The sequence below is a fragment of the Antechinus flavipes genome, chromosome 2 (genome assembly GCF_016432865.1).
Source record: "Antechinus flavipes isolate AdamAnt ecotype Samford, QLD, Australia chromosome 2, AdamAnt_v2, whole genome shotgun sequence".
NCBI lineage: Eukaryota > Metazoa > Chordata > Mammalia > Dasyuromorphia > Dasyuridae > Antechinus > Antechinus flavipes.
The window spans coordinates 386478311-386550399 of NC_067399.1; the positions used below are offsets into that span (position 1 = coordinate 386478311).

At 34.7% G+C, this 72089-nt stretch overlaps 1 protein-coding gene across 1 annotated transcript; it reads left to right on the plus strand.

Moving 5' to 3' along the window:
- Nucleotides 1-4759: 4759 nt before the first annotated feature.
- On the plus strand, nucleotides 4760-14805 carry LOC127549947 (alpha-1-antiproteinase-like). The gene is made up of 4 exons (XM_051978445.1): nucleotides 4760-5385; nucleotides 7289-7559; nucleotides 12129-12273; nucleotides 14545-14805. The coding sequence occupies exons 1-4, from the start codon at nucleotides 4761-4763 to the stop codon at nucleotides 14734-14736; spliced, it is 1233 nt and encodes a 410-aa protein (XP_051834405.1). The 5' UTR covers nucleotide 4760; the 3' UTR covers nucleotides 14737-14805.
- The last annotated feature ends 57284 nt before the right edge of the window (nucleotides 14806-72089 follow it).

Sequence of the window (72089 nt, forward strand, 5' to 3'; positions counted from 1 at the left end):
CTGGTGGCCTCTGAGCCCCAAGTTCAGCTTCTGCTTCACTCTAAAGTTGTCTGCAAGACATGACACTCTAGTTCCTCTTCAACAACAGGATTCAGGCTAAACATAATGGCCTGTGTTAGTTCTAAATGGTTGGTTTTAAACAGAAAGGACTTTTCATGTTAAATGTACTGTTTAGTCCTAATCACTACGTTAGTGTTTTGGGTTTTTTTTTTTTTTTTTTTTTGTATAATTAGGGGTTTGTTTTTGTGTTTTTTTGATGACAGGACTACAAGAGAGGGGAAGTGATTGTTCTTTCAAAAAAAAAAAAAAAGTGTCTATATCTCTAGCTAGGTAGATTGGGGCCAGATTATGAAAGGCTTTGAGTGTTACATGTTACTTAGGCATTCTGCAATGGGCAATGAAATTATTAGAAGCTTTGGATTTGAGGACAGGCAAAATTAAAGTAGGAATTTTTCCAGAATGGATATGAATCTTTCTAGTTCATTCCCTTAAAATATAGATTTAGGTACAGATATAAGAACTTTAGAAAGATTCTGTCTCCAAAAAATTTAGGAGACTATAAGAATAGATCTCTTGCACCCCATTAGATAACATGAGAGGGAGAGGAAAGCATAGAAAGGAACAAAATTGCACCTTGATAAATAGACTTAGTCATTGTTTGCTCTGTGCAAACAACCAGAGTTGCATTAGTTAATATTCACTGGAAGAACCTCATCCACCCCTTCCCATAGTTCTTTAGCTATTTAAATAACACCCCAGTAAGCAAGAAGTTCTGGATCAACTTCCTGCTGAGTTTTTGCAGGACTGGAGAAGGAGCTGTAAGTATTCCCCTATTTAAAAAAAAAAAAAAGTCTGAAGTAGAGCTGGGAGGCTGGGAATCCTCAAAGCAGTCAGGAAGCATAGGATGTGTAGTGACTACATTTCAATTCTTTGGAAGAAAACTAGAACCTTCCAAAGAAAGGGGGAAGGGGAGGACTTGTGTGAATGACTCTTCAGGATAAATAATCATGCCCATGGTCTCCTGTGAGTGACCTTGTTTAATAGATGTGGCAGCCAGCTAATTATACTAGATTTTAGTCTGTGCCAAGACAATCTTGAGGAAGCCTTTTGAAATTTAACAAACTACTTGCTTTTATCTGGCAGTCTGCCATGAGAAAAAAAAAATGATGATCTGGTGGCATTTGCTGTACATTTTTGGATCATTTGCTTGATGTCTTGGAAGAAATGGCAGTGTCCTTACCTATAAACAGTGACAATGTAAGCACAATATATCTTATAAGGTTGTTGTAAAAACTCAAATGAAAGAATTAATCATCAAGTTTGATATAGAGCTTTATATAGATCTTCTCATTTAAGCTTCACAAATGCCCAGTAAGGTAGGTACTTGGAGCATCATTGGTGGTTGTTTTTTCAACTCTTCATGACTCCATTTGGAGTTTTCTTGGCAAAGATACTTGAGTGGTTTTCCATCTCCTTCTCCATTTTACTTTACAGATGAAGAAACTAAAGCTTTTTGTGTTGTCAAATAGCTAGTATCTGAGGTTAAATTTAACTCCAAAAAGATGAGTCTTTCTGATTCCAAGCCCAGTGATCTAACCACATTATCTGTCTAGCTGCTTATGGCATTATTCAAAATCCATATTATTGTGCTTTCAATATTACAGAGACCTTCAAGGTAAGAAAACCTCTTCTTTCAGTGTAAGTTACTACTTTCTCTACAAAGAGTCTTAGAAAGAATCCTTCCTCAAACTATCTAGCTGTCTCTACAACCACAGATGAATCAGCTTCTCTCAGTCTCAGTTCTTAAGTCTGTAAAATGGTGGCAATAATAATTGTCATGCTCTATGGTCTCTTCGATAGCTGAGATATTACAATTCTGGTTCTGTTACTTTTGGAGATGAAAGGGATAAAACCTGTTTTCCCTATGAAAAAAGAAGCAGAGTTTCCTGTTATTAGAACACAGGTCTCCTAATCCAATAATCTTTCCTCCACATTCCTCAATCCTTGAGATGAGCAAGTCATATAAACAGGATATACACAACATATCATTAGATGGCATTGTCCTGCTATATCTTCTTAGATAAAGTAAATAAAACAGGAGAGACCATCATTATAGTTTCTATAGTTTGAGAAATATTTCATGGACGAAGTGAAGATAGCAAGATGTAGTCTGGCAGAGACAAAAAGAAAAGACTTTCCAGGTAGAGGATCAACTTCAGTGACAGAATTTTATCTTTTAAAGTGAGAATAATCTTCAAAGGGATGAATCCAATTCATAATCCTTCCCACTTCTTAAGTCTCCAGAATAATATACTAGATAAGTCATCAACCAGTCTCTTCAAAGCTTTCAATGAAGAGAAACCACTCCCTTCAAAGGCAGTCCATTCTTTGTTTGGATAGGAAAGTTTTTTCTTAGAAAAGAAGTTTCTCCTCAACTCAAGAGTTAATTTGCCTTTTTGCAACATCTTATAATCCCTCCTAGTTCTTCCCTCTGGGGCAGAAAAGGAAAAATAGAATCCTTTATGTATGTATTGTAATTAATGTATAAGTCTGGCTGTTTCATTCTTTTGTTCAAAAAAAACCCCATATATATGCATGTATATGTGTGTGTGTGTGTGTGTGTGTGTGTGTGTGTGTATACATACAGAGACAGAGAAAAAGGGACTCTGTGTGACCTATAGAAAAACAAACAGATGAATTAGAGATGTAAGGGGCCTAGGAAGTCATTTTGTCCAATTTCTCAATTTATAAATGAGGAAACTGAAGCCCAGAGAGATTAAATAATTTGGACAGAGAAACAGAGCCCTAATCAGAAGTCTGATAATAAGATTCAGATCCAGGATTTGAATCCCAGTCCTTAGATTTTAATTATGCTCTTTCCCTCATACCACAACTGTTCTCTGTAGAAGGCTGAAACTCTTGAGTCGATGCACTGAGGTCCGGACAGCCGAGCACTTGAGGATAACTACTGATTGGACAATACTCTATGGGCATATGCTTGGGGGATGGCCCTTCCCTCTATCCTGTGCTGGCTCAATGATTGGTGTATACAGAGGATTGTAGGAGGGATTAGGGGGTGAAGTAAGACTAGCCAGGGTCACTTTGGCGGTAGACGAGGAAGAAGGTGGTCCCGGAGATTCTCTTCCATCCCCTTCACTTCTAACCCTAAAGACCAAGAATAAGGACTTTTGCTTATCCTGACTCCAGCTGATTCTAAGGTATCCTGGGTGTTAGCATGGTCATTACAATCCTCCCTAACTGGCTATTAAACATTTCAATCTACTTTTCTAACCTTATTTACAAAATTTTCCTTTATTTATTCTAAGGTCAATTAATCAGTCAACAAGCATGTATTAATTACCTACTATGTGCCAGGCTTATGCTTGGTCCTGGGGATAGGAAGGTAGATAGAATGTAGTCAGAATCACAAGTTCAAATACTGCCTCAGACACTTGCTAGTTGTGTAACTCTGAACAAGTACTTTAACCTCAGCCTCAATTTTTTTATCTGCAAAATCATGCTCAATTCAATGGCCTCTAACAATCCTTCCAGCTATTACCTATGATTCTATCAAATACAGTACAAAAGTAAGGCAGTTCCAATACTCAAGGACAATGTCAAGGTTAAGTGACATCCCTAGGTTCACACAAAAAATAAGTGTCTGAGGCTGAATTTGAACTCAGGTCCTTCTGACTCCAGGGCCAGTGCTCTAACCACTACCCCATTTAGTTGGCCTAGGATTTAATTTCTGTTATGATCATACCCTTTCCTTGTCTTGTTCTTCTCACCTCCATACATTCCATTCTTTCAACATCACTTCCTATTGAAATCCTTTTCTTACGTTAAGGACAGCTCAGGTACCATTAAGGCTTAAGGCTTTTAGGTTTTCCCTATCCCCACCCCCAAGCAAAAATCATCTTTCCCCAAATGTGTCACAGCATTTTATCTGGAGAATTTCTTTCCTTATTACATTCTACCTTGCATCATTCAACTGACAAACATTTGTCAAGTGCCTACTATGTGCCAAGTATGGTGCTAAGTTTATCATATGTATTTGTGTATATTCCTTACTTCACAATGTTTCATACATAGTATTTATCTATCTATGGTCTCTTTCTATCTCTATTTCTTCTCTTAACTCATTATAGCTCTCTTATCTCTCTCTTTAACTTAATCCAATTTACTTTACCTTAGAGGGTTTCTGTGTTTTGTTTTGTTTTGCTTAGATGTCTCCAATGCCAAGTACAATTAAATTTTAAATATGTTTTTGTTTTATTTTAATAAATGATTTAATAATTTATTAATTTTAATAAATTTAATAAAATGTAAAGTTGGATTGAATTGAAGGATGATTTCAATGGGCAGCTACATGGCACAGTGGATAGAAAGTTGTGCCTAAAGTCATCTTCCTGAGTTCAAATCTGACCTCAGACACTTAAGGTGTGTGACCCTGGGAAAATCACTTAGCCCTGTTTGCCTCAGTTTCCAATCTGTAAAATAAGCTGGAGAAGAAAATGGCAAGCCACTCTAGTATCTTTGCCAAGAAAACTCCAAATTGGACATGACTGAACAACAAATGTTTTGATTTAGACTGGAAGTAATAAAATAGGGGAGAAGGAGAGTAGAGATAGCTAAATAATAACCCAGGGGAAAGCATAGCCGTAAATCTGAGCAAGGCATATTGGAAATCCAGAAGAAGAGCAGTTAAATGATGTTTATATCAGAATTATTCCAATTATGTGACCTTGTTTTCTTTTAGAATGATGCCAGTCACTCTGAAATTTTGCCTGATAGTGGCTGGGCTATGCAGCCTCATCCCCAGCCACCTAGCTGAGGAGCCGCCAGCCAGTGAAGATACTGAACACCCATTATCTGCAAGCCACAGAATTTCTCCTTATATGGCTGATTTTGGTTTCGATTTTTACAGGCTGCTGATTTCTAAATCCAATACAACCAATGTGTTCTTTTCTCCAGTGAGCATCTTCACTGCCTTTACGCTGTTGGCTCTTGGGGCCAAATCAGCCACTCATGATCAGATCTTGCAGGGTTTGAGATTCAATCTCACTGAGATTTCAGAGCAAGAAATCTTCCAAGGCTTCCAGCAGCTTCTCAATACACTTAATCGACCTGGAAATGAGCTTCAACTGACCACAAGCAATGGCCTGTTCATAGACAAAAAGCTGAAAGTTGTAGAGAAGTTTTTGGAAGACAGCAAAAAACTATATGGTTCAGACACTTTCTCTATTAATTTTGAAGACAAGGAAGCTGCCAAGAAACAAATCAATGACTATGTAGAGAAGGAGACCAAAGGAAATATAGTGGATTTGATTCAAGACCTTAGCCCTGAGGCAGTCTTTGTTCTGGTGAATTGCATTTTCTTTAAAGGTAAGATCAGTCCCTGAAGCAATATGGCTCCAATATGATGAATTAGTGTCTACCAATGAAATAGAAACTATTTCTCTAAACTATGTCACAATAACAGTTTTCTTAAAGGGAATGGTGGATAGAGGAAATATCATGTTTTGTTTTGTTTTTCATCACAATCCTCTCCCAATGGACATCTAGATGATCACAGAGAAGAACATTAACTGGCTATTTGATCTTAGGCAAGCCATTTAAATTCTCAGTGTTCTCATTTCATATATAAAATACCTGGATTTAAAGATTTCTGAGTTCTCTTCCAGGTCTAACTTTCCATGTCCTAAGATTTCTTCTAAATTTAAGTCTATGATCTATGTTGTAATGGTTTATTTTAATGTCCTTTGTAGGGCTAATATTCACTATGGAATAATGGAAAAAATGCTAGATTGAGAAACATGTACTAGACAAGTGACATACATATCTTGTTGGACCATAGGCAACTCACTTAGCTTCAACTCACTCAGTTTCCGGCTGAAGAACTAGGGTGTGGGGAGAAGTAGAAATGGAGAGTTCCTGAGGAGGTCTGAGGAATGACAGACTTGCACCAACCAGTTCACAGTGTTACACACAGTTACAAAGCCAATACTTTGCAAACTTTAACTAAATGTGAGCTATTTTGATATGCTTTACATTCTAGAGCATCTCTTAGATCTAGAATCATATGATTCCCATAAATCTGCTTACATTAGGCATCTCCTGGCATGAACAGACACTACAATATCCCTTTTTGCCAAGTATTAATCACATATAGTATTATAAGATACTATTATTTCTATAAAGAAATAATCTTTTATTATCAAGAATGGGTCTATGCCTATCAACTGAAGATTATCCATGTATTCCAGTTTTTTTTAATTTTCAGCATCCCTCTCAAAACTTAGGATGAAAATAGAAAGTGGTGACAAAGTATAAAAACACATTTTGATTCCTTGGAAGTTTTGTGGAATGACATGAATGGCAACTGATCCCTGAAGAAAATCTGAAAAAATTGAAAATTTTATCGGACTCGCACTAGGAGCAAAAGGCAACTGTATTCCTGAGTCTTAGCATCTATCCTGCCATTTAATTAATATTGTGAAAGCCACTATCCCTCCCTAGATTTAAGATGCTGATCTATAAAGTGAAATAGTTGGGCTAGATGATTTCCAAGGTTCTTTCTAAAGCTAATTAATAATCTAAAGCTTATACCTTTGCTTGGTGTGGCCACTGGGCAAAAAAAAAAAAAAATGTATAATCTGTTGTATTTTAAGCACATTACCCTTATTCCTCTCCAAAATTCTGAGACATAATATTATTATATTTTATATATATATGTATATATATATAATATTATTATCACTATATTACAGATACAGCAGCCTGAGCATCAAAGAAGTACAGTGCTTTGCACATAGCTATATAATTATTTGTTAGTAGAGTTAAGACCTGATCTTAAGTCATCTACCTCTATGCCTAAACTTCCCCCCCAAATTTTTTTCCCTCTGTATTTCCAATGAAAGGTCATAGGTAATGAAAGGTAATTTCAGTCATTTTTCAGATATATTTGAATCTTTCATGACCCCTTTGGGGTTTTCTTGGCAAAGATACTAAAGTGGTTTGCCATTTACTTCTCCAATTCATTTTGCAGATGAAGAGTTAAGTGGCTTGTCTAGGATCACACAGCTAGTAAATATATGAGGCCAGATTTGAATTCAGGAAGATCAGTATGTTTTCCATATCCAGTGTTTTATACACTGCACTACCTAGCTATCCCTGAACAATAGCTACCTTTTTTACTAAAGTAATAGGAATATGCAATTTCCTGCCATTAATTTTCCATCTTTTCAGCCCATACAAATTCACTACCTTGTACACATTGTCTTATTAGGCAAATGGGAGAAACCTTTTGAAGCAGAACTCACTGAGGAACGTTCCTTCCACGTGGATGCTGAAACAACAGTGCCGGTTCAAACAATGCACCGCCTCGGGAATTTCCAAGTGACTTATGATGGTGACCTTGCCTGCTGGGTTGTGGCAATGAACTATCTGGGAAATGCAACTGCCTTTTTTATACTGCCAGATGCAGGGAAGCTGGAACAAGTGGAAAATGCCTTGAGCAAAGAGCTGATTGAGAAATGGTCAAGAAACTTGTATCGCAGGTAATCCTCTTTATACTATCAGCAAATTATTTGTTAAATTGTAAACCTAAATTATTATTAATTGTCAATAGTATATTTATAATATGTAATGTGATAATTCTTATTAATAATGAAAGTATTATTATAAAGTTCTTATCAAGGTAATTATAACAACAATAATAATATTCATATTTGCAAGGGTCTATGATTTTATAGGATCTGTGTACTCCTTCCAATAGTTCAGTTAATTCATCTTGGCCTTATAAACTTGTAAACTCTTATCCATAACTTCCTATAGATTCTATCCAGGGGGCTCTACCTAACATAGTAGAACCATTCCTGTAGGTTTTTTAAGATTACCAGGGGCTACTAATAGAATTCACAGGCTATCCATCATTTACTAAACACAAGTACATACCTTCTGTTCATCCATCTCTGATAATTTAAAAAAAAATTAAACAAGTCACTTAACCCTAACTGCCTCAGGAAAAAAAAAAGATAAATAAATCAATTTTGTTTATCACTTCTCAATACTCATGAACATGGTGGACTTATTTAGACAATTTCTTATACTTCAGTCTTTTTTTCAGAGGAAGAAATAAAATAATAAATTTCATTTACAGTTTTATTTAATTCAGTATGTGTTAATATGTGTTAAAACTAAAAATATCAGAGAAATTTCCTAAATTTTCTAAAAGTTATACTTGGGCTTCATTTGTGTATGTAATATATGGTATATCTTTAATCTCACCATCAGCCTTAACTAAGCTATCTCCATCAACTACAGGCCCAGCACTACACTGTACCATTCAGTAGCCCTTAGTCCCTCTATTCTTTCCCTTTCTCCCAGTCAATTGCTGTGGCTTTTGCTGCATCTTACTCCCTTCAAACTCTTGTTCCTATAGTTGATCTGTTGGTTAATACACTCTCCTCTATCCTTGAATCTCTTAACTCTTTGTCTCGTGCAAGAAAAGTATTGCCAAACTTCACCTTCATTACTTCCTTCACTCCAATTTGAATGCTACTAGAGAAATCACACAGGCGGGGTGGGTGGGTTCATTACAAATTTTTATTATGGAAATGGAGCCATGTCGATCCTTTTGTTCTTCCATGATTAATTCATACTCATACTCTCCACAGAGACTTTTCTAAACCTCCTCTTGTTTCCACATTCCACATATACTATGTCCTCTTCCTTTAAATAAAGGACTTTGTCACCTACTATTCAGAGAAATTGGGAATGTTGGCCATGAATTCCCTCTTCTCTATTATTTTACTCCTCTAAAATCCTTCTAAATAATACCCCTTCTCTCATCCTTTGCTCTAGGCTATGAAAAAGTAGTTCTTTTATTTGACAATACTAATATCTGTACTCCTGCCCTTGATCACATCTCATCTTCCTCTGACTCAGAAAGTTGGTCCTTTCACCTTTCAAACATTACTTCTTTCTCATTTTCAACCTTTCCTTATTATCTACTAGTTCTCTCTTCTATCTGTAAACATTACATTTCCCCCCATTCCTTAAAAAAATTTAATTTGACCCTATGATCCCCACAAGCTACCAACAATCTATCCAGCTCCTAATTTATCTTGAATTTCAGTACCACATCACCAGCTGCTTATTGGACATTGTCACCTAAATATTTTGTTATTATGGTGAACTATCTAAAATGGAACTCATTGTTTTCCTCCCTCAATTCACCCCTCTCTCAAACTTTCCTATTCCAATTGAAGTTACCAGCATCCTTTTAGTCATCCAGATTTCCACCCTGGAATTCATCCTTATCCCTTCCCTCTCCTTCTATATTCCTCCAACCAACTAACAAGACTTACTGATTTCTAAATCTATTTTATTACATCATCTCTTGCATCTATTTCCTTTTCTCTACTCACAGAGCCACTATTCTTCTCTAAGTTTCCACTGACTCCCACCTGGAGTATGATAATTTCCTCCTAAGTAGTCTCATTTTCTTGTTTCCAAATTTCTCCAGCCCCACCTCCAATCTATCCTTCACACAGCTTCCAAATTAATACCTCTAAAACACAAATCTGACCATAGCACTTTCCAATTCAAAAATCTTCAAGGATATCTTATTATTGCCTCTTTAGGATAAAACATAAATTCTTCATCCAGATATTTAAAATCCCTTAAAATTTCCATTTTTCAAGACCTTTAAATTATTTCCCTTCATGCATTCCCCATTTCAATCCTTGAATATAACATGCCATCTCCAGCTCAGTGTCTTTACAAAACCTGAACCCTGAACATATTTGCTCTATCCGTCTGTGTTCTGGCTACTATAGAAGCTCAACTTCCAAGATTCTTCCTATGTGGAGCCTTGCTTCCCTCCCTCATTGTATTATTTTGTGTTAACCAATCTGTATCCCCTGGATAGAAATAGTCCCTCCGTAAGGACAGAATGTGTTTCATTTTTTTACTTTGTATTCCTGTTATCTTGCACATAAAAGGGTGTAGTCAAATGCAGTATAGTATAGGAGATAGTTACTTCTTATATCTTTTGTTTGATGACCATTATAATTCATATCATTCAGCTCAATTTTTATTACTAGATTAATATAGTACTATATATTAGAACAGTACAATAGTACTAATATAGTATAGTACTCTATTTTAATATATATGCATACACACCCACACACACACACTATGGTATAATATAATACTATATTAGGATATTGTTAATATGAACCATCATATTTGACTGCAGCTTTGCTGCTCCAGATATTGCTCTAGATTGCAAATCAATCCTCCAATTGTTCATAGGGATTATTGGACATTGTCACCTAAATATTTTGTTCTGTGGCAGAGCATTCCGAGCTCATATTGGTCTGTTCAGCCATAGTCAGACACACTTTAACTCAATTCTAACGTAGTGAGATCCTCTTTGAGAATGAAGGACAATCACCAACCAAGTAACCCCAATCACTGGATTTCCAGCTTTTGTTAACATAAATAATGTCACTATAAACCTAATTAGACATATGGATCTTTTTGTCATCAAAATCTCCTCATGATATGGTCTCAGTGGTACTTTCTCTGAATCAAAAGGTTTAAACTATTGAGTGATTTCTTAATACAGCCTCTACATGTCTCTTCTTTGCCTAACGGGTGACCAGAAATTTATTTCATGCTGTAAAATTGTTTAGCAGAGTGCCTAAAAAAAGAGAAGGAACAGTTCCTCTGTATGATCTGCCTGCTTGGATTACACCTAGAATCTTGTATTCATCCTGGATCCCATGTTTTAGGAAGGTCGCCAAGGAGGACGGATGCCAGGATGATGAGGCTACCAAAAAAAAATCCCTTATGAGAGTTGATTAAAGGAATTCTAATGTTTAGCTAGAAAGAAGAAAAGACATCTGGTGGACTTCATCACTATCTTCAGATCCTTAAAGGATTATCATGTAAAATAGACATTAGACATATTCTACTTAGCTCCAGAGGAGAATGAGAACTAGTGGGTAGAAGTTGTTATACAGAAGCATGTTTCACTTACTGGTAAGAAGGCATCGTTGGTCAATAAAGTAGTTGTCCAATAAACATTTATTAAACATCTACTGTGTTCCAGACACTGTGCTAGATGATAGAGATACAAATGCAAGCAAAAAGAAAGACAGCCATCCTCAAAGAACTTATATTCTAATATGAGAAAGCACAAAAACAACTACATACCAACAAAATATAGAAAGGATAAATTGGAGATAATCAATAGAAAGAATGTGCCTTCTTGTAGAAGATGATAACTTTTGACCTGACTAAACAAAGAACAGGCTACCTCATGATATCATGATATCATGGGCTATTGCACTAGAGTACATCTCAGAGATCATCCATTCAATTCAATTCAAAGAGCATTTTTTAAACCTTGTAATGGTTTAAATTGTTGTAATGTAGGCTAGGCACTAAGAAGAAAAGGAGAGAAGGAAAGAAAAGAAAGTTCCTGCTTTAAAAGAAATTGCATTCAGTAGGAAGTGGAGAGGGAAAGGTAAGAGAAATAACATCCATAGAATTTAAATTTCAAACTTCTTCATTTTTCATATGAAAAACTTGAAGCCCAGAGAAAATGGTTTCCTTGGTCCTAAAAGTATTTAAACTGAAGTTGGTCTCATATGAAATGATATAAAGCAAGGCAAGTAGAACCAGGAATCTATATGAGAATTACATTAATATAAATAGGAAGATGAAAAACAATATTTTTAACTGAATAAATTATAATAGTCCTCAAAGAAAAGATATGAAAAATATGTACCTCCCCCTCTTCTTTGCAGAGGTCAAGAATGATAAGTGTAGAACACTACAAATAATTTGTCATTTTTTATGTGTTGATTGGATTTTTTAGACTCTTTTTTCTCTTTTTTTTATTCTTTGTTATGGAGATGGATTCCTGAAGGAATACATTGGGAATTATAATATAAAAAACAGAAACTAGCAATAAATATTTATTCTAAAAAGAAATAATACTGAAACATCCTTATGTAAGATAGTTTTGGTTTTTTATTGTTGTTGTATTTATGTTTATTATATTTATTTTTAACCATAATTATTTTTCTTTTATCTTTTGTTATTAATAGAGCAATTGATTTATATTTTCCAAAAGTTTCCATCTCAGGAAAATATGATCTGAATATACTAAGTGATCTGGGTATCATTGATGTATTTGGAGAAAAATCTGATCTCTCTGGAATCACACAAGAAGCAAAACTTAAACTTTCCCAGGTAAATCTAAGAATTCTAAATATTGTCTTGATTTTAAATTTCCCCAAAATGTTACTAGTGTGATAATTTTTTGCTTTTTGCTTTAGGATTGAAAAGCATTTCCTTTCCAATAATCCTGGCAGCTAGGCAGAGTAAGGACAGATGAAAAAATGGAAGTTTAGAAATATTAGATGACATGCCCAAAGTTATTTACCTAATAAGTAAATAGCAGCATCAAAACTCAACGTCAAATATGCTTCTATAGTCAAGCATGTTGTTTTTCTTTTTTCTCCATTAATGCTGACAAGTATATTGAGCTTGGAAAGACTACATGGCACTTCATAGATGAATGTATTGAACAAAGTTTATAGATAGTCCTCATAGATGAGTTGTATTAAACTTGAAACAGCCCTCATAGCCCAGAGGTTCTAAGTAAAGATTCAGATTTAGCTAATTTGGAGAGAAAATTGATTCATTGTAAACTGAAACTGGTCTAATAAAAATGTGGCAACTAAATGGTTCAGTGGAGAAAACACTGAGCCTAAAGTCAGAAAGATCTGACTTCAAATCTAATCTTTGATACTTACATAACTTTGTGTTGCTGAGCAAGTCATTTAATTTTTGTTTGCTCCAGTTTTCTCATCTGTAAAAGAGATTAAAAAATCCAATGGAATTATAATTGTGAAGTTTGCAAGCTCTAGGTAAATCCTAGCTATTAATTAGAATGTATATTGAGAGACATTTTCACTGTTATCTTGGCATTTTAGTGAACTTTTAAATTTCTTAACTTTTTTTGTGTCATGATTCCCTTTGGTCATTTAGTGAAGCCCATAGGACTATTTCTCAGAATGAGGTTCTTTTCAAATGATAAAAGGAAACCAATTATACTGAAATCTAATTATCAAAGGTAGCTAGGTAATGCCGTAGTTCAGAATTCCAGGCCAGAAATTAAGAAGACATCTTTCCAAGATCAAATATGGCCTTACACACTTACTAGCTATGTGACTCTGCTCAAGTCCTTACCCCTTCCCTGCCTGCCTTGGTTTCTTTATCTGTAAAATGAGCTGGAGAAGGAAACAGAAAACCATTCCAATAACTTTGCCAAAAAAATCCCAGATAGGTTATGAAAAGTAGGTAGGATACAACTGAAATGACTGAAGAACAAGTTTCTACTGCAAGCTCCATGCTCCCCAATGAAGATTTTGACATGATCTCTGAACTCAAATAACATATAAGTTGGCTGAGTAATCAAAGTATAAACATATTGGGGAAAAAAAATACTAAACAAGATATGATTATGTGGATTAAATATAAATTTGTCTAAAGAGTAGGTGGCAACAAATAATAAAAAGCCTTGAATGTCAAACTGTTTTTCCCATATCTATACATATTAAGGAGCCATCATTAGTTTTTGAATAGAGAAAAGAATCAAAAGTTTATTTAGATGAATTGAACAAAATAATCTTGCTGTTTTGGAATTTTAGGGCTAGTATCTGTTTTAATCATGGCAGATGTGACTAATTCATTTGTCACTTCACAGCGAATATAATTACCTTGTATTTGACAAATGTAAAGACTTATTGGGATAAGAATTCATTATTTAGTAAAAAAAAATTTTTTTTTTGATAAATACTAGATAAAACTAGAAAACAGTCTGGAAGAAATTGTACATATAGACCAATTTTTACACTATTTACCAAAGTCAAATTGGATATGTGACCTAGATATAAAGAGAGAGATTACAAGAAAGTTAGAAAAGCATGAAACATATTACTTATCAGACTTATAGACAGGTGAACAATTTATGAAAAAAATCTTCTTTATGAATTTTTCCCTGATATGGCGAGCCAGAATTAAATGTCATTAGTTGTAAAATCCCATATCCCTTTATTGGTACTTCCCAGAATTAAATGTCATTAGTTGTAAAATCCCATATCCCTTTATTGGTACTTCCTCTTAGTACTTCTTCTTGTCATCCAATACCTGATTTTCTAGAAATCTAGATTATAACTTCTCTGAGAAGTATTTTATTCATTTTGTATCTTCCTTAATGACCTAGCATTGGATTATGCAATCAGTCAAGAAATGTGTGTTGAATTGAATTAATCGGGTAAATTTCAAGGACTAGGTATTTGTGTTTTTTGCAAAACTAACTACTATCTGCTCTCTACCCTATCAAATTAATGTCCTTTCTAGGTCTTCCCTAATAACTGGGTCTGTGATGACGTCCAGGAATTACTACCATAAATTCTTTCCTTTTTCCCTGAACCATGCTGTTCCTTTTTCTTCTAGGCTTTGCACAAGGCTGTGTTGAACATTGATGAGAAAGGAACTGAGGCTTCAGGAGCCACATTCTTGGAAGCAATTCCTATGTCCATTCCCCCAACTATTACCTTCGACAGGCCTTTTCTGAGCGTCATATATCATACTGAAACAAGGAACATGCTTTTCTTGGGGAAAATTGTGAATCCCAGCGGAAATTAACTTCAGCAGTCTCAGCCCCCCAAAATCTCAGTGTTTGCTCCTCTTTTGCAGAATAAAACAGTGCCTGTATCCTTAGTGTGGATTCTCAATTTCCTCCATACAAATATTTTAATTATTCACAGGTTTGTCTAAAAATATCATTAAGGCAAGTAGAAAGGGAAGCCTCTTGTGACAATTAAAATCATAAACATAGTTTATAAAAGCTATAAGAGAATTTAGAACATAGTAATTTCAAGCTAAAATGACCCTAAGATTATGGAATGAAGACTTTTATAGGTCAGAACCAAAGTTCTGAGTTTTCTTGAACTGGATTGAATCTTATACTCTCAAAAATTCTCTATATCATGTCCAAGCCAGATACTCCTAAGTCAATCAAAATTTAACTGATTTTCTCCCAATCCAGGAGCTCCTTTGGGAATGCCAGAATATAGTTCATGTATAGACCTCTGTGAGAAAAGGTAAAAGTTATCTGATTTCAGCAAAGTTTATCTATCTTGGTAGTCTACTTATTTTTTCCAATAGTAGGCAGTCAAAAAAAATGTGCACTTAATTGAGTTGATCAAATCAAAGCAAAATTATTAAGTATCTATTATGTGCCAGACACTATGCCAAGTGATAAAGAAATATAGAAAGACCAAAAACCATCCTTGGCCTTCAAATCTACAGGAGAGAAACTATGCAAATAAATAACCAAATACAAACAAAAAACATACAGGATAAGTTAGAAGGGATCATGAAGTGGGGATCAGGAAAGCCTTTTTAAGAAGACAGGATTTTAGCTGAGATTTCAAACAAGCTAAAGGAACCCAGAAATGAAAAGGGAAAGTATTACAGGTATGAGAGGCAATTAGTAAAAATGATGATTTAAAAATCCCAATAACAAATGACAACTTTTTTTTACTTTTTATCTACATAATTAAGAGCAATAATTTCTTAAGCTGATATTCTCAAGATCTTCCATTATTATCAGAGCTATAAAGATTACCAAGGATTTTGCCTGGAAAGCCTCAGTGAATCTGTTGGCTTGGCCCACATAATTGTGCATAAATAGCTAAAGGCAAATCTATCACAGATTCATGTTGGGAGAGTAGTGACCATTGTAATAAGTATGTGAAAGAATGAGCCCAGGCAAGATTTCTGCTCTATTTGGGATAATGAATTAAAGAGGTAATTTTTAAAATTAAATTACTGAGCAAGATCTACCATAGAATCTGCTTTAGGAGGGCTTTAGAGGACAAAATTATAGGAGTAGCTTCCTCTAAGAAAGCCAGAGTATGCCAGCCTCAACTACAGGAAGAAATATGATTGCCGAAGTCTGAAATCCACAAGAAATTCTTATTTTGTTTTTCTTTTTTCTTACTGAGAGTCTGTCAAATGAGGGGAGAAATAGAAAAAAAGGTAGGAAGCAGATAATAGATCTGTGGTAATGTCATTAGACGTGTCATTCATCTTTTCCTTTCAAAGAGGACCAGTGACATCACAAGGACCAAGTCATGACTTGAGTTGGATTTAAGTGAGACAAAGTCATAGCCCTCACTCCAAAAAAAAAAAAAAATTATAAGGAAATTTAAAAATCATCCTTAAGATCCCTTACTCAGGACACCTCATTTTGTAAATGAGGAAATTGAGGCCCATGGAGAAAAGTGAATGAACAATAGAATGAAAGAAAAAACATTTATTAGGTGCTTAAAATGTTTAAATGAAGGCAGTTCATACCCTCAAGGAGCCTACGTTCTAACAAAGAGGAAAACAGTAAATATAGTTATATAAGGGCAGGAAGAAGTGTTTTGCTCTGGGAAGTCACAGGATGGTGAATAGACATAGATGAGTTGATTGCCATATCTTTTCCATGAGTGGAAATATTGATTTATTTTTCCAGAGGCAGTGGTAGAAGACAATGGAAGGAAGGAGGAAAGTAGGAAAGGGGTATGTATGAGGCAGCATTTCATAAAGATGTCTGGAACTCAAGATAGGAGCTGGAAGCCTGATTGAGAAGAAGAGAATGGACCAAAAAAGTATAGAATGAAAATGACCAGAGAGCAGCAACTTATCCATGTAACCAGGCATAGTAGCTCTAGTATTCAAACACAGATCCTCTAACTCCAAATTCAGTCCCCTTTCTACTTTACCACATTCAATAAAATCATGAAAGAAAAATACCATGCAAACCAGAGTAAGGGTCAAGAAGGTAAAGATTGGCTAAGTTCTTTTCAGGACTAAGCCCACTATGAGGTTACTCTCTCTTCCTTCTCATAATGCCTTTCCTTTAGTGGCTTCTTTCTTCTTAATATAGCCCAATGAATCACTTACTCCCACCTCCTGGAGTATTTTCTTTCCCCTGGTTAACTGTGAGTTTCCCTGTCTTTAACTATTGTCTCTATCAATGCCACTGACTTAATACATTTTAAGAATCCTTTGATTCAAGTTCAGAGTTCTGGCCCATAACAACTGACCACAGTGTCAAAGGGGAACATTCAAAGAGGATGACAATGAAGGAAAAAAAAAGCAATCAGATTTAGCAATAAGGAAATCATTACTAACCTTGGAGACAGTCATTTCATTTAAAAAAGAAAGAAAGAAAGAAAGAAAGAAAGAAAGAAAGAAAGAAAGAAAGAAAGAAAGAAAGAAAGAAAGAAAGAAAGAAAGAAAGAAAGAAAGAAAGAAAGAAAGAAAGAAAGAAAGAAAGAAAGAAAGAAAGAAAGAAAGAAAGAAAGAAAGAAAGAAAGAAAGAAAATAGATCACAGGTGTATTTAGGAGTGGTGACAAAGGAGGAAATTATTGTAGACTACTCTGCACCTAGGTTACATAGTAGGTATAGTGCTGGGTCTGAAGTCAGGAAAATTTGAGTTCAAATTCAACTCCAGGCTCTTATTAGATATATGATCCTGGCCAAGTCACTTAACTTCTGTTTGCCTCAATTTCCTCAATGGTAAAATGGGGATAATAATAGCACCTAGCTCCCAGAGCTATCATGAGATAATATTTGTAAAGTGCACAATATCTGGCATATAGTAGATTTTATTAAAATGATTGCTATTATTAATATTCCCAAACAGTCTTCAGACTAATAACTTGCTGGAAAAGGAAAAATTTGACACATTTGTATGAATTGTTCTTAAGAAACCAATGGTAGTTCCGGGATAGCTACTTTTCTACCTGAAACTTGCTTTGGCTCCTCAAATTACTCAAGGACTTGGAAGATCTTTTACCAAGCTAACTTCTGAGGATCTCCTAGGATCTTAGGGTTTAAGAAGGCTATGGGACAGAGAATGATTCCATGAAAAAGACTCAAAAGTTCTTATATACAATCACATCATTTTAGGGTCATAAAATAAAAAGGGTTTACTAATTATCTGTACAGACATCTTTTATAGAATAATCCACTTGAAGAACTCCAGGAATGGAGAAATTCCTTCCTTCTTGAGGCAGTTTATAAAAATTTGAGACAGCTCTAATTGCTAGAAACTGTCCTTTCATTGACCTAAGTCTACCATCCTTGACCTTCCATACATTTTTACCTGATCTAACCCCTCTTTCATACTTCATTCTAAAAGTATCAGGCCACTAAGACCCCCCTCTTTAAATCTTCTCTTCACCAAGCTGAAAATTCCTAATTCCTTCATCTAAAAAAGAACAATACATGATCCTCCCTACCCTAATCCTTTCAATCACATACCTTTGAACAATTCAAAACAATAAATATTTGTCAAGTATTTATAATGAGCAAAGAGGTAATATGACACTATGGTTAGAGTGTAAGACTAGGAGTTGGGAACAAATGGTTTCCAATCCCGCTTTTGACATTTCCAAGTTATGTGGCAGGTCACTTACATGCTATACTTCAGGAATTCTCTAGTCTTGTCTATTAAATCATTGGTACATTATATCTAAATTCATAAAGAGACATTCCCCACTAGGAGTTCCCCCGGCTGTCAAAATCATAGATCATTTGATAATGAGTTGGTGATTCTGATAATTACTTTAGCTAGTATTTAGTGCTGTAATATTTGTTAGGTACTATAAGTAATACAAATATTATCCCATTTGATTCTCACATCAAGTCTATAAATGCTATTATTATCCCCATTTTATAGGTCAAGAAACTGAGGGAGGGAAAAGTCCAATGTCTTGCCCAGGGTCACCCAGATAGTAAGTGTTTGAGGCAGAATTCAACTTTAGGTCTTCTTGACTCTAAATCTTCTACTTTCTATATAACGTACCACCTTGTTGCCCCTATGTGGGTATAAAGATACGAAGAAACGTACCACAGAAACTGCTTTCAAAAATCATTACCTAGTCAAGGAGGTACCAATACAAGGACAAATAACTAGGATACAAGAAAGAATAAGGACATGATAAAAACAATGAAAAGATTCAAGCAAGATGCTATCATAAATCTGTCAATAGAGAGGTTTCCTTCAGCATGTTGGAGAGGTTAGAGAAGTCATCATGAAGGAATTGGCACCTCACTTGAATTCAGCAGAGAGGCTTAACAGGTGAAATATAAATAAGAAGAATCTATTGGTTCTTCTCAGTGGTTTAGTGATCTAAAGCAATCCCAACAAACTTTGGACAGAAAATGTCATCTGCATCCAGGAAAAGAACTAAGAAGATTGAATGTAAATCAACATATGCTATGTTCACTTCTTTTTTGTGTGTTTTTTATCTCTCCTATGGTTTTCCCTTTTGTTCTGATTTTTCTCTTCCAACATGATTCATAAAATAATATGTATTAAAAATAAATTTACTAGAAAAAACAATTAGAAGTGTATACTCCCAACCTGGAAAATATCATCAACAAAAGCACAGAAAATGGACAAGGAAGAAAAGAAAAGAGAGCAGAGAATGAATCAAATTGACCTGGAATATGAAGTAAAAGAGTAAAAAATATATTGGATCTTGATTTTCAAGAGGCTATATTGTTAGTAATTTGGCATTTATGATTTTATTTGGAAGGCAATGAGAAGCCACAAAAAATTAATAAGCAGAGGAGTAACTCAATGAGAGCAGTGATTTAAGAAATTGTCTTAGTCATTGTCAATGATTAATTAGATAGATTAAGGAAAGACAGAAATACCTATAGGAAGTTATTATAATAGTCTTACTAAAAAAAAATTAGGAACTGACCTAGGATGGTTACCCCAAGAATGGAAAAGAGGGTGAAAGATTTCATAGCTCTTGCAGAGGTAAAATCAACAAAATTTGGCAATTTATTGTATATGTAAGATAAGAGAAAAAGAAAAGTCAAAGATGACTCTAGGGTTAGTAGATTTGGTAGACATAAAGGAGGAAAACACTATGAAAGTCAAGGATAAGGATAGATATACTTAGTTACAATGATAAGATTTTATTTGGATGTGTTGAATTCAAATGCTAGTGAACATATAGTTGAAAATATTGGAATTGAAATTTTGAGCCAAGGTTTGAGAGGGATATAAGTGTTTGCGAATTACTTGCATAAAGATGATAAATAGATGAAATCACATAGGAAGCAAATGTAAATGGGAGAGGGAGGGAAGGAAAGAGAGGGAGAGAGAGAGACAGAGACAGAGACAGAGACAGAGACAGAGACAGAGAGAGAATAAGAGCATACAGATTTAAGGAATAAGAGAATGAAGCCAAAGTAGAAAACCCAAAAAGTTCACAGAGTAAAGGGTTTCCCAAGATAAAGGGTTGGCTAACAGTCATGGATGATCATTTGGCAAAAGGCATGAAAATTGAGGGACGTGGCTGGAGCTCTATGTAGAAAAAGTGATAGGCTTCACCCCATAATTAGCCCAGATAAGAAGCAAGTATTTAAATAAGTTTTGCCCTGATATTCATAGTGATGTTCCCACTCTTATTAAACAAGATATTGGTGAGACAATCACAGTGAAGTTTGTGGGAGAATATAGATATAAGACTCTAAGAAAGACAGTCAAGGGAGACATATAAGAAAGCAGTTGAAAAGCTCCTTCCCCCTCATCACCTCAAAACATCAAAAAAAGTTCCAAATAAAGTAATAGATCAAAGATAGTGAATATATTCTACTGGGAAGAGCATCACCACAACACAGGGTCCTAACATATTCATAATACTGTGACATTTAAAAGGTTTGAAAGACATAGTTTCTGCGTAATTTAATCATTTTATTAATAATGCTAGCATTTTAATAAAAGAGGTCAGTGGCATTTTGAATGACAAAGACCATCAAAGTAGCAGGCTCAAGTCTTATATGCTCTTGGAAAAGTGTTTGTTCCAGAGGGTGACAATCAGTTCTTACTGGTTAACAACAAATGAGAGAAAATGAATATTATAATGAGGGACTATTTTTAGTCTAATGAACTTTGATGTGACCCACAGGAAGCAGGAAATATCATTGATCAATCATTACTTTCTTTTAGTCTATCCAGTTACTACTTCTTACTGGTCAGGTCAACGAGCACATGTTGGGAGCTAAGATGTCTCCCAGGGTTGTTTGGGCCTCTCCCTGCAGGGACTAAATAAATGCTTTCTCTTTGTACCTGAAGATGTCTCTGATTAGTTAATTTGGGAAAGTTAATTTATCACACAAAATTGATAAAATTAATTTGAAAGCTGTGTGATTGTTAATAACCTATCTTGAACTTATAAAAGAAATGAGAAAAAGCACTTTAATTCTTTCACTGCCAAGGTAGAGGACTGGGGAGAGAGAATAGAAAAAGGAAGAGTATACCAAATACTCAGTCAAAAAACAATTGATGTATTGATGGATTTTACTGAACTTGTTTTTGTTGTTCATTTTAAACCATCACTGGCAGAGAAGGAGAAATGTGCTTGGAAATAAATATGATGGTTAGAGAAACTGGAAACTTTGTAATCAGAATTAGAAATAAATCGACATCTCAAACCATAGACCAAAATATAATCTAATGGGCATATGAATTTAAAACTGAAATAAATATTTTATCTTAGAGACAACAGTGAGAAACCAGAGTTTATTGAGCAAGAGAATGACAAAGTCAAATCTGTGATTAAGTAAAACCACTTTGACAGCAGGGTGGAGGCCAAATTGAAATGAAAAGAAATATGAGGCAAATAGACCATTTAAAAAGTGTAAGCAAAAGGCAATTAGGGTTTGAACTAAAGTGATAGCTATGTAAGCAAAGAGAAAAAGATAGACATGAGAAAGAAATGTGAGAGCAAAATGGTGAGATTTGAAAATTGACACAATATGTGGGGATAAAGAAAGAAGCTGAAGATAATCATGAGGTTAAAACTCAAGAAATGGAAGAATTGAGGGAGTTTAAAAGAAGATGGCTGAGGGAGAGGAAGAGGTAAAAAAGAGAAACAAGAGAAAGAGAAGGAAGGGGAAAGAAAAAGAGAGAGGAAGGGGAAAAAGACAGAAAGACAGAAGGAAAAGGAGAGAGAGAAAGAGAGAGAGTTCTGTTTTGTATACGTTGAATTTAAGATGTCTCCAAAACATTTCATTTGAAATGATCCATAAGCAATTGGTGATATAATTTTAATTCTTAAGGGAGACGCTGGTTATGTAATTCTGCACTTCATCAAAAGGTAATGACAATTAGACTTTTGTGACTTGATAATGTCATGATGAGAATGGATATAGAAAGTGAAGAAAGTTTACAAGAGGGTTAGGAAAACTCTCAGTTAAAGAGTATGTTGTGGATAGAAAAAACTAAGGAGTAATCAGAGAGGTAGGAAGAAAACCAAAACCCAGTAATTCTATAACAACCCAGAAAGGAGAAGATGATGAATAGGATCAAATGAAACAAATAAATTGAGAAGGATGGAAATTGAAAAAAGATCACCAAATTTGGCATTTAAGAAATTGTTGAATCATGGGGAAAGTGCTACAAGAATGAAGAAGGGCACATTTGTCTTGATTTTCAAAAATCATAATGAGAATGTGATGAAGTTCTGAATAGTGAGTAGAGTAGGCAAAGAGAAACTGAAGCATTTAAAACAGCTTATGACCCATGACTGCCCTTCTTTGGGTCTCTCTGTGTCATAATGTCTTTCCCCTTACCCCTCCCCCATGTCATGTGGTATCTCTCCTAACTCCACTATGCTTCTCAACACCCCCATTCTCCTCATAACTAATTATTTTAGGGTGTTAAATCCTTTTCAAGATTTAGCTTGCTAGCTATAGGCATGCCCCAACCTCATAGGGTGTTCCCTTTCTAAGTAATTGTGAGTACTACTAAAGAATTTGTCTTTTATATGCTCTCCCACTCTATTTCATATTTACCATTCCTGGTAGCTATTGTATGCCACCATTTTTTCTGTAACCTCTTCTTTTGAATCTACCTTTTGCCAAAGAAATGGCCATTGTGAATTCTTCACATGACTAAACTGAAAAATAGTGTTTCCTCTAAAGCATATCACCTGGTGCTATATCATTTGCTATACCAGCCACATCAAAATATGAAAACTATACTACAATCAGTTTGACTAATTCTTGTAATGTTATTAAAAGGATGGCATAAAAAAACAGAATTAATAGAAAGATTTTTACAGAAAGGGAGGTTAAACAAAAGAGCTCTCAGTTCTAAAAATGTAGTGACTAGTGGGAATAGCAAAAAAAAAAAAAATTGGCAATAAGAAAATGAGTAAAAATTAATTCAGAATGAAATGCATGATGAATCCAAGATTTTTCCACCAGAACTTGTCCATGTTGTACCACTACACACCTCTCAGATTGGCTAAGATGACAGGACAAGTTAGTGATGAATGTTGGAAGAGATGTGGGGAAACGGGGACACTGATGTATTATTGGTGGAGTTGTGAATGGATCCAACCATTCTGGGGAGCAATTTGGAACTATGTTAAAAAAAGTTTGTCAAACTGTACATAGCTTTTGATCCAGCATGCTACTACTGGGCTTATATTCCAAAGAGATATTAAAGAAGGAAAAGGAACGTGTATTTGCAAAAATGTTTGTGGCAACTCTTTTTGTAGTGGCTAGAAACTGGAAATTGAATGGATTTCCATCAATTAGAGAATGGCTGGGTAAATTGTGGTATATGAATGTTATGGAATATTATTGTTCTGTAAGAAACGACCAGCAGGATGAATACAGAGAGGGTTGGAGAGACTTACATGAACTGGTGCTAAGTGAAATGAGCAGAACCAGGAGATCATTATACTCTTCAACAATACTATATGAGGATCAATTCTGATGGAAGTGGCTATCTTCAACAATGAGAGGATCCAATTGTTCAATAATGAAGAGAACCAGCTATATCCAGCGAAAGATCACTAGGAAATGAGTGTGGACCACAACATAGCATTTATACTCCTTCTGTTATTGTTTTCTTGCATTTTTTTTTCTTCCCAGGTTACTTTTACCTTCTTTCTAAATCCAACTTTTCTTGTGTAGCAAGACAACTGCATAAATATGTATACATATATTGTATTTAACATATTTAACATGTATGGGACTACAGGCCCTCTAGGGGAGGGGGAAAAGAAGGGAAAGAGGGGAAAAGTTGGAACAGAAGTTTTTGCAAGGGTCACTGTTGAAAAATTACCCATGCATATGTTTTGTCAATAAAAAGCTATAATAAAAAATAATTTTTAAAAAGGAAATTCTGATATAGACAGTAAGTGTCTGATTCAGTATTTAAACCTACGTTTAAGAGTGAGAAGTCAAAGACAACACCAAGGTTACAAAACTGGGTGATCAGAGGATCGATGGTGGCCCCATTAGTGATAAAAAAAAGAATTCTGAAAAGAGGTTTGTGGGTAGTTAGGAGGAGATAATTTCCTCAGGAGTTTCATTTTTGACAAGTTAAGTTGAGATATCTATAGAATATACAGTTTGAAATGGCCAGTGGATAGTTAGTTATATAGAATTAGTTTGTAAGATCTGAGAAAAGAGATTAGTTAATCTTGACCAAAGTTCCCCTGAGAACAACTTCTATAGTACGTATAGAAATAAGACTTTAAAAAAGAAAAGCAAAGAAATAAGTATTGAGAAAGAAATTTTAAATCTATAAACATAGATTATATCATGATTTATTTAGAAAACCTAAGAAAACTAACAAAAACATTAATCAAAATATTTTTTAAGTTAAGCAAAATAAGAGAATATGAGGTGAACATCAGTTCTGTTGTGCAATACTTAGTTTGAAAATGTAAATTTGTTCTAATATGATTGATATATTGGGAAACATTTTTAGTATTTCCAATTTCAACTTTGTTGATACATGATTTCTTATGAAAGAAACTTTGAGAATACAAAAAAAATGCAACATTTCATAATAAGTCAAAAACTGTATCTCTTCTGATGCCCACTTCAATAAGCAAACTTTAGGTCTTTGTCAAGTTAAAGTACCATGCTTCTTGTATATCATCTGGTGCTCTTGGAGCTATGAGTGGAAGAAGTCTGAACCCCTCCAGACTTGAGGCACAAAGTTTAAACCTGCCCAACTCATTTTGGACTTTGCCAGACTGGATGCTATAGAAACTAGTCATAGGCTGAACAATAGCCCAAGGCTACAAATGATATCACCTTTTTAATTATACTATTAATGTATTTCTTAACTATTTACCATGTATAAAAACTATGCTACCATTTTCCCATCTGAAAAAGGAAATGATAAATCACTCTAATATTTTTGCCAAGAAAACTCTCCACAAGGGGGGTGGAGCCAAGATAGCAGAGCAGACAAGTCTCTGTATGAACTCCTCTTGCCTCCCCTCAGATCAACACCAGATCAAACCTCTGAACTGGTTTTGAAGTGATAGAACCCACAAAAATTTAGAGTGTACCAAATTTCCAGCAGACAGTATTTTGGAAAAACTTGAGAAAAGGTCTGTTTCAATCAGGGGGAAGTAGGAGGAGAAAGGAAAGGAGAAGGCTAAAAGAAGGGAGGACAGAAGTAAAAGGGCAAAGGGATAAGAAAGGGAGAGGGGCTATAAAAGGGGAGGAATATGGTAAGAAGCAAAATACTAAGGAGGAGGGGAAAGAGAAAAAGAAAGAGAAAAGTATAACAGGGGAAATTAGATGGCAGGAAATAAAGTTAGTAATTTTAAATGTGAATATGAATGGGATGAATTCTCCCATAAAACAGAAGTGTATAACAGACTAGATTAAAAGCCAGAATCCTACAATATGTTGTTTACAAGTAACACATTTAAGGCAGATTGATACATATAGAGTTAAGATAAAAGGCAGGAGCAAAAGCTATTATGTTTCAGTTAAAGTAAAAAAAAAAAAAAAAAAAAAAAAAAACAGGGGTAAGCAATTCTGATCTCAGATCAAGAAAAAGCAAAAATAAATCGAATTAAAATAGATAAGGATGGAAAAAATAGATATGATAGAGCTTTGGAGAAAATTGAATAGAGATGGAAAGGAATATACATTTTTCTAGGCATTGCATGGAAACTACACAAAATTGACCATTTATTAGGCATAAAAAGCTCAAAATCTAATGCAGAAAGGCAAAAATAGTAAATACATCTTTTCCAGAACATGATACAATCAAAATTGTATGTACTAAGGGGCAAGGGAAAATAGATCAAAAATTAATTGGAAATTAAATAATCTGATCCTAAAGTATGAATGGGTGGAACAACAAATCATAGACACAATTGACAATTTCATTCAAGAGAATGACAATATTGAGACAATATACCAAAATTTATGGCATGTAGCAAATCAGTTCTTATGGGAAGTTTTATATCTCTAGATACTTATTTACATAAAATAGAGATCAATGATTTGGGCATTCAACTAAAAAAGCTAGGAAAAGAACAAATTTTAAAACCCCAATTAAATTTGAAATATTGAAAATAAAAGGGGACATTAATAAAATTAAAAGTAAGAAAACTATTAAACTAATAAACAAAAGCTGAGTGGATTTTATGAAAAAACCAACAAAATAGCTAGACCTCTAATTAATTTAATAAGAAAAAGTAAAGAAGAAAATCAAATTGTTAGTATCAAAAATGAAAAGAGTGAACTTTCCACCAATGAAGAGGAAATTAAAGCAACAATTAGTAGCTACTTTCTCCAACTGTATGTCAATAAATCTGATATTCTAAGTGAAATGGATGAATACTTACAAAAATATAAATTACCCAGATTAACAGAGAAGGAAATAAATTACTTAAATATTCTCATTTTAGAAAAAGAACTTGAACAAGCTATTGATCAACTCCATAAGAAAAAACCTCCAGGGCCAAATGTATTTATATGTAAATTCTACTAAATATTTAAAGAATAATTAATTCCTGACTCTAATTTATAAGAAATCAAGCCATTCTCCAATTGATAAATGACCAAAGGATATGAACAGATAATTCTCAGGTGAAGAAATTAAAACTATTTATAGCCATATGAAAACATGCTCCAAATCATTATTAATCAGAGAAATGCAAATTAAGACAACTCTGAGATACCACTACACATCTGTCAGATTGCCTAGAATGACAGGGAAAGATAATGTGGAATGTTGGAGGGGATGTGGGAAAACAGGGACACTGATACATTATTGGTGGGATTGTGGACACATCCAGCCATTCTGGAGAGCAATTTGGAATTATGCTCAAAAAGTTATCAAACTGTGCATACCTTTTGATCCAGCAGTGTTTCTACTGGGCTTATACCCCAAAGAGATATTAAAGAAGGGAAAGGGACCGGTATGTGCCAAAATGTTTGTGGCAGCCCTGTTTGTAGTGCCTAGAAACTGGAAAATGAATGGATGCCCTTCAATTGGAGAATGGTTGAGTAAATTGTGGAATATTCCAATGTGGAATATTATTGTTTTGTAAGAAATGACCAGCAGGATGAATACAGAGAGGACTGGCAAGACTTACATGAACTGATGCTAAGTGAAATGAGCAAAACCAGGAAATCATTATGTACCTCAAAAACAATACTGTATGAGGATGTATTCTGATGGAAGTGGATCTCTTTGATAAAGAGAGCTTTAATTGATCAAAGATGGACAGAAGCAGCTACACCCAAAGAAAGAACACTGGGAAATGAATATAAACTGCTTGCATTTTTGATTTTCTTCCAGGTTATTTATACCTTCTGAATCCAATTCTCCCTGTGCAACAAGAGAACTGTTCGGTTCTGCACACATATATTGTATCTAGGATATACTGTAACCTATTTAACATGTATAGGACTGCTTGCCATCGGGGAGGGGTTGGAAGGAGGGAGGGGAAAAGTCAGAACAGAAGTGAGTGCAAGGGATAATGTTGTAAAAAATTACCCTGGCATGGGTTCTGTCAATAAAAAATTATTAAAAAAAAAAAAAGAAGAACAATTAATTCCAATATTCTCCAAATTATTTGGAAAAATAAGAAAAGAAGGTCTCCTATCAAATTCCTTTTATGACACAGATATGGTGCTGATACCTAAACCAAAGAGGGTCAAAACAAAGTATAGACCAATTTCCTTAATAAATATTGATGCAAAAATCTTAAATAAAATATTAGCAAAGAGATTACAGCAAGTTATCACAGGACAATACACCATGACCAAATAGAATTTATACTAGGAATACAGGACTGGTTCAATAATAGGGGAATTATTAGCATTTTGATTATATATTGACTATATCAAAAACAAAACTAACAGAAACCATATAATTATCTCAATAGATGCAGAAAAACATTTGACAAAATCCAACATCCAATCCTATTAAAAAAAACACTAGATAGTAGAGGAATAAATGGAGTTTTCCTTAAAATAAACAATAGCATCTATTTAAAACCATCAGTAAGCATCATATATAATTGAGATAAACTAGAACCATTCCCAGTATGATCAGGGGCGAAACAAGGTTGTCCCCATCACCATTACTATTTAATATTTTATTAGAAATGTTAGCTTTAGCAATAAAAGAAGAAAAAATAAAGGAATTAGAGTAGGTAATGAAGAAACAAAATTGTCACTCTTTGCAGATGATATGATGGTATAATTAGAGAATCCTAGAGAATCAATTAAAAAACTATTAGAAATAATATGAATTATTAGATTATTAGAATTAGAAATTAGAAGTAGAAATAAATTTTAGCAAAGTTGCAGGATACAAAATAAATCCACAGAAATCATCAGCATTTCCATATGTTACCAACAAAGTCCAGCAGCAAAAGATACAGTGAGAAATTTCATTTAAAATAACTTTAGATAATATAAAATATTTGGCAGTCTGCCTGCCAAGACAAAGTCAGGAATTACATGAACACAACTACAAAACACTTTCCACATAAATAAAACCAGAGCTAATTAGCTGGGAAAATATCAAGTGCTCACGGGTAGGCAGAGTGAATATAATAAAAATGACAAAACTACCTAAATTAATCTACTTATTTAGTGCCATGCCAATCAAACTCCCAAAAAATTGTTTTAAAGACGTAGAAAAAAATAATAATTAAGTTCATCTGGAAGAACAGGAAGTCAGGAATTTCGAGGGAATTAATGAAAAAAATCCCAATGAAGGTGGCCTAGCTGTGCCAGACCTAAACTATATTAAAAAGCAGCAGTCACCAAAACCATTTGGTACGGGCTAAGAAAGAGAGTAATCAACCAAATAGATTTGGTTCACAAGACACAATAGTTAATGATTATAGTAATCTAGTGTTTGATAAATTCAAAGACCCCAGCTTCTGTAATAAGAACTCACTATTTGATAAAAATTGCTAGGGAAATTAGAAATTAGTATGGCAGAAACTAAACATTTGTCCAGACTTAATACCCCATACCAAGATAAGGTCAAAATGGGTTCATGATTTAGACATAAAGAGTGATACTATAAGCAAATTCGAAGAATAAAGGATGGTCTGCCTCTCAGAACTGTGAAGAAGGAAGGAATCAGTGGCCAAAGAAGAACTAGAATATATTATGGCATACAAAATGGGTAGTTTTATTATATTAAGTTTAAAAAGTTTTATACAAGTAAAACCAATGCATACAAGATTATAAGGGATGCAGTAAACTGGGGGAAAAAATTTATATCCAAGGGTTCTAAAATGTATAAAGAACTAACTGAAATTTATAAGAATACAAACTATTCTCCAATTAATAGTCAAAAGATATGAACAGACAGTTTTCATATGAAGAAATTAAAACCATTTCTAGTTATGAACAATGCACTAATCACTATTGATCAAAGAAATACAAATTAACACAGCTCTTAGGTACGACTACACACCTCTCAGATTGGTTAAGATGACAGGGAAAGATAATGATGAATGTCGATGGGATGTGGGAAAATCAGGACACTAATTATGTTGGTGGAGTTGTAAATGGATCCAACCATTGTAGAGAGCAATATGGAATTATGCCAAAAGGGCTATCAAACTGTACAGTGTCACTATTTGGCCCATATTTCAAAGAGATCATAAAAATGGAAAAAGTACCCATATGTGCAAAAATGCCTATAGCAGCCCTTTTTGTAGTTGCAAACAACTGGAAACTGAGTGGATACCCATCAGTTTGGGAATGGGTGAATAAGTTATAGTATATAAGTGTTATGGAATATTATTGTTCTATAAGAAATGATCAGCAGGATGAATTCAGAGAGGCCTGGAGAGACTTACATGAACTGATACTAAATGAAGTGAGCAAAACCAAGAGAACATTATACACAGCAGCAAGTTTATACAATGATCATCCATGTGGCTCTTTTCAATAGCGAGGTGATTCAGGCCAGTTCTAATGGTCTTTTGATGCTGAGAGCATCTACACCCAGACCCACCCAGACTGTGGGGACTGAGTATGGATCACAACATAGTAGTTTCACTTTCGTTGTTGTTGTTGTTTTCTTGCATTTTGTTTTCTTTCTCAGTTTTTTTTTCTTTCTGATCTGACTTTTCTTGTGCAGCATGATAATTGTGAAAATATGTATAGAAGAATTGCATATGTTTAACATATACTGAATTATTTGCCATCTAGGGGAGGGGATCAAAGGAAAGGAGGGAAAAAATTTTGGAACATAAGGTTTTGTGAGAATGAATGTTGAAAACTATGCATGTGTTTTGAAAATAAAAAGTTTTATTTTAAAAATAAGAAAAAGAAAACCCCACATGGGACTATGAAGAAGCAGACACAACTGAACAATAATAAAAACAAAACTATTTTTACCAAATTCCTAGCTTATGTCAGTGACAAACTGAATGCCATTTCCCTAATTCCATTTTTCTCATAACCCCATATTTTTTGTTGCTTTATTTTGCATATTGATGTGCTTTTACATATTTTATAATATGTCATGTTAAAACAGAACTGACAAATAGAAAAATAAATAGTATATAAAATAATAATGAAACAATTTTTTTTAGATAAATCAGTGATTTCATCAATGTAGAGGGATTCCTTCAATCAATATAAATTAGCAACTACTGTGTAAAAGTTAACAAGTTGTAGAAAATTACAAGAGGCTCTCAGAAATTAAGTATTTGGTTTATGATCACAGAGCTAGTATGTGAGGGATATAACTCTAACCCAGGTCCTACTGGTTCCAGGATCAGCATTCTATCCACTTTGTAAAATTGTTTCTTATTAAATATTTGGAAACTAAGCTATATTCAATATAGCTTCAATATATTCATATTCAATATTCATATGTATCATATCCATATTCAATATGTATCTTATTAAATATACCCAAGAGTTAATAACCAGCCTTCCTTCTTCTCCTGTTCCACCCCTAGGAGAGTAAAGGAAAAGATAAAATATAATATAGAGAGAGAAAAGAAATTGCTTCCCCATGCCATGAACTGAAGGTGTTTACATAGCAGAAAGAAAGAACAAAATGTAGGTAGGAGAAAGAACCATGAGAAAGATAGTAGAGAGATATCAGTGGCATCATGGTGCCTATTGGAAGCAGAGAATGAGTAGAGTCAATGGTTGACAAGTTCCTTGCAAGAAATACATGAGTCAAACCAAAAGCTAGCAGCCTGTAACAAAAAGATGGCAGCACTGAAAGAGGATACTGGAAGAACTCATAGGAGTGGATTGCTATATTACAGAGAGAAAACAGTGAAAAATAACTCACAATGAACTGTGCCTTGGGATCCACAGTAACAATTCCCTCAGGCTGTTGGGACTTCTTTTACTGGTGTCTTTCTGGATCTTTCTGGAAACTAAGACCAAACTGTTCTGGGATAAGAGGTAACAGCTGTAGCTGTTCTCTTGCTAATCAGACTAGCATGTAAGTCTCATATCCTTTCCCTTGATCAAGCTTTTTTAATAAATTGGATCTATGTTCGAACACTTAAATAGATGTGGCTGTACTGAAAATGAAAATGTCGAGGAAAGAGAGAAAACGAGTTAGATTTTTGTAATTTTAGAGAGATTCCCTGAATTTGGGAAAATATAAGACCTCGCTAACAACCTGAAACACGAGAAGGGGAAGTACCAGTGAATCCGGCATCATCTGGTAAACTCGGTTTTGAGATACAGGACTCCAGTCACTGATCGCTCAAAGGAGCCGGTTACAAGACATTCAGAAGTCCTGGAAGGCAAGAAGTGTGACTGAGAGAGAAAGATGGGCAGAAGATGGGTATTTCTTGAACTCTGTAGAAATGTATTATGACACCAGAAGCTCCTCTTTTCAAAAATGTTCTTCATAACTGGGTTGGAGTGGCCAAGATAGCATTCTGCTGCCACCTCGTGGTATTAGAGTTAAAGGTTGTGCAAACCAGGTAGTCAAGGAGAAAAGTGCAAAAGAAAAAAAAAGTCCCTCTCCAACAGAAATGTTTCCCTCTATCCTACCATCATTTGTGTAATATACTCAACCCCCGGGTACCTTCCCCAAGCAAAGGCACTGCTCATTTGCAGTCAGAAAATTTGGACTGAAGGGCCCATTTTCATTCATTCAATCAACCAATAAGCATTTATTAATCAATCAACTACTATATGCCAGACATTGTGCTAAGTGCTGAGGATGCAAATTAAAAATGAAACAATACCTGCCATCAAGAAGCTCACACTCTGGATGCCCATCAGCTGGAGAATTGCTGAATAAGTTATAGTATATGAATATAATGAAATATTATTGTTCTGTAAGGAATGATAAGCAGGCTGATTTCAGAAAAGCTGAGAAAGACTTACATAAACTGATGAAGTGAACAGAATCAAGAGAGTATTGTACATCATAGCAACAAGATTATGTAGTCATCAATTGTAATGGACTTTGCTCTTCCCAGCAATGTGGCCATTCAAGGCAATTCCAATAGACTCAGGATGGAAACTGAGATCCACATCCAGAAAGAGAACTATGGAGATTGAATGTGAATTGAAACTTAGTATTTTCATCTTTTTGTTTGTTTTCTTTTTTGTTCTTTTTTTTCCCTTTTGGTATGATTTTTCTTGCACAACATGACAAATATGAAAATATGTTTAAAAGAATTGCACATATTTAACCTACATCCAATTGCTTGCTGTCTTGGGGAAGAAGGAGGTAAGAGAGGGAAGGGAAAAAATATAGTACACAAGATCTTATAAAAATAATTGTTGAAATATTTTTACATATATTTGGAAAATAAAATACTATTGAAAAGGAAAAAAAGAAAAAGAAAAAAGAAACTTACACTCTAACAAGAGATTAAAAAAAAAACAAGCAACATAAGTATATACATAGTTATAAAAGATAAACACAACATAGTTTGGGAAAGAATATACTGGCAACTAGAAGTATAAAGAAAGGTTTCAAGTTGAGCTGAATCTTTCAACATACCAAGGCATTCATTTATTTCATTCATTCAACAATCATAGGACCTAACATTTGTCTAGATTTAAAATCATTCAATTTCTCTTAGACCTATTCTAAGTTCATTCCCAGATTTAAATTTAGGAAAGAATTTACCTAATGTCTGGATATGCTGATAATGCATTACACCAAGACAGGGCAAAAGACTGATCTCTGGATCACCCCAGTTTAAACTTCCTTGGAAGCTGACATTGAGCTATTGACAGAGACTTTCAGTCATCCAACCAGTTTTAAATCCACCTAGCTGGCCCATGGGCTAAATCATGGGATTTCTTCTCAGATTGAAAAGAAGAATGAATTTATAGCAAAAGAGACTTTATCAAATGTTCTTCTAAAATCTAGGACAACTAAGTCTTCAAAATTCTCCTGATTTGTTATTCTAATTATTCTGTCAGCAAAGAAGGAAATGCAGTTAGGCTAGTATGACTAGCTTCTAGTCAAGCTATTCTAGATCTTGATGATCATCCTTTCCATTTCTAAATGTTCAAAAATTTTTCCTTCAACAATACCTTTTGAAAGTTTTGCAAGAATCAAAGTCAAGCTCACTGTTCTATAATCTATAATTTACAGACTTCACTCATTTAACTTTTTTAAATTGGTACAAAAGATCCCTCTTTTTAATGCTGTGGTGCTTTTCCAATTCTTCATGATTTCTCAAAAATCAGTGACAGTATCTCAGCAAACATACTCACCAAATCTTTCAGTTAAGATGGATTTCATCCAAACTTAATGACTTAAACTCATTGAGAGCAGTAAGTGCTCTTAATATTTCCTCAATGACCATTGGATTTTCTTAATTGTATAGGATAGCCAAGAGTTGGGTTTCAACTCTTAATTAACCATTTTGTTTTATCATTATAACTCTAAAAATTATATGTAGCTCCTCAATTATGTTTCTCAGCAAAAGTGACAGTCTCAGAAGCAAAAAAAAAAAAAAAAAGTATCCAAATTGTACAAGGGTCCCAATTTTTAGCTAGAGGTTGTAGACTGGTATTATATCCTGACATTGAGCTGTATTAGTATAAAGTTCCCATGTGATGCTATTTTTATTCTTAAAATACTGAAATTTTCTCTTGATGTGTCATTGGCATCAACAGGTATTAAAGTTATAAAAACAAAGAAAAGTTTCAATAATATAACATACACATATGAGGTTAAAAATGAGGTAACAACTGTAAAGTGCTTTGCAAACCCAAAGTGATATATAAAGTAAAAATATAAATTTGATTATTATCTCATATAATTAAATAAGTATCCTTTAAACTATATGCATTACTTTATCCACTTGCAATATAAAATGGAAAGATATTTGCTTATCAGTTAGTTAATCAAAGTATCTTTAGATAGAAAGATAATCCTGGGTGGTTTGGTTTTGTTTTTTTGCTCCTCTATAAAATAAGAAGGATGAACAAAGGAGTCTCTAAAATCCTTTCAACTCTAATGGTCTGATAGTCTCTGACATCTGTCTACAATTGATTCTACTTTAGGTAAGACACTTTCCTTCTCTGAAGCCTCAGTTTCCTCCTCTGTAAAATCAAAGAGTTGAACTAAATAATCACTGAGGCCCCTTCCAATTCTAGCATATTTTTAGATTTAATTATTGGGGGATTTTTTTGTCAAGGCTTTGTGAGGGTACCTTTAAGCCCTGGTTCAGTCCCCTCTCCAAAAGCATCTATCTGTTTGTGATAAAGGTTGCCATTTCACCCTCCACCCAATAATCAGCCTTAAAATGTGAGCAAACAAACTGATATTTTCTTCTAGTTATCAAGAATAATTTGTTTAAATTTATAAGGTACCAAATGGTCAATGTCCTCTTGAGATGCTAGTGAGCAAATGCCATGGTAACAACTTTATGATATCCTTAAGTCTATGGTGTCCACTATAGAAAGATGTCCATCCCATCCTCATCTCCAACTGGTCTATGAAATTCAGTTCATAGCAATTTACTTTCTCTGTCTAAATCGCAGCTTCTTTATTTCTAAAATCAGGAAGTTAGGCAATAGAATCAAGATGTGGAAATAGTGGGAAGAATTGGAGCAAACTTCTCTTCTCAACAATCCCCTCCCAAAAAAACAAAACAAAACAAAACAAAACAAAAACACACTTTTTCCAAACAGATCTAGAAGACATACTAGACTTAATCCTGATGGAGAAATCCAAGAAAAAGTCAGAAACAATAATTTTTCTAGCTCAGTACAGCCTGATGATATAGGACAAAGAAGTCTGTGGGCAGGATGATTAGGGTATGGCCAGGACTAAATGTTATATACAGCGTTCCAATCTTTTTTGGAGAGAGAAGTAAAGTACAAAAAGCAAGAGGAGATCCCAGACCAGTATTGTGACGATGGGCCCTCATATAGAATAGAATATAGAATGCTGGAATATATTCTGATTGACAGTTCTGTCACTCACTTCCAAGTTCTGGAACACAGATCCTGGGGGTACATTGAAAAGTTCTGGGATAACATTGTGAGGCCTCACAGTTAAAGAGAGGCAAGTTCAAAAGCAAGCAGTATGATAGATTCAAACTTCAGGAACAGGGGTCTAAGTTCAAACTACTAGAATAGACTGAATTCTGATAATAATAATAATTGCTATTATTATTATGACAATAATAATAACCATGGCAGGAACCTGAGACCAAAGACAAGCTTGTAATTTTGTCATTGAACCAGTAGAGGTTCCCAGGTGACTGGTAGTTGAGTGCATCAGTAGTTTACTGTTGCTCAGTCTCAATTTCAGGTTAAGAACTAGAGCTCAAAAAAGCAAAACAGTTAAAACATTGCCCTGGATCAGACCACTTCAGGAATAGCAATGATTTGCAGATTTTTCAATCTAAACAGTCCTCGAGAATTTAGGATAACCGCAACACTCAGTATCTAAGGAAGCAGCCAGAGAACCAGCCCACACCCTCCCGTTAAAAGTGAATAGAGTCTAGCCCTAACATGAAGTCTGAAGTCAGGAAATTGCCTGTAAAAATAGCAAAAAAAAAAAAAAAAATCCTACCATAAAAATCTATTATGATGATAGGGATTCTCAAAACAGAAATCCAGAAGAAGAGAATGGTTTCAAAGCATCTAGAAGCAAAGCTTTAAAGGAAAACACAATTTGGGCACAAATTCAACTAGAAGCTAGAAGAGATGAAATAAGAACTTTAACTTTAAAAAAAAGAATTTAAAAGTATGTTTATAAATTAAATGAGAGCATCAAAGGAAAATTTTTAGGAAAAAAAAAAAAAGAAAAGAAAAGAAATGGGAATCGGGATTAGAAAGGGAATTTATAGCTTGTACAAGAGTTAGAAAGCCTTGCCTGGGCAAAAATCCCTGAAAATTACAATAGATCAAATAGAAACCAATGATTACATGAGATAACAAGAAAAATTAAAATGAAGAAGGAGGAGGAAGAAGAAGAGGAGGAAAAGAGGATGATGAGGAGAATTAAGAAGAGGTCCTAAGGAGTCACAATCAAGACCTCACATGATTTAGCCTCCAGGAAAGGAGTGGAGAGCTTACGGTATAATATCCTTTCAGAAGGCAAAGGATATAGGCTGTATATACTGCTTTCAGGAGTGGGGGAAGAGAAATGGATCTTTAATGGAATAGAGGAATTCCAAGTATTCCTGATGAAAAGACAAAAATTGCATAGAAACTTTGAAACTCAAATAGTAGTTTTAAAAGAAATAAGTATACAATAAATAATAAACAATTATAAGGAATTGAACAAGGATGAACTATTAACATTCTAATGTGGGGAAATGATACACGTGTCTCCTCTGAATCTTATTATCATCAAGATGTATAGAAAGAATGTAAATAAACAGAAGACCTAGAAGTGGTTCTGTTATATCTTGAAGAGCTTAATAGAAGAATGGAAAGAAAAAGGAAGAGGAATATACTAGGGATGAGTTCAAAAGTAGTAGTTTATAAAAGCAAGGGGGCAGAAACCTAATATTTTAACCTCCTTCTCATTTGAACTGGCTAAAAGAAGAAAAAATACTCACCTATATTTAAAGTTGGTTACAGAAATACAAAGGAAAAAGTTCTCATTCAACAAAAAAATAGAAGAGAAGGGAAATAGAAGTTAAGTAACTTGCTCAGGGTTACACAGCACAAGTTAGTTCTGCTAATAGCCTGTATTTCAAAAATAAAAATTTGCTCAAATAAAATTGATATATTAGGGAACATTTTGAATATAACATAAATTTTGAGTCTGCTTCTCCATTTCTTCTGAACACCAGACATGCAACACTTCACAATAATTCACAACTTGCAACCTTTCCAATGCCCACTTCCACCAGCAAACTTCAGATCTTTGTTATTTGGTCAGGTACAGTGTCATATTTATTGTATATCTTCAGGTGCAATAGGACCTGTGAATAGAGAACAGCTGACCAAATCATTCCTTCCTTCATATACACACATTTCCTTCTGCCATAGCAGCCCAAGACCACAGACTTGGCCACTATTTATTATAGTATTTATGTAATTCTTAAGCATTTCACATGGATATACAGAAAAGCACATCCCCCACCTGTAGCATGGGAGTGTCCTTGTAAGAATAAAAGAGAGGCAGAATAAACATCTCTAACCTCTTCTCCCCAGACTCTTCTCCAATGGAGGTTTTTATTTCTGCCAGGAGTGGAAGTTGGAAGGAGAGGACTGAAGTGTGGTCACTTTGTTCCCCTCAGAAAGAGAGGATACTGAGCTAGAATTAGATGTATCTACTCCCTTAAATATTTGTCTAAAGGATGTAGTTTCCAGGTTCAAGCTAAATTTCTAATCACTATTAATGAGAAAGAGAGGATGCCAAGCTCTATATCCAAGATCTCATTTCCTTCCCACCAAATGCCATTCCTATAATGGACATATAGATAGCAAACAGCAAAGAAACCTGTTACTTAATGATAATAGAAATTAGAGAGAGAATATACAGAGGAGAATATATACCAGACAATACAGAGTGAAGGAACTTTCTCATTAGAAGCAAGGTAACTTAGATCTACCAAGAGTCCTGGATCTCATTTAAGAAAAAATTCCCCCAAATTTCTAACGTAACCGGGAATAGGAACCAAAAGGAGATTGTTAGCTCCTTTCATATTAGTTTCTTCTCAGAGTTTTATTCTCACTTCAGCAAGTTGAAGTAAAGTTGGCACTATCCATCTTCTCTCTCAAAGATAGAAGCTAAATATACCTGAAGTCCTAAGAAAACAGAGACACAAGAGATTTAAAGGAAGTTAAGAAATCCCTCCTGCTCTCACCAACTTGGCCCCACCCCTCACATAGGTACAGAGCATTGTCTTCCACCAATGAGGAGAGAGTTTCAAAACAAATGGACTTTGGGACTCCAGCTATATATAAACCACTGCTAATATTTCTATTAGGTTCCTTTAGTGTGTGTGTGTGTGTGTGTGTGTGTGTGTGTGTGTGTGTGTGTGTGTGTGTCTAACTAAGGAAGTTTGTGAACACTAGGTCCCAAACCCACTGTAGTTTTTATTGCACAATTTTGCATAACACATGGCTTTTTTTGGAACACAACTATAGCAGAGCTGCCAGTATTATTAAAGGGTATAAAGGCCAGAGTAAGGTCTTGAATCCAATTCTTCCTGATGCTGAAGGAGAATTCCTACACACTTTGCCACATTACCTCTACTCCCAACTTTTCTTCGGACATCTCAGTATCACCATGACTCAGCTACCTTCTCACCCTAGAATTTCTTTCAACAGAGAGAAAATAGAATAAATAGAGAGAAACACAATTAGCAATAGCAATTGTAAAAAAGAATTTTGAAAAAAGGTTCTCTGACAAGACCTCATTTCTCAAACATATAGGAAACTGAATCAAATTTATAAGAAATAAGAGTCATGCTCCAATTGATAAATGCTCAAAAGATATGAATTATGCCCAAAGGGCTATAAAATCATGCATATATTTTGACCTATCAATAGCACTACTAGGCATGAGTCCCAAAAGAGTTTGTTTGTTTGTTTGTTTTTAAAAGAAAAGGATAGGTATGTTAAAAAAAAAATTATTTACAAAAGCTCTCTTCACAGAGCAAAATATTGGAAACTGAGGGAATGTTCACCAATTGGAAATGGCTGAATAAATTGTGGTATGTGATTATGATGGAATGTTATTATTCTATGGGAAATGAAGAACAGGATACTCTCAGAAATACCTGGAAAATCCTCCATGAACTCAAGCAAAGTGTAATGTATTGTGTATAAATATATAGAGTAACAATGTTCTGGGACAATCAGTTGTAAATGACATTGCTATCTCAACAATACAATGATCCACAACTACTCTAAAGCATTTAATGATGAAAAATCTTATCCAAAAAAAAAAAAGAACTGATTGTGTCTGAATTCAGATTAAAGCATTCTCTCTTTTTTCCTTTTTTTCCCTTTATTTTTCTTGAGAATTTATTTTATGGGGGAGATCTATGTTTTCTTTTAGAACATGACTTTTATGGAAAATTTTTGCATAACTTCACATGTGCTTTTTTTTTTTTATTATATTATAGCTTTTTATTTACAAGATATATACATGGGTATTTTTTCAGCATTGACAATTGCAAAACCTTTTGTTCCAATTTTTCCCCTCCTTCCCCCCACCCCTTCTCTCAGATGGCAGGTTGACCAATACATGTTAAATATGTTGAAATATAAATTAAATACAACATATGTATACATGTTCAAACAGTTATTTTGCTGTACAAAAAGAATCGGACTTTGAAATAGTATATAATTAGCCTATAAAGGAAATCAAAAATGCAGACAAACAAAAATAGAGGGATTAGGAATTCTATGTAGTAGGTTCATAGTCATCTCTCAGAGTTCTTTCGCTGAGTGTAGCTGGTTCAGTTCATTACTGCTCTATTGGAACTGATTTGGTTCATCTCATTGTTGAAAAGGGCCACATCCATCAGAATTGATCCTCATATAGTATTGTTGAAGTATTATAATGGTCTCCTGGTCCTGCTCATTTCACTCAGCATCAGTTCATGTAAGTTTTTCCAGGCCTTTCTGAAATCATCCTGCTAGTCATTTCTTACAGAACAATAATATTCCATAATATTTCTATACCACAATTTATTCAGCCATTCTCCAATTGATGGGCATCCACTTAGTTTCCAGTTTCTGGCCACTACAAAGAGGGCTGCTACAAACATTCTTGCACCATGTGTGTTTTCTTAATGGGTGCTGGGAATGAGGATAAGGGAGAGAATTTGGAATTCAAAGTTTTAAAAACAAATTTAAAAAGTATTCTAACTGTAACTGGGGGAAATTAAAATATTAAAAAAAAATTTCCCTTCACATATCAGTCTTCTCTAGTTGCTGAGTTCTTCCAGTTTCTATTTTGTAGTCAGAACCAGGTTAACGATGATTCATTCCCCTCCTGGCTATGCTTCTAATTATCCAGACTTAATAATCATACTCATATGCAAATACCTTCTCTATACCACCTTTCTTTCAATCACATTTCATGTGCTATTTTCCCCCATTAGAATATAGGCTCCTTTAGAGTAGGGATTATCTGTCTTTTTTGCTTATATTTGTACCCCCAGTGTTTAGCACTATGTCTAGAACATAAGAAGTAGTTAATAAATGCCCACTGTCTGCCTACCTAGGATCTGTCATCTCTTAGATGTGGTTATGGAGTCAAAGAAATCAGTTAAGAATGAAGGGAGAGAGGGAGGAAGATAAGGGTCTAGAGCTTGATCCAGATCCTGGAGATCCTTAACAGTTGAGAGGACACATTAAAAACTGGAATTGAAGAACTTAAAAACAAATATCTTCAATTTCACTATCTTACTGAGAGCAACATTAGCAGAGTTTAATAAATCTCTGGCCTCTAGGAACCTGCAAAGCAGAATCACCTCAGGATCTCCAGTAAGGTCAATATCATTCTATGGAGAGTAAAAAATGGCATCACCACAGCACATTCTACTCTTTCATGTGGACCAAATGCTTAACAGAAATGGAAAAAAAAATGTTGTGACTCTCTAGGGCTTGATATCAGAGCCCTTTCCACCTGTATCCTTAAAAATCTTTCTTTCCTACAGAGCTCAGCAGAACCATAGCTCATTGGTCCACACTCAGTTATCAAGAGGGTTCTTTGTATGCCTGGGCTCACCTCCTCCATGTGTACACTTCTTCCTTCCTGATTCATACATACTTACTTAAGCCTGTTGGCCTGTCCAGCTGTCCCCTATCCTCCCCCAGACTCCCTACCAAGGCCTTTGAATCTATTTTTAAATTTGCAGTTCAGCACCAAATGAAGAAATCAAGGAGAATTAAGAGAAATAGTGCTGTGGTAGGAGGTTTTCTGTTCTAGGTGGATCTCAAAAATATGTGTGGCTCAGACCCAAGTTTTCTTATCAGTTTCAAGTCAAAGTCTAGCAAGTTTGTCTCATATTAATATCACAAGCACAAAAATTTGTTGGAGATAGAAATGACCAAAGACTTAAACATGTAATCTATGTGCTTCCTAGATGCTTTTCTTCCTAGAACAACTTTAATCTACTGAACCTAAAATTCTATAGCTGACCAAAACATTGAGCAATCTTTTCAATTATTCTCCATCCCTTTCCACAAACCCTCTAAGAACATATATAAATAACCTTGAGAGATCTATACATGGGGAGCTGCCTATATTATCTTTTAAATGTTTGTTGAATACTGAATATTTTTAAATGAACCCAAATATCCCTTTACCCTGTCATAGTATCTAAAATTTTGATCCTTTTGGGGGCAGCTAGATGACACATTAGATAGATGACTGGTCTGGAGTCAAAAAGACCTGAATTTGAATCCTGCCTCAGGCACTTACAAAGCTGTGTGAACCCCGGGCAAACCACTTAACACTATTTGCCTCAGTTTTCTCTTCTATAAAATGAGCTGGAGAAGGAAATAGCAAACTATTCCAGTATCTTTGTCAAGAAAACCCCAAATGGAGCACAACTGAAATGATTGAATAATAATGATATTCGATCTATTAATATAAAGCATTGTCTTTAGAAGGGCTGTTTTAAAATGTAAATATGTTGATTTATTTAAGTATTTCAAAGATTTGGATTTTCATTAGTGTCTGTATATTGCTTCTGTCAATATACAATTTTCCCTTTAGATCAAAAAAAGAAATGAATGTCCCTGAAAGGATCAATCCATCAATAAACATGTATTAAGCACCAACTACATATCAAGCATTGTATTAAGCTCTAGAATTACAAAGACAAAAGGCAGGTCCTTCCCTTAAAGAGCTCACAATCTAATGGAAAGGCAACAAGCAAACAAGTATCTACAAACTTGCTATTTATAGGATAAATAGGAAATAACAGAGAGAAATCGCTAAAATTAATCTTGTAGAAGGAGGGTTTTAGCTGGAAATTGAAGGAAGCTAAGGAGGTCTAGAGGCAGAGAATGTGGAAGGATATCATTTCAGGCATGAAAGATAGAGAAAATATCTGGACTTGAGAGAAGAAATGTTTCATTCAGGGAATGGTAAAGAGTCACGGGAAAAAAGAGTATATAAGTGGTAAAGTTTGAAGGTGTAAAGGAATAAGAGGCTTAGATGGAGTAGAGTAGATTGTGATTAATTTTTTTCCCAGAAAAAAAAATTTATTTCAAGGTTAGTTTCACTCTCCTAAATATTATTTCTTTCACACAGGGATTCCTAATGCACAAAGGAACTTTTACTTTATCTTAAGCCTTCTAAAGAAAAAAAAATGAAAATAAAAACTTGTCCTCCGGGATTAATCATTATGGAATTGGAGAAGAAACAACATTGTAGGGATTTTTTAAGTAATGCAGAAAATATAAAATTTGAAATGAGAGTCTCCCATATCATATTCTCCCACACAATTAAAAAAGAAAACAATAAGAATAACTACAGATAGAGTATTTGGAAATTCATTTCCCACCCAGATACTTTTATCTTCGGTCAGAAGAATGAAATAAAGCCAATTCTGAATACCAAACAGAAGATTTGGTATCTGATCTAGGAGGGGACAAAGAGTCTGATTAATTAGGGAAGTTATACAGTTTTGATGTGGACTTTGAGCTTACTCGCTTCCCTTGAGAGGAAGAAATAGCCCATTTGGCTGTTACCAGGCATAATCAATCCCAAGACTATCTTATATGTGTAGAGTGATTTGTAAGCATGGAATTCTTTATCAACCTCCATTGTCTATCCTAAAGGGATCCTCTGGGCATCTTTAAACCATCTTTGAGATAATGATTAGCCTATTTTTAGACAGGTCTAGGACCTGATCTGTCAAGTATCCCATCTGGCTCCTCCTTGATCCTGGTACTTGCCCTCTTCTCCTGAGAAAACCCCAAGGTTGCATTTCCCCTGTAAAAGATGTGCCCACAATGAAGATCTTTGCTAAGTCCTATCCAGGACTAAGCCCACCATGAGGTATTCCTCTCTCTCCCTTATAGTGTCTTCCCTTTAGAGGGATCTTTCTCCTTACTATAACTAATTGCTTAGTCTGCCAAACTCTTAAACTGCAATGGCATACTCAGGCCTCATGGTATATTCTTTTAATGGATTCTTCCAAACTCCTTTCCTTTGTAACTTTTTCACTCTCCCAACTCTATTTCATATTTGCTCTCCTGTTGCCTATTTTATCTTTTATTTTGTCTGCAACTTTTTCTTCTAAATAAACCAAATAAACCACTATCTTTTGCAAAAAGAATGACTATTGTAAATTTGTTTCATGTTTCAACTTGACTTGCAATTTTTAAAAATCACTTTGGAGGTTTCATAGAGAATAAATTAAAGTGGGGAAAGAGTTGTGAGACAACTTGAGGTGATGAGAGCCTGCTCCAGGATGATAATGTCAGAGAAGAGAAGGGGATAAAGTAAAGAAAGCCCAAGCTGTGTGAGGTGAGGAAAAGTAGGAAATAGGGTAGGTTGGGGAAATTTGTAAATAGAAATATCAAAGATGAGGTGTAGACCTAAAAAGATATTATATTATTTTTATATATAGATGTGTGTGTGTGTGTGTGTGTGTGTATAAAATAAAAGCCACTTTATAAATATATTATTTAAATGGAGTTCTCATATTCTCCTGTTTGGCCTATCCCTCACCAATAAAACATTAATTTTGTTCTAATAGTAGGATTAATTAATTAATCCTGAGGAATCAGAGTATGCCTAGGAACATCAAAAAATTACCTGCAGGATTTTCATAGTAAGTTGAAGCTAGTGAAAAAGCTAATCAGTCTTATCAATAAGTATTTATCAAGTACCTATTATGAGCTAAAGAGAACTACGTGGCGTAATAGCTAACATGTTGGGCCTAGAATCAGGAAAAGTTTTCCTGAGTTCAAATCTGACCTCAGACATGTACTAGCTGTATAACACTGGGCAAGTCATTTAACTCTGTTTGCCTTAGTTTCCTCATTTGCAAAATGAGCCAGAGAAGGAAATGGCAAACTAGTCTAGTATCTTTGCCAAAAAAACTCTAAATGGGATCACAAAGAGACAGACACAACTGAACCATTATAAGTCAAGCACTGCACTAGGCCTTGGGGACAAAGACAAAAATGAAATCATTTCTTCCTTAAATGAGCTTTTATTCTATCAGATGTATATAAGTGAGTATATACAACATAAATGCAAAATAAATTATAGAATGCAGAATATGTCACTTGAGCAAAGATAAGAAAAAGCAGTGATAAGAGAGAGTATATTCCAAGTATGAGAACAGCCAAGAGATTGAGTACAATTTATGAAGAACAGTAAAGAGATCAGCTTGGTTGGCCATAAACTGTAGGAAGGAGAATAATGTATAATAAAATAGAATAGATAGCACAGGACTGAGTTGAGAAGGTCTTTAAAAGCTAATGGCAAAAAAAAAAAAAAATTCCTTACAGATATATTTGGAATCACAGAGAGATTGATTGTTGCTCAGAATGAATAGAATAATAACAACTGACAAAAGAGAGAAAGAAAAGTTGTTTAAATCCTATTTTAGTGCTGTTTTCTCTATTGAAGAGAATGACTTTTGTTGTGATATAATAGAGGACTTGGACTGGAGCTTACCTCTCAGAAGCATGCATAAGGAATGGGTCATCCTATGAATAAGGGCTGTGTCCTGTCCATTCCTGAGAATGGAGTGAAAGAACAAATACTTTTTTCTAGATGAACCTGTAATTCCAGAGAAACAGGCAAGATAGAGATTAGAGAGTATATAATATTTTATTTGAAAGGGAGAGATTTACTGGGACCAAATGGATCCATGGTTTGTTCCCAGGGCTGAATGAAATTATCATCTCCAAGAATCCAGCTAACAATGTGAGTTCTCAATGACATATATATACACATGGCTCAGACACAAGGGGTAGACTGAGGCAGGGGCAGAGTCAGAGAACTAAGAGAGGCAATGGGACTTTGACAGGGTGGGGGGAAGGCACTGGAGATGACATAATGGGGGGAGGCACCCCGGAGATGGGGAGAAGCAGCTTGATAAGATGGTATCTGATATTCTGATAGATTGGGATAGGGAGAGGCATTCTAATATTCTAAAATATAAGATCTTTTATCCTTACCAAATATTCTGATGATTAAGAGGGATGGGTGGTTTTGTGGGATTGAGCAGAACAATTAAAAACTGAGGCAGGACAATTTAGGGAAACTGAGTCAGGATAATTAGGGAAACTGAATCAAGATAATAAAAGAGAATTGTGGCAAAACAAACCTGAGATTGGATCTCAAAATCCTGATCACCTCTTCTGCTTTATGCTTCTTTTTCTGAACATAGGTGATCAAAATGTAATCCTAAGAACCTAGTAAATTACCCTGGGAGATCAGGTATTCCTGACTTCCTCAACTTTCCTCAACTATCCATCAAAAGATGCCTCCTACAGCTACTACAATGCTTCTCAGAGCACCAAAGGAAGAAGAGTCCCAACCATGATCTGTTTTTGGACCTTGAGTAAACTGTTCAAAGAGTTCAGAACTCAGGCAAGAATTATCATCATCATCATCATTAATAAATAATAGCTAGCACTTATATAGTTCCAACTATGTATCAGACAATGTGCTAAGTAGCTAATAAAATATTTTTTCTTAAATACAATAATCCTGGGAAGTATTCCCCATTTGACATTTTATCCCCATTTTAACAGGTAAGGAAACTGAGGCAGATAGAGGGTAAGTGATTTGATTAAAGTTATATAGCTTAGGGCTCACATTTGAACTCACCTAACTACCTGTGAAAATCTATCAAGCAGTCCCATAAAATGTTTCACATTTTAATGTTTAAGTATCAACTTCCCAGGAAAGTATAATAGGAAGTTTTTGTTACAGTTTCTCTTTTAAATCTTTGTCAATTTTCCCTTATGAGTCTTTTGTATTTTAAATCTTTCTTTTGTGGTCTAGGAAATAACTATTCTATACTTAACCTGTTTTGTACACTGAATACATAGTTTCTTCATCTATAAAATAAAGATCTTGGTATCTTTAATATCTATTTTACAGAGAAATTATAAAGTCTAAATAAGATGATATACATAAAGTAGTACCTCACAAACTTTAAAACATATAAGAAAACTATTATTATTATGTAGATCATTTATAGTTTTTATTATTTAAAATTGCTTATTTATGAATATTTAATAAAAATAAGCATTTTATCATTATTATTATTAGGACTAAGTCCTAATAATAAAATCAATAGATCCAGGGTTACAATTTTGTTTGAGATGTCTATGATATTCTATCATGTTATTTAACAAAAAGTCATCACTAATCTGCAATTCCATCAACAATGTAATAACAATCCATTTCCCTGTATCTCTGCCAAGATTTAATCTTATCCTTTTTTACTCTTTTTTGATAGTTTAGTGGATATGAGGTAATATTTTAACAATGATTTGATAATTTATCTTAATGATAACTTAGTAATAAAGTATTTCAATAATTTTGTATTAACAATTAATACTTTTATTTTTAATTATATATTAAAATTTTATGTTAAAATACTAATTTTCCTTTGAAATTTTTCTGTTTGTGTTCCTTGATACTGTAGAATATATATTACTTTCCCATATACTCTTTATATCAAAAACAGGAAAACCTGAAACTACCCCCAGCAATTCTGCCCAGAAGAACTGGAATGGAGATCTTGGCTCTCTTTCTGAATGGGGGTTGATATTACAAGCTTGAAGCTGGAGAGAGGCTTTAGTCATCATCTGTGATTAGCACGCAGCTGTTCTGTTGTTATGCTGGGCATCCCAAGGCAACACCCACAAGTTAAAAACAGAACTCCCTTAGCGACAAGTCCTACATTGCTAAATTCACTCAATGTGGGGAAGAGGGAGTAGAGAGGGATCATGGCTCAATTTCATTTCTGATTAGGCTCAATTTCTCTGTTGATAAAATACTCTAGAAACCTCGTATGATCATTGGAGGAACATATGAAAAAATGGCTGCAAAAATACATTGAAAATTCCAGGCTGCATTTTAAAAGTATAAGCTGTACTATCATAATTTTTTTTTCATTGTTATAGATGCCAGACAGAGATTGAGATCAAGTCCCAAGGGTCAACTTTTTTGAGATCAAAGGTGCCTATGACTCTTTTGGCAATTGTTTTTATCTTTCTCAGTCACACTTTTAAAATAAACTTCTCTCCTTATTTTCTGTCTCCTTTTGGGGTAGGACCACAATGCATATCACAAAGAGATCTCAATAGTGAGAGTCGGTATCTTGAACATTTTTTAGAATCATAGAATTTTGGAGCTGGAAAAGATAATATTGATAGATCAGAGTAGTCTTAGAGTCAGTGTAGCTGGATTTTAGTAAGACATTTATAAAAATCTCTTAGAATACTTTATTAGACAAGACGTAAAGATGTGGTGTGAATAAAAGCAGAGTTGAGTTCATTCATAATTGACTGAATGACTATACCCAAAGAACTTGAAGAAAAGAATCAATATCAATGAGGAGAAAAAATATTTCTAGTTAAGTATCCTATTCTCTCACTATTTTGACAATATTCTATTGAATTTTTAAATCAGTTATTTGGATAAAGACATATATAGAGATACTAACAAGTTTGCAAAGGATATGCAGCTAGAAAGGATCATTGATAAGGGGGACAACAGAATTAGGATCCTGAAAGATTACAATAGATGGGAACAATGGGTCAAATCTAAAAGCATAGTTTTAACATTAACAAATATTCCCTTATAAGTATGAGATGGAGGATGTGTGGATAGATGCAATTCATATGCACAAAGGGTTTTCTTTAATTGACTCCAAGCTCAACATGAGCCAGAAAAGTGATATAGAAGTCAAAAATAAACAAAAATAAAATTGATGGAGGATAAATATGAGTTTTATAAATGTTATCTCATTTAATCCTCAAAATAATTTCAAACATAGGTGCTTTTCTTATGCCCATTTTACAATTAAAGAAGTTAGAGAAGACAGAGGTTAAGTGATTTGCCCATGATTACATAGCTGTAAATGTCTAAAACCAGATTTCAACTCCAAGATTAAAGCTTTATCCACTATACTATCAATTTTAATGCAATCTTGAGCTGGTGGAATATTAAAAACAACTGGGAAAAGTAACACAACAGACTGTGAAGTATCAGACTGCTATTAACAAAGATTCATATCATCATTAAGTATAATTTTTAGTCTGTTTCCAAAGGACATCAAGTTTTAATGGTATTAATTATGAATAATAATATTTTGAATATTATGAATAATAATAGATAAGTGCATAGTACTTTAAAGTTTGCAAAGAACTTTATAAATAACTAAATTAAGCTTGAAAACAAACCTGAATGGAAATCACTACATATGTATTATCACTCGCATTTTACAAATGAAGACACTGAGGCTCAAACTTTTGACTTATACAGTTTTTCTTTTTCTATTATTTTATTTTTAATTAATGGAATGAAACAATAATTTCTATAAGAGTACAATAAAAAAAGAAGATAATTGCACATGAAATTGCAAATCTACTATGTACAAGTTATCATTCCCTCCAAATATACAACAAAGTTATGGTATATATTTCTTTTTTTCCCTTTCTTTCCCTTCCTTTCTAAACAATGTGAAATGTAAAATCATAGTTTTGTAATACATTCTCTCTTTAGCTCATACTGTGTATATGGAAATGTTCTCTTTTTTGTCTTTATGTATTTAAGTTCAAAATGAATTTTTAAAAATTTTAAAGAAGAAAGAAACTGAGTCTCAGAGAGTAACCTGTTCGTGGTCAGATTGCTAGTAAGTTTTGGCAGTAAAATTTGGACCTAGGTCTTCCTGTTTCCAAATTCAGCACTATCCTTTACATCCTACCACCTTTCAATAGGTGTAGCTGTTCCCATAAATTCTATGTAAAGAGCTACACTGCAGAAAGTGGAGATGGCGCAGAAAGTGGAGATGGCACAAAAGGGGGAGTCCCTCTTCACTAAAGATTTCTTTGGTGGGATGCCTCTTGCTCTAATAAAACTCCACGTCCAAAAACCTAAATTACAACACCTAAACAAGGGGCCACAGTCCATATTATAATGGAATTCTTTTAAATAACTGATTTCCTCACTTGATTTTTTTTTAATTTGTTCCAATTTACAAAAATTTGACATATACACACTTCAAGGGCATGTTCATTGAAAGTACAATGTACAGCACTATGATACTTGCAATTTATGCAATATATAGCACTCTGATACTTGCAATTTATGAAAGTCTGAGAAGAGGGCCATTGACTGGCAGTACATTTTGGTAAGTGATAAGATTTTAGAGCAGAAGCTCTAATGACCCAATGGGTCATTTCATCTAACCCCCTCATCTTAGAGGATCAAACAGATGAAGTTCCCATGAAGTTAGGGTTTTGCTCAAGCTCACACAGGTAGTAAACCTGGGTCCTCTGTCTGCAAATCTATTCCTCTTCCCATTGTACCACACTGCCTCTCCACTTAATTCTCCCTTTTCTCTCACTTTTTCTAGCCTCAGTGGGGTTGGAATATACATTTGTTTAATTGGACATAGAGTGAATTTGTATTTTTTTAGTTTAAACATGACAAGGTCAACCACTAAATCTGCATCACTTTCTTAGAGCCTCTGATCTTTTTTTTTCAAAATTTGGTGGTTGGATTAGATACTCTCCGAGGTCTTTTTCAGTCCTCAAAGTGTGTGATTCTACAAGTCTTGAGCTTCCAATAAAGAATGCTTTTCTCACATCTAAAAATAATTCTCTCATTCTACAACCTTCCACACATCTGAAGCCACTGTAATGAAGACTAATAATAAATTTCTGGATTCAGTGAGCTGCGGTCCCAACCTAAGTAGCTACAGGCTACATCTCCTGCCTTATGGGTTGAGAAACACAGTTTGTATTTCCTTTAAATGCCAAGATCAAAATTCTCCACATTCCAGATAAAAATGCCTTGCTTACCATGAACCTTTGGCTCCTGCCTTGTCTTTTATCTCCCTTGTTCATATTTAGATGTGAGGTGTAATTCTTAATGTTTAACCCAGGGTCACATACTTTTAGCCCCTCTGAAAAAAGGGCTGACATTCTCAGAAGGATGGGGCAGCAATGGCTATATTGTAGGAGTGAATTCATGGGGACCCTTCCCTCAGGATTAGAAAAAGCTTTAGTTTCTGTGCACACAGCTGACATTCCAGCTATGCCCCTCCTCACTGGGGAGTGGGAATATGTATCAGACAAACCCAATCCTGAAGGGACCTCTCAGTGGGTACACATAGGACTGCCCTTAAGCAAATCTCTATTACTGTCTCACAAAGGCAGCATCCAGAGCCAAGGACAGAGTGGAAGACACTGAGGCCGTGAGTACTTTTGAAGATAAGGTTTCTGATTGGTTGTGTTTTCTCATGCCACATTCATGCAGTTCATTCTCTTCATAGAACAGAAGAAACTTCAGTACCACCCCCCCTTAAGAACAGAAGAGGAAATCTCAGTACTCCCCTCAGTACTTCCCGTTGCCCAAGGGTGGGGAAAGGGCCCAACTCTTGATGTTTGTGATTTTTTCATAAACTATCTAGATGTTAGAATGTTGATATCCTGCCTCCTCTTTTGGAGCCAAATTCTTTCCTTCCTTTCTCCCTTCCTTAGTCCCTCCCCCTCCCTTCCTTTGTTCCTGCCTTCCTGCTTTATCTCAGTTCAGCAATTCAGATTTGCTTTAGTCCAGTAATTTCTTTAGATTCAATCCTCAATGATGGGCTGCAATATTTAAACATCTGAGCCCATAAGAACTCTCTCATCCTTTTTGACAAGATGGCATAATAAGTGAATAGAGTTCTACAATTGGAAGCAGGAATACCTGATTTCAAATCCCTCCTCAGATATTTTCTAGCTGTATGACTCCAGGCAAATCCCACAAGTTCTCTGTACCTCAGTTTCCCCTTCTATAAAGAGAGGTTGCAATCAATGGCCTCTAGGATCTTTTCCAGATCTATTTCCACATCTAAGTATTTTTTCTTTCTTTCTCCCTTCCTCTTCTCCATCCCCTTCTCTTTACTAGTTTATAAAAAATATTTCTTTGAATATCTACTATGCACAAATAGAGAATACAAAAATATAGTGTCTTTCAGTATCTTTGGGTCTCATATATTTGTGAGAGTCACCAAGATCTCCAGGGACCATGAAGTTTTGATTCATGTTCTTACAAGGAATCAAATCAAAATTGGGGTTGTAGGAGTCTTAGAAAGACAGTAACCCCTTTAGCTCTCCTTCAGCTAGCATGCTTATTAGCACAGTGCCTGGAACTAGTACTTAATAAATATTTTGTCAAATGAATGACCAACTGAAGCCAGCATCATTCAGGGCCTTTTCTGAGTCTCTCACAAAGGGAAGGTGGGAAATTTGGGGAAAATTCAAAAGGGGAGGAACACGAGTATCCAAAATCCTAAACAATATAACCTGGGGTAGGAGGGAGATTTAGATGCCTTACTGTAGGTCTATCTTTGCCACTAAGTAGCAATATCTGGGGCCTGGTTTTGCAACTTATTACTTCTGTCAACACGGGTAAATCAATTATTTTTGGCCTTAATAAAAAAAGTTGAATTAGATCAGGGCTTTTTAACCTGTGCACTTGACTTTTTAAAATATATTTTGACATCTTAATTTCATTATATGTGACTTTTTTATATATTCTATATATATTTATTTTATGCATTTAAAAATCATGATTCTGAAGAGTCCATAACACAAGGAAAGGTTAAGAATCCCTGGAGTTGATGATATTTAAAGCTCCTACCAGTTCTAGACTATCTCATTGCTATATAATCTCACACAAGTCACATCCTATCTCTGACCTCATTTTACCCTTCTGTGAAATGGGAGTATTGGACTAGTTGATTTCTAGTTTTTATATTTATATTCTTAGTTCCTGGAATAGAGTAGGTACTTAATAGATGCACATTTAATATTAACAAATTAACTAATTAAAATTTACTTAGGTAAATAATTAATAGCTTGATATCATGTCAGGAGACACAGATAAGCAGGGCAATATTGGTAGTAATGAGTTAAATTTAATATATGCTTTTTAAAAAACCAATTGTACAGAATAGATTTGTAGTTTCATGTACAATCCTCTTTTTTTTCTTTGAAGATGGAAATGTTCATGTTTGCTGATATTATTCAAGTTATGATAAAGTATTAAAAGAATTAATTGTTTGTTGAAAGATAATGAGCATTTGATTTCTAGTGGAAAAGGAAGGAGAGGAGAAATCTCTGAGCCCTGGGATGCAGGGAGAAGCTATTAGATCATTTTATAGAATGGGGTAAATATCTATTTTAATGTAATGAGTACTTGCCTAAAGAAAGGAACTAGAGGTTGTAACTTTTCCCTTTTCCTTCTGGTCCTAGAATTCTTTCAACTATTCTAAGATCAAAAATCACTCCTGGAGCTTGGGAGGAAAAAATAACACTGGAGTCTGGCTGTCCGGCTGGATGGTATTAACAGGCTACTGTTAACAGTAACTACTGCCAAGGTTCCTAAAGTCTAAAGGTTTTTCTCTTTCTGGCCATCAGTGAAGACACAGTAGGAATTATTTCACTACTACAAATACAGAAGAGGTGGGCAGAACACGTATTGAAGGCAGAAACTTGCTTTGTTTCTCTAACCCAAAGCAAAAGAGATTAATAATGGCATGATTTATATAATGCATGAAAGGATTTCTTTTGCTCCTAACAATAACCCCATACGGGAGATATTATCATTGTCCCCATTTTACAGATGATAAAACTGAGAAAAGTTAAGGGGCTTGCCCCATATCACACAGCTAGTATCTGAAGTGGGATTCAAACCCAGTTTTTCCTAATTTCAAATTCTACATTCTGTCCACTATAGCATATTGCTTCTCATTTGCCATTCACTTGTTGAGTTAAGTTGGGAACTGACCAGACTGGTTTCTGAAGTAGCAATGGGAATGAAGATGATCACCATCAGGGATTCTGACTCTGTGCACATTTTGTCTCTTGGTTGACAAAAAAAAAAAAAAAATTACTTGCAAGGACTTGAGTAAAGATCTGAAGTTATAAAATTATTGTCCGAAGGGTAACTCCAGCCCTAGTAAAATATGACTTCTAGGATAAACTACCACCCAAATTAAGGTGTCAGGATCCTAGATTTAGAGGTAGAAGGAACCTTATAGGTTATCTAGTAGAAATCTCTCATTTTATAAAGGAAGAGACCGAGATCTAGAGAAGTCAGATGATGCCCAAGATCAATTAAGTGCCAACTAGCAAATCTGGGACATAAACCAAAATTCTTGGACTCCAAATTCTATTGCTGTCCCATTACACCATGCTGTCTCTAGATAAGCCAAGAACTAATCAGGCCAAGTTTCTATTTGAAGTTAAAATAGAACCAGTTATTTCTCCTGAGAATAATCGCATACCTGGCTCTTAGCTCTCACCTTGATGTTCTTACTCATCTCCCAGAGGAGCTAGATTGACTAATTAGCTGATACTTGCTAGAGTACATCACAACAGGTGCAAAGGCCTGTTACTGGCAGTAGTTTGTGGCATAAGCCATTTCTCATACTTGTTCTCAATTGCAGATTACTTTTGGCAAGCTGATGTCAAGACCAACTCGATAGACAAGTTATCTAAATGTTCAGCCCCTGGCAGGCAGAGTTTGGCTCCACTATATTTTTAGTGCCTTTCTATTTAGCAGTCCGGCCTGCTGACAAAAAGCCAACAATCTGAATTCACCACCTTCATTTGTCCCTTCACAATTTGCATGACATGCATGCATATACCCATATGAGATTTAGCCAGTAGCTTTGTCTTCCATTATTCAGAAAAACTTTCAAGGGCTATCCACAGTTTCCAGTAGGTATCACTAAAAGGATTTCCTAACTTGGGCAGTGATATTGGGAATTAGTGTTTCCTTGACAGCAACCATTTCCTTGGAGAAGAAAGAATGAAGTCCTAATGCTTGGATAAGAACTGGTATTCCATCTACTTCAAGTCTTCAGCAGGGCTGCTCCTAGATTCTCTAGCCCAGGTGATTCTAACTATGTATTGAAAGAGTGAGAAGTGAAAAGACATCACTTAAGCAGTAGTTTCCACTTTATCCTATTTGAGTTTAACCCTGCACATTTCATTTGACTGCAATCTTGTACAGCTTGACAGAAGAGATTTATCTAGCACCAGCTGTCTCATATTTTAAAACTATACAACAGAGGTAAAATTAGAAGCAAGTGAAGATCATGTTCCTTACAAAGAATTCTGCTATGCATCCCACAGATTCCCTGGGCTATTACCCGTTGTCCCAAATATTATTATCATAGAATGTAGGAATTTCTGAATTGTTAGGACCTTAGTATAGTATGTCAAACCTAAAAAGGACCCTAGTACTTACAGCATAAAATGTCAGAGCTGGAAGGGATATCGGGACAGAATGCCAAAGCTGGAAGGAAACTGAGAGATCATCTAGTTCAATCTTCTCATTTTACAGAGGAAGAAACTAACTCTTCAAGAGTCCAAGGTCAAACATTAGGTTGATGTCAAGGCCAGGACGCAGAACAAGGGCTTCTCCTTTCCAGATCCATGGCTTTTTGGCATTATTGTTGTTCTTCTTGAACATTGACAAGCAGTTATGCCACTATGGAAGCAATATATACCCTGGAAAAGGTTAGAAAATTCCTAACTAGAGAATTTTGCATTTCATGCATACAATTTGAGTCCAGAAATATATTTTATGGAATAGCAGGAAAATGCTACCAGAACAGAAGGTAAATGTAGTCCATCATCACAGACTCTATCACCTACTGGTTTACTGTTTCAAAAATTTTCCAACTTGCATCAATGGCTTAAATTAGATTCAGGCTCAAATGAAGATACAACTGTTTGTGGAATCAAACAAAAGGCTCCAAATGCTATTGAGCTGCTCATGGTTAAAGTGTGAGATGACCTATGTGATGAATGAAGACAATTCTAACAAAATTTCTTCTTGATTATAAAAGCATTTGTTTTCAAGAATGTTAATTACTTAAATATACCATGAAGTGATTATTCATCCAGAAGGATCTTAGAAACCATCTAGTCTGAACCACTCATTTTACAGAGTAGGAAACCAAGATCCTTTTCAAGATTACACAGATCAGTTTAGCAACTAGTCTATAATAAACCATGATACTTCTCAATTTAATTCAACATATTTAATTTAGTACTTACCTGCCCCATATTAAGATAAAATGTTCATTTGAAGAAAAAAAAATCCAAGCAACACTGTACATGAGAGGACCTAACACATAATCCTAGGATTTTTCAGTGTGAAATCTTATCAAGTGAATATAGCTGATCTGATGACAGATTAATTAATGAGGTCACCCTTCTTGCCAATGCTAAGCCCACTATCCCCAATTCCATTCCCTGCTACTTGCCCTTTTAATTTTCTCTGAGTCTGTTTCTGTGTTTTTGTCTTTGTGTATGTCTCTCTCCTCCCAATTAATTTTCAAATTCTCTTCAAATTCTCATCCATCCATGCCTCTTTCAAACATGCCCAAATCTCCCCTCGCCCACCATCTTTGGGAGTATTGAAAAACAAAAATATAGGTGAATGTAAAATATGTAAGAACCAGTATATAAATCAATGGTGGCAGTCAGATGGTTCAGTGGATCGAGTATTAGGCCTGGAATCAGGAAAACTTATCTTCCTGAATTCAAATTTGCCCTCAGACACACATTAGTCACATAGTGACTCTGGGCAAGTCATCTAATTTCTGCTTTCTTGGAAAAGGAAATGGCAAACTACTCTAGCATCTTTGCCAAGAAAACCCCATATGAGATCAGGAAGACTCATATAACTGAACAAAAATAACAAATATAAAAGTATATAATGCATATTAAATTAAATATACATGTACATATATAAGCATATAAATGAAAATAAAATCTATAATGATAACTTGCATTTTTAAAGAACTTTAAAATTTATATCAAAACTTTATATGCAAAAGCACATCAATGAATATCAAATCTATAATGATAACTTTCATTTTTAGAAAATTGTAATGTTTACAAAATGCTTTGCATGCAATATCACTTGAGTCACACAACAACCCTGTGAAGTGGGTACTTATTGTCATCCTCCTTTTATGGAAATTAAGACTCAAAAAGGTTAGTTGCTTCCCCAGGGTCTCACAGATAGCAGGTATCTGAGGCAGGATTTAAGCCCATGCCTTCTTGACTCCAAACCATTCTATTCACTAAGCTGCCCTACCCCTCAAAATCGGGAGAGAGACCTAAAAGCTAGCAGTAGGAGAATCAGAAAACACTCAGTGGAGAAGCAGCCCTTGAATGAATGCAGTCTTTCTTTGAACAAGCAATTACTGAGTGCTTATGTACAAGGCACTAAGAGAAACAAAGGTAAATGAGATCCAGCTCCTGCTCTCATGGAGCAATTTACCAGAGAAACTTACGTTCAGAGGATACAGCTACATCCCCAAGTAAGCAGCCTAGCACTGGTGTCTTAGAAGCAAAGATACAGGAAAAACATATCATAAAAGCTTCCCAATACTATGGTTGGAGTCAGTTTAGGAAGCAAACTAATTTTACTAATGGTGCTTTCCACACATCTCAGCCCTTTCTTTTTCCCCCTGGTCTACCTTAGAATAGATATCCAACTTAAAGACAAAAGTCTTTAGCAAAGCCCACATTTAATAATTGCTGTCTTTTATTCTGCCTTTTTCCTACTCCCTCACATATGTTTCCTCTCAGTAAAATCTTCTATCCACAAGGCTTTTCAATGTGGTCTCTGGTCTATCCAATGTCGCCAACAAACCTATACCTGACTGACAGCAGTACTTTGATAGACAAATCTGTGCTCCAGTGTTAAGGGTTAATATTAGGAGGTGAGCTCTTAAAAAATAAGTTTAAGAATATTGTTAAGTCACTTAACCTCAATTGCCTCAGAAAAAAAAAGAATATTGTTAAGGCTTCAGTTCAAAGAAATGATAATTTTCATTTATGTAATCAGTAGTAAAAATTAGTTTGTCAATGGTCATACAGTTTCCTACTACACCATACCTAGAGTTCCTTCTATATCATGCTTTCTTCATATGTAAATCATAACATTTTTCTAGGCCTTTATTTTTTCATATGTAAAGTGGATGACCTCTATAATTCTATTATTGTACTGCTTTGGAAAAGAGTCACTTTTATCAAACATACACATTGTTTTTCAATGCTTTCCCATTCATAGCTTTTTCCAATAGCCTTTGCTATGTACAGAAACTGGAAGTTTTTCCTCCTCCCTCTCCCTCACCTCCTGCTTTCACTGGGTGTTGAACTGGAAGATCACCACACTTGCAATGGGACTATGGCTCCTTTTTTCTCATTTTGCCCCTAATGCCTTGCAATGGGTAGAAATAGAAATTGCTGCCAGTGACTAGCCAACAAAAATATTGTTTTCACCCAAAGGCTGAAAATTGTCCCCATCTTTTCTTGAAATAGAAGGATTAGATTATTATTTTAAGCATTAAGATATGATTAGGTACATATACAGAAGCAAATGAGCACAGTAACCTAGTATTTGATAAAGACAGAAATCCCAGTCATTGGGACAAGAATGTGATAAAAATTGGTGGGAAAACTGGAAAGTAGTTTGGCAGAAACTAGGTATAGACCAACAATTCAAACTGTACATGATAAGCTCAAAATAAGTACCTTATTTAAACCCAATGGGTGATAACATAAGCAAATTAGGGGGAAATGGAAGAAATTACCTATCAGATCTATGGACAGAGAAAGAGTTCCTGACCAAGTAAGAGATGAGAGATTCATAGGAGATAAAATAAATCATTTCAATTACATAAACTTAAAAATATTTTGCACAAACAATATTGACATGGCAAAAATTAGAGAAAAAGTAGAAAACTTGGGTGGGGGAGGGAGGAGAATTAGCAAATTTCTCTGATAAAGATATAATTTCTCAAATATATAGAGAACTGAGGCAAATTTACAAAAATAAGAACTATTCCCTAATTGATAATTGGTAAAAGGTTATGAAGCTTTAAGATCTTTAAAGTACTTTAATTGATATTTCATTTGATTCTCAGTAACAGGAGTTATTATTTTCTTCATTTTTACAGATAAGAAAATCAAAACTGAGTAATTTGTTCAGGATCATTCAACTAGTAAATATCTGATGTAGGATTTGAACTGAGGTCTTCATGACTCCATGTGTAGTGCTGTTACCCACTGTAATACCTTAGCTGCCACTAGTTCATAGGGAACAGACGGAAAGATCCTACCAATGCAGGTTGGCACCTTTAATTTAGTTTTCAAGAGTTGACTAGGAAACTAAGAGGTTAAATGATTTACATAAGGTCATATAACAAGTGTATGCTGGGTAGGGAATTGAACTCTCTATCCATTATGCCATGTTGTCATAAATATAATAGATTACATGAGGTATATGGATTATTATATTATAATATGTATGAGGGCTAGATGAGCCCTTTTCAGGGATATTTATACACTTTTGCTGTTTATCTGTCATATAACTCTTATCTATGGCCCCAAGAAGCTGTAGTATGTACAATGGCCACACTCAGATAAAACTATCTTGGTAGACAAGTTAAACAAGAATGACAGTACCCAACAGGCTTCAAGTCTATGAGAGAGTTAGGAGGATGTTTCCCTCCAAGCATGAGAAAACTTCTCTCTTAGTTTAGAATCAGAGGGATTCTGAATGAAGCCATTGAATAGTAGATTACTTCACAGTAGTAATGGTACTATTGACTTGATTATCAATGAAAAAGATAGGAAGAAAGAAGAGGATAGTTACACATGGAAGTAAGAAGGCGGATAATGACTGACTCTTCTGCCTAATCTATCAATATCAGTAGAGTTCTGGGGCCTGGCCAATTATGGAGGAGTGGTGCATGTCAGAAGTACTAATCTTCAGCTTAATGAGTTCTGCTCCAGAGTTTACTCAGTCAACTCAGCAATGACATTAAGCCAAACAAGGACTTTTTCTGAGAAATAGAGCTGTGCCTTATTAAAAAAGAGAATCCACAGCTTCATGTAGGAATTCACCTGGCCTTGAGTTTCCAGACTCATCCACATCTGGAATTAATCTTTTACTAGGATTGCCAAGACATCAATATCTATTTGATACTTCTTTGTTACAAGGGAATCATCTCTCTTTGTCTCACTAGACTATTTTTTTTTTACTATTTAAGGTCAGGAACATGCAAAAGTAGAAAGAGAAGTAAATCAGTATAACAAAGCTAAAGATTCAGAGTTTAGGCTAGTTGACATCAGGATCCTAAGTTATCTCTTCCATAAGTTTCCCCTATTTCTTCTTCCCCATGTTAACTATGTCTTCCCCAAAGACAAATTTACCTCCATCCCAAAATTAACAGATGCCCTCTTGTCAACTAACATTTAGTCACATAGTAGCATATTAAGCTACATCTCCAAAGTAAGGAGATGGTTTTCTATCTCCACAGGAAAGGAAGGTAACATTCCTTACTCTTCTTATTACTTGTTTCTCAGCCCATATATACCACAGTTAATCAGTTTTGACTTTTGGGTGAGGGAGAAGGAAGAAGGAAAAAGGAAATTTCTGCATAAGAAGATGGAAGCAGATAAAGCCCTGCATGAAATTTTTGTCTTTTTAAAAATTTCCCCTTACATTGTGGACTTAATAAATATATATAAAGGTAAACATTTCAACATACAAATATCACAAAAGAAATGTATATAAAAACATGAAGTTCTTTTACAGAGCATCTTAAGAGATTCTGGGAAGATGGTGGAATGGGTCAGAAAATTCCAAGCTCTTCAGATTTCACCTATAAACAAAATAAAATTTCACTGCAGATTGAACATGGACAGATGAAAAACAAATAAGAGTTGGGGCAGAATGGTGTTTCTTCTAGGACAACCAGAGAAAATATGAAGAATTCCAGAGGAAAATTTGGCTTATGTGAAGTATAAATATCTCCAGCCTGGCTCCACTAAAATAACAAGCAAAGAGCCTTGGGGTTAGCTGGGTTAAAGGGTAGCCTCAGCCCCAACAATGGGAACTGTCACAGTTCTGATTCCGAGTACAGAAAGATTGAGAGAACCTCTGTTAATAAGGAACACCAGGTCCAGCTGTGCTGCTGAGATGCAGCCTAAGGTAAGAAGGAACCAGAGCATAACCAATAAATGCAGAAGCAGTGGAGCATGGCAATTGCTGACTGCAGGTACTTACAGGAAGCTGGAATTCCTGGTTTAGGGTTCCAAGCCAGGGGAAGTGAAGTCAGAAGCACCATCCTCCACACCCCAGGTCTAGAGATGACTAACAAGTTCTCATTTAAAAAAAAAAAAAGCAAACAAAGGAGAAAGAACTCAACTATAGAAAGTTTCTGTGGAAATAGAGAAGATTCTGGGTCATTTTCAGAGGAGAATTGTGAAGTAAGAAGCCTTTCCTATCCCAAAGAGAAAGGTTAAAAAATTACTTGCCCAAAAAGAATTCATAGAAGAACTCAAGAAAGACCCTTAAAAAGCAAATGAGAGAGATTAAGGAAAAACTTCAAAAATACAAGAAAAACAAAAATATTATAGAAAGAACATTAGCCAAATAGAAAAGAAGATTCAGCATCTTAAGGAAGTAAATTATTTTGAAAATTAGAATTAGGTAAGGGAAAGCCAGAAAAATTATGAGACCAAGAAATAAGAAAACAAAATATAAAGAATGAAAAATAGAACAAAATGTAAGACATTTTGTAAGAAAAACAATACATCTGAAGAATAGATCAAGAAGAGAAAACATAAAAATAATTGAACTATGTGAAAGCTATGACCAAAAAAAAGGACTTTGATACAATACAAGAAATAATTAAAGAAAATTGTTCTGAAGTGATAGTGCAAGAGATAGAAATAGTAAAGATCCACTGATCACCTCCTGAAAGAGATCCTATAAGGAAAATATATAGGAATATCATTGCTAAATTTTGAAGCCTCCAGATCAAAAAGAGAAAATTTTACAAGCAGCAACAACAACAAAAAATCATATATGCTGGAACTACAATTAGAATTGCAATAAAAGTTCCACAGATACTGGAATGCCATTGTGCTCTTACCCTTACCCCTGTGAAGATGCGAGGAAAAGGTAAGCTTGAGAGATGAGCAACAATAGCAAAACCCTGGTAGAAGACAGCTCTGCCTGCAGCAATAAGGATCAGCAGAGACCCTTGAAATGATATGCAGTTGAGGTTATCGTGGGAAAAAATAGTGTCTTTCTGGGGAGGAAGTATACATTCCCCCCCTTCCAAGTTAGTACCCTAGGTCAAAGTTCACTTTGTCCTTGGATCAAAGTTCCATTTGCCCATCCTAGGTATGACTCTTGCTCCTACTGAATAAGAATACAAGCAGAATTTGGACTATTCTGAATTTATAAGTACTATAAAGGATCACAGAGCCAGAAGAGATCTTGAAGAGGAATAATTTTTATAACATTTCAGTAAGTGGCTTCTAGCATCTTTTTAAAGACCTTCAATTTTGGGGAAAATAATCATTTATATAGCATCCATCATGTGCTAGACATTGTGCTAAGTGGTTTTTTTTACACAAATAATATTTCATTTAATCCTCACAATCTAGGTGCTTTCATTATTCTCATTTTACAATTGAAGAAGTTGAGACAAATTGATTAAGTGATTTGTCTAGGGTCACACAGCTACTGTCTGAGACCAGATTTATCTATTGTGCCAATTAGCTAAAGAACTCACTACTTTTCAAAGCATCTCTTTTCACTGAGATAGATCTAATTGTTAGGAAGATCCTCCTTATATCAAGCTTTGTCTTTCTGCAGCTTCTATCAGGACAAGACTGTCCCCTCAGCCTTTCCAGACACCATTCTTCTATTTATGCCAAGTTAAAGGGACCTGTAGTTTTCACACTGATATTTAAATGGATTGTGGTGGGGCAGAGCCTTGATAAAATCACAAATGTCAACTAGATGAAATTTGGTGATTCCACTAAGGGGCTCAGTGATTTTCTGCAGTAAGCTACTTAAGTCCCCATATTTGCCTTCCCACCAACATTACTAGGATCCACATACCAGGATTTTTCCTTCATTTTATTTCCTACATCAAAATTTTAGGTTATAACCACTAGAATGTTCTAGCTAGAAGGAAAATAATGTTAGTCTGGTTCAGATGTAATCAGATTAAAATGTAATTGTGAAATATTTAACAAAATAAAATTCAGTGGCATATAGATAATATTAATATGTGGTTTTCTAAGTCAAATAACCATTTTCACAAATATATCCTGTTTCTATTTGACTTTGACACCACTGTCATTGTACCCCTAATTTTACAGATGAAGATACTGGGGACCAATGAGAAAATGAGATACATAACCAACTAGTGACTTATCTGATAGAGACAGTATTAACTCCTGGTCCCTGGGGTTCCTCGCTTGTTTATAACTAGTAAATAAACTAATAATGGTTTAATGTGTTGCTCCTCCTAGGGAGGCCAAAGAGGAGGCCCATTCTATTGTGCAAAGGAATGAAGTTCTAATAGTAAGATAAACAGTGATATTTAGGGAGTACAGGAAGGTTTGATATCCCCTTACCTCCAAAATCCTGTCTCATTTCCTCTATACTTAGTATTGATTTTATATAGATGAATGATTTGTAAGAAGCATTGTAATTAGGTCTCCAAATGAAAGCCTTTGAGTGAAACATTTATATTTTTCAATTTTATTCCATTTAGATGAAATCTTAAGTTTTAAGATAACTCTGAATTTTGATTAACTCCATCATTTCTCTCTTTCTCTTCCACAAACAGGCAGTTATTCTTCTTGGAAGGAGTACATATGTATTAGGGACAGCTAAGACTTTTACTGCCTTCTTAGCTGGGAATCAGGTTACCACCTTTACAGCCATGTGTGCTGGTGGAGCCCTGAGTAATGAAAAGAGTCCCCAAGAGGATATTGGGTAGCATTAAGCCAGCTTTGCAAATTAAAAACAAGATGCCCCTGGCCAGCTTCCCTGTAGCATCCTGCTTGGCACTCCCCTCAAGGCCAACTGGGTCTTTGCCCAATGGCCTATACAAATAACCTCTACTTTCCATACCTTTCCAGGGACATGGGAAGAAGAGCCAATAGACCATTAGAGATCTGCATTTAGAATCCTAGAGTTGGAAGTGGCTTTAGGGACTATCTAGTCCAACCCTCTACTACATGCAAGAATCCCTTATAGAAAGGTAGTCATCTAGCCTCATCTCTAACACTTTTTTTTAAGCTTTTTATTTTCAAAACATATGCATGGATAATTTTTCAACATTGACCCTTGCATAGCCTTGTGTTTCAGATTTTTCCCTCCTTCTCTCCACTCCCTCTCCTAGATGACAAGCAATCCAATATTATACATGTTAAAATATGTTAAATTCAATATGTGTAAACATATTTATACATTTTCTTGCTGCACAAGAAAAATCAGTTAAAAAGGAAAGAAAATGAGCAGGAAAACAAAATGCAAACGAACAACAAAAAAAAGTTATGTTATGTTGTGATCCACATTCAGTTTCCATAGTCCTCTCTTTGGGTGTAGATGGTTCTCTTCATCACAAGATCATTGGAACTGTCATCAATCATCTCATTACTGGAAAGCATCATCTTCATCAGAATTGATCCTCCTCTACTATTGATGTTGCCATGTCCAATGATCTCAAGACTCTGCTCATTTCAATTAGCATCAGTTCACATAAGTCTCTCCAGGCCTCTCTAAGATCATCCTCCTGATTGTATCTTTTAGAACAATAATATTCCATAACATTCGTATACCATAACTTATTCAGCCATTCTCCAACCGATGGGCATCCACTCAGTTTCCAATTTCTTGCCACTATGAAAAGAGCTGCCACAAACATTTTTGTACCTGTAGGTCCCTTTCCTTCCTTTAAGATCTCTTTGGGATAGTAGGCCCAATAAAAACACTGCTGGATCAAAGGGAACGCAGAGTTTGGTAATTTTTTAACATAGTTCCAAATTGCTTTCCATTCACAATTCCACTAATACAATAAAACAATGTATTAGTGTCCCAATTTTCCCATGTCCCCTCCAACATTCATCATTGTCTTTTCCTGTCATCTAAGCCAAGAGAGTTATGTAGTGGTATCTCAGAATTGTCTTGATTTGCATTTCTTTGATCAATAGTAATTTAGAGCACCTTTTCATGTGACTAGAAATGGTTTAAAGTCTTCATTTGAAAATTGTCTATTCGTATCATTTGACCATTTATCAATTGGATAATGGCTTGAATTCTTATAAATTTAAATCAATTTTCTATATATTTTAGAAATGAGGCCTTTATCAGAACTTTAAATGTAAAAATGTTTTCCCAATTTATTGCTTCCCTTCTAATTTTGTCTGCCTCAGTTTTGTTTGTACAAAAACTTTTTAACTTAATATAATGAAAATTATCTATTTGGTGTTCAATTATGAGTTCCAGTTCTTCTTTGGACACAAATTCCTTCCTTTTCCACAGATCTGAGAGGTAACTATCCTATGTTCTTCTAATTTGCATACAATATCACTCTTTTTTCTTTTTGCTGAAGCAATTGGATTTAAATGACTTGCCCAGGGTCACATAGCTAGGAAGTGTTAAATGTCTGAGGCTAGATTTGAACTCAGGTCCTCCTGACTTCAAGGCTAGTGCTCTATCTACTGCACCACCTAGCTGCGCTTATAATATCAGTCTTCATATCTAAACCTATTTTGACTTTATCTTGGTATGTGGTATTAGGTGTGGGTCAATGCCTAATTTCTTCCATATTAGTTTCCAATTTTCTCAGCAGTTTTCATCAAATGGTGAATTCTTATCCCAAAAGTTTGTCTTTGGGTTTGTCAAACACTAGATTGCTATAGTTATTGACTATTTTATTCTGTGATCCTCACCTATTCCATTGATTGACTGCTCTCTTTCTTAGCCAGTACTAAATGGTATTGATGACTGCTGCTTTATAATATATTTTAGGTCTGGCACAGCTAGGCCACTTTCATTGGCATTTTTAAAAATTAATTCACTTGAAATTCTTGACCTTTTGTTCTTCCAGACAGACTTTGTTATTATTTTTTCTAGGTTTGTAAAACAATTTCTTGGGAGTTTGATTGGTATGGCACTAAATAAGTAAATTAATTTAGGTAGTTTTGTCATTTTTATTATATTCACTCTGCCTACCTATGAGCACTTGATATTTTCCCAACTAATTATGTCTGACTATTTGTGTGGAAAGTGTTTTGCAGTTGTGTTCATATAGTTCCTGATTTTCCCTTGGCAGATAGATTCCCAAATATTTTACTGTATCGACAATTATTTTGAATGGAATTTCTTTTTGTATCTCTTGCTGCTGGACTTTGTGGATAATATATAAAAATGTCGATGCTTTATGTGAATTTATTTTGTATCCTGCAACTTTGCTAAAGTTGTGAATTGTAGTAGTTCTCTAAGTAAATCATCATTATCACCTGCAAAGAGTGCAAATTTGGTTTCCTCATTACCTACTCTAATTCCTTTAATCTTTTTCTTCTCCAATTGCCAAAAATAACATTTTTAATACAATATTGAATAGTAACGGTAACAGTGGGCAACTTTGTTTCTCCTTTGATCTTATTGGGAATAGTCCTAGTTTTTCCCCATTACATATGATGCTTGCTGATGGTTTTAAATAGCTACTACTCATCATTTTAAGGAAAAGTCCATTTATTCCTGTACTCTCTAGTGTTTTAATAGGAATTCTGCATCTATTGAGATAATCATATGATTTTTGTTATTTTGGTTATTGATATAGTAAATTATGCTAATAGTTTTCCTAATATTGAACCAGCCCTGCATTCCTGGTATAAAGTCTACTTGGTCATAGTATATTATTCTGAGGATGACTTTCTATAATCTTCTTGCTAATATTTCAATTAAGATTTTTACATCAATATCCATTTGGGAAATTGGTCTATAATTTTCTTTCTCTGTTTTCATTCTACCTGGTTTAGCTATCAGCATTATATCAGTGTCATAAAAGAAATTTTGTAGGCCTCCTTTCCCTATTTTTTTCAAATAGTTTATATAGTATTGGAATTAATTGTTCTTTAAATGTTTGGTAGAAATCACATGTAAATCCATCTGGTCCTGGAGATTTTTTCTTAGGGAATTAATATTTTGTTCTATTTCTTTTTCTAAAATAGAATTATTTAAATAATTTATTTCCTCTTCTGTTAAACTGGGCAATCTATATTTTTGTAGATATTCATTTCTTCATTTCACTTAGATTATCAAATTTATTGGCATATAGTTGGGCAAAATAACTCCTAACTATTGTTCTAATTTCCTCTTCATCTGGTGGAAAGTTCTCCCTTTTCATTTTTGAGACTAACAATTTGATTTTCTTCTTTTCTTTTTCTAATCAAATTAACTAAAGGTTTGTTTTGTTGGGTTTTCATAAAACCAGCTCTTATTTTTATTTATTAATTCAAAAGTTTTCTTATTTTCAGTTATATTAATCTCCCCTTTTATTTTCAGAATTTCAAATTTGGTATTTTATTGAGGGTTTTTTTACTTTTTTCCTAGCTTTTTTAGTTTTAAGCCCAATTCATTGAACTTCTCTTTCTCTACTTTATGCCAGTAAACATCTAGAGATATATAATTTCCCCTTAAAACCACTTTGGCTGCATCCCACAAATTTTGATAGGCTATCTCATTATTGTCATTCTCTTGGATAAAATTGTTGATTGTGTCTATGATTTGTTGTTACACCCATTCATTCTTTAAGATGAGATTATTTAATTTCCAGTTAATTTTTGGTCTATTTTCTCCTGGCCTTATATTGCATATGATTTTTATTGTATCATGATCTGAAAAAAATGCATAGATATAGTATATCTATGTATACTATTATACATTCTGTTTCTTATCTGTTTTGTGGTTTGATTTATGTAGTTCTGAGAGAGCAAAGTTGAGATCCCCCACTAGTATAGTTTTGCTGCCTATTTCTTCTTGCATCTCTCTTAACTTCTTTAAGAATTTGGATACTATATCACTTGGTGCATATATGTTTAATATTGATATTGCTTTATTATCTATGGTACCCTTTAGTAAAATATAGTTTTCTTCCGTATCTCTTTTAATTAGGTCTATCTTTGCTTTTACTTGATCTGAGATCAGGATTGTTATCTCTGCTTTTTTTTTTACTTCGCCTGAAACATAATAGATTCTGCTTCAACCCTTTATCTTCACTCTTAATGTGTTACTCTGTTTTATATGTGTTTCTTGTAAACAACATATTGTGGGATTCTGGCTTTTAATCCAATCCTTTATCTGCTTCCATTTTATGGGAGACTTCATCCCATTCACATTCACAGTTAAAATAACTAATTCTGTATTTCCTGCCATCTTATTTACCCTATGTTATGCTCTTCTCTTTTCTTTCCCCCTTTCTTTCTCCTTGGTATTTTCATCTGATGACCACCTCTTCTAAACCACCCTTCCCCTTTAGAGCCTCTCTCCTTTTTTTACACCTTTCCCCTAATACTTCTGTTTTCCCTTTTATTAGTCTTTCCCTTTCTTTTTCCCTTTCCCCTCCCACTTCCCTATAAGGTGAGACAAATTTCTGTGTGAAACCAAATGTTTGATATTCTCTCTTTGAACCAAATCTGGTGAGAGTAAGATTCACACAATGCTCAAACCCCTTCCCTTCTTTCCCTCAATTATAATAGGTCTTTTTTGTCTCTTTGTTAGATGTAAGTTCCCTTATTTTAGCTCCTTTTCTCACTTTTTCCAGTATGATCCCCTTTTCACCTCACATTATCAGGTTTACAAATCACACCAATCTCTCAAGGTATCATTGACACATTGGATGGACCAAATCAGTATCCAAAAAGATCTTGACAAACTAGAATTATTGGCTGAATCTAATAAGATGAGATTTAATAGAGACAAATGTAAAGGAGTAGTCATGGGTTAAAAAAAAATTATATGGCACAAGATAAGAAAAGTAAGTTTGGACTACAGTTTATGTGAAAAAGATTTGGGAATATTCCACATGAATCAGCAGTGCATAAGCAAGGTCTCCAAAAGAGCCAACTTTAAGTTGTGTTATAGGAGTCCACTGTCTAAAGCAAAGAAGGGGAGATAGCCTGACTGTACTCTATCTCGATCAAATCAGCTAAAGCATTCTATTCAGCTCTGAGGCCTCATTTTAGAATGGACATTGACAAGCTGAAGGACTTATCTAGAGGACAGCAATCAGGTTAATAAGGAACCAGAGATATTTAAGCTGGAGAAGAGAAGGCTTAGTGGGGTATTATAACTGTCAAAAGCATTCGAAGGCTGACAAGTAGGATTAAAACTTGTTTTACTCTGCTTCACAGAGCAGGACTAGATAAGAGCAGTAGGTAGAAGTTGCAGAACAACAGATTCAAGCTTGAGGGGAAAAAAAGAGAAGAAAAAAAAGCTTCCTAAAATTAAGTTCACTTAAAAATTATTCCAGCTATTCTATGAAGTAGTGGATTCCAGCTCATTGTAAGTCTGCCAGCAAAGACTGGATGATCACTTCTAGAGAATATTGTGGTCAGGATTCTTGTTTATGTATTGATTGGAGTAACTGATCTCTGAGGTCCTCTCCAGTTCTGAGACTCTGTGACCCTTCAGACTGTGACACATTAACACATGTAAAGTGTCACACAGAGCTAAGCCTACCTCTAATGCTATCCTTAAATATAGGCTTCTCCTTCCCCACTTCTCCTTTTTTTTTAATAAAAAGTTTATTTCAACTCTTTCAAATGTTCCATTTTTCTCTAAAATAAGTTTCATATTTAATTTTTCTGACCCTTAACATTCAATTTAATATTTTCTAGCCCTTATCTTATGACTGTCCCAGAAAGGAGAATAATATAACCTTTTAGCCATTCTGGCTCTCCAGGCAATATTAGAATGTCATCATTGTTGTTTGTATACAGGGCATGCATGATCTGTATGTATCTTGTAATCTTTCCAGAGGAAGATGGCAGAGGTTTTGGATTCTCCATGTGGTGCAGTCTAATTCTGTCCCTTTTACAAAGAGCTCAAGTTACACTCAGCAAAGGTTACCATTTACGTGAGACATGGAGCCTGCTAGAATAACTCACTACCAAGGTAAAACCACAGCTGTTTGTTCTTTCAAGGACATCCCAGCACTACATTAAAATCAACAAGGAACACTTTACCAAGGATTGTATTCAGGGACCTTGGAGTTCCTCTAAAATTCTCAAAGTTGGTCTCTTTACTGCCCTGTGACTGAGTAGTGTGGTGTCAAGGCCAATCAGGCAGAAATGAAGCTAAGCATTTATTTGTTAGGTTTATTTATTAATAATAAATTATCTAAAATATATTGCTAAATAATAAATTACTAAAAAAAATTTAAATTTTCACTTGTGCTAGAAATTTTGATAAATGCTAGAATCACAGAATTTTAGAGCTGCAAGAAATCTCAGTAGCCATTTAGTCCAAACCATAACAGAAAGGAATTCTGTTAACAGAAAGGAATAACATACTGGGAAAGGAATTACCCAACTTTGTTTAAAGAGCTCCAGTGAGAGAAATCCACTATCCCACAGTAGTCCATTCCACTTTTGAACACTCTAATTGTTACAAAGTATTTTATTGTCATTGTTTTGTTTTTTTCAGACACAATTTAATTTTCTTTATTAAAACTTCCAACCCATTTTTAAAAATCCTTTATCTAATTCCTACCCAGCCCTATCTCTTCTCCCCCCCCCCATTAGGGAAAATCTTTAGGATTCAAAACAAAAGATTTCTGTGGCCCCGCCTGAGCACTAAGTATGTGGGGGTCCTCTCTAGCTTCAAATATTATTACTCTTCAGTATTTTTAATGTCTTTTTTTCTTATTCTTGACCCAAAACTACTTGTCTCCTAAGAATTTTAGAGGAATAGTCCTTCCAACTAACACAATAAAAAAATCTTTTAGGCAGTCAGTCTCAGTTTGTCACATTAAGATCCCAAATGGTCTCCAAAGTATCCCAATCCCTTTCTAAACATTTACCATGGGCCAGAATAGACACCAGGCATTCCTATATAACAGTCAAAGCTACTACTTGGGTAAGACATTTATACTCCAGCACGTACCAATCATTTCTCTAATCCAGTAAGGAGCTTTCACTTGCTTTTTCTCATTCCTAAAAATAACATGACACATATACAAAACTGCTTTAAGTTTTGTCAGTGCCTTATATATGAATCTTCTGATTCTTCTGATTTCTCAGAGCTCCAGAATATAAACTCAGATTAGAAAAATAGAGCTTTATTGTACCTATAAAGTAAATAGTGAGGTATTCTCTCTCCTAGATTCACCTTGGGCCTGAAATTCAAAAAATGTTGAAAACTCTAAGAAAGTCTGAGCCTTAAAAGGTGCAGCCTGGCATAGAAGAACTAATCTTGAAGTCAGGAAGACTTTAATTAGATAATATCTCAATACCCCAGGCAACTCTCCAAAATTACAAGCTACAGAAGAGTTACATATCTGTCTGCATTGATAGAGTTCTCCATATCAATTAAATCACAGATCTGAAGTAGAAAGAAGAGGGGGAGCAGAATGAAGAGGTAGAAAGGGGAAAAGAAAGGAGAGAGGAAAAGGGGAGGAAAGAGAGGAAAAGAGAAAGAGAAAGAACAGGAGAGGGAAGGAAAGGAAGAAAAGAAAGGGAAAGAACAAAAAGAGGGAAAGGGGAAGATAAAAGAGGAAAAGAGGGAGAAAGAGAAAGAGAAAGAAGTTAGGGAAAGAGGAAAAGAAAGTGAAAAGGAAAGAATAGAAGAAAGTGAAAAGAAGAGAAAAGAGATGGGGAAGAGTAAAAGAAAAGGGGAAAGATGAAAAAGAGGAAAAGAAGAGAAAGGGGGAGAGATAAAAAAGAACAAAAGAGGAACAAAAGGAAGTAAAGAAGGGGAAAAGGAAGAGGGGAAGGAGAAAAAAGAGGGAAGAGAGAAAGAGAAAGGAAGGAAAGGAAATTCCTCAGTTTTTACATTTGAGAAAAACCTTAAAGATCACCTAGCCTAAGTTCCTCATTTTATACATTAAAAAAAAAAAAACTGAGACCCAGAAAGTTAACTTAGAATTGTCCTGAGACTCATGGCTCTGTCACTGACTAG

Coding starts and splice junctions, on each gene's coding strand:
- LOC127549947 (XM_051978445.1), top strand. CDS start 4,761: ATGATGCCAGTCACTCTGAAATTTTGCCTGATAGTGGCTGGGCTATGC. Junction 5,386..7,288: donor GAATTGCATTTTCTTTAAAG/GTAAGATCAGTC, acceptor TTGTCTTATTAG/GCAAATGGGAGAAACCTTTT. Junction 7,560..12,128: donor TCAAGAAACTTGTATCGCAG/GTAATCCTCTTT, acceptor TGTTATTAATAG/AGCAATTGATTTATATTTTC.